The sequence below is a fragment of the Lutra lutra genome, chromosome 2, assembly GCF_902655055.1.
Source record: "Lutra lutra chromosome 2, mLutLut1.2, whole genome shotgun sequence".
NCBI classification, from domain to species: domain Eukaryota; kingdom Metazoa; phylum Chordata; class Mammalia; order Carnivora; family Mustelidae; genus Lutra; species Lutra lutra.
Genome location: NC_062279.1, coordinates 14147469 through 14218997, shown reverse-complemented (window position 1 = coordinate 14218997; position 71529 = coordinate 14147469). Strand labels below are relative to the sequence as shown.

The following is a 71529-nucleotide window of genomic DNA, read 5'->3' as shown; positions in this document are numbered from 1 at the left end:
TCAGCGCCCAGGGGAGGATTTCTTTCTCATCACTGTCTCTCAGGGCTGCCTCTGATTGGATCTTAGAGCAGCTCGTAGCTCACATCAATGTAGCACGTAGACTCATCCTTGAACCAAGGCCTTTTTCCTTCTCGGTCCACCAGTTATAGGTTTGAGATGAGGGCAGGGCAAAGATGCATGAGCTCCCTAGGGCTGCTGGAATGTAATATCGCAAACTGATGGGCTTAAAACAACAGAAGTTGTGCACTGTACGAAGTGGTTGGGCCAAGGGTCAGAATGGAACCTGAAATGCAGACAGTGATGTTAGCGTTACAAAGGGAGGAGCTTTTTCTATTTGCACAAAGGCCAGCAGAGGTTACCTAGGAGACATATAAGATACACTGTTATTTATTTTAAGACCTACTTTATCATGTGTAGAACATATATTAAGTTGATTGAAGGTCACCCAAAGATTTTATAGGTTTTATTTATTTATTTGTGTGTGTGTGTGGGGTGGAGCATAAGCAGTGGGAGAGGCAGAGAGAGAAACAAGCTTCCCGCCGAGCAGCAAGCCTGATGCAGGACTCAATTCCAGGACCCTGGGAATCATGATGTGAGCCGAAGGCAGACACTTAGCCAACTGAGCCAGCCAGGCCTCCCCATCCAAAGATTTTATATCTCCAACATTCAAATTACTTTGCATCTTTGGAGTCACAGGGAGATCCAGGAAGCAGGAAGCAACATATCCAAGTTAAAAATCAGAAAGAAATTTGGAAAAAAGTAAAAATTTTTAAAAATGAAAGAAATTTGGAGGATAAGACTCAGCAGCAGTTAAACGATTTAAGCATTATGCCATTTTACTGATGAAAAACAAAAACAAATTTCAAAACACATCTTGAAAACAGGAGGGGAAGGATCTGAAAAATTCCTGGTGTATTATAACTGGGAAGTAGAAATTTATTTATCATAATTATTATTACCAACTATACATGTGTATACTTTATTGATAGTTCCTTAACTTGTTGTTGCTTTTTATCTAATATTTATTACTTATTTTGTGGATATAATACTACTGGGGCAGCTGGGTGGCTCAGTCAGGTAAGCATCTAATTCTTGATTTTGTTTGGTTCAAGTCATGATCTCAGAGTTGTGAGATCAAACTCCGCCTTGGGCTCTGCCCTGCTCAGGGAACTTGCTTAAGATTCTCTCTCTCCCTCTCCCTTAGCCCCTCTCCGCCTCTTAAAAAAAGTACTTAGAGGGGCCTGAGTGTTTATTGTTTTATTTTTTCGAACATAAAAATTCACAAGGCTTTCACAAGTTTGAGTGCGATCCTTGCTCCACAATCTTGTTTTTCCCTGTAAGGTTTTGTTTTATTCAACTACTTGTCTTCTACTATAAGGATTTCCAGGAAAAAAATACTCTAGACTCTTCATTTACGCAGGCCTTTTTGTCAGTAGCAGTAACGGTATACTTCGAGTCCCAAAACAGATTCCCTTGTTTTTTTTTTTTTTTCCCAGCCAGCCTAGCTGGAAATTTCCACATATTCTTTGACATTTTTTTTTCTCTGCTAACATTTAAGATTCTTCTTTCACAACATCTTTTGCAATGGCTTCTTGTTTCCCCAATGCCGACAGCCTAGCCGATATTTGGATTCTTACAGTAACCTCCTAACTAGTTTCCCTAAGTTCAACATCTACTTTTTCTAATATCTGACCTTTATATTGCTCTTAGGTGGTTTTTCCTAAAATTCCCCTTTCATCACGCCTTCACTGTGGCCAAAATTTTCAGTGATGCCCCATCATCACTAGAAGCAATCTCAAAACTCATTTGACTATGTACATATCAGTAAAAGGATTTTGAGCATGCTTCTTTAATATATTTGTGTTTCTTTTAAAGATTTTATTTATTTGTCAGAGAGAGAAAGAGAGCACAAGCAGGCAGAGTGGCAGGCAGGCAGAGGCCGAGAGAGAGCAGGCTCCCCGCTGAGCAGAGAGCCCGATGCAGAACTTGATCCCAGGACCCTGGGATCATGACCTGAGCCAAAGGCAGACGCTTAACCAACTGACCCACCCAGGCATCCTATCTTTGTGTTTATTTTAAAATTAGACATGTGTACTCCTACCTATCCCTATATTTAAGAGATTTTTAAAAAGATTTTATTTACTTATTTGAAAGAGAAAGAAAGAGAGAGAGAGAGAGTACAAGTTGGGGGGAGAGAGAGAAGAAGAGAGAGGGGAGAAAGGAAGCTTGATGCGGGGCTTGATCACAGGATCCTGGGATTATGACCCGAGCTGAAGGCATACGCTTAAGTGACTGAGCCACCCAGGTGCCCTTCCAATCATATATTGAATATGTAATGAAACCAAACTTTTAAATCTTTTAGAAAAAAATTATAAGTAAGAGTTCCAATATTTTTCTTCTAGCATCCCAAAAGATCATTTAATGTGATTATTTTGGGGCGACAGTGTGTAGGGAGAATTGACAAAAATCAGAGATGGGGCAGTGGAGTGCTGTCCCACATCTGTGGTGCTGCACTGTCATTGCACACTGTCACATGATTGTTCTCCTGGCCTCTGGGTACTGGAGATTCCTGTCTAGCCTTTCCTCGCATTTACGAAACAAAAGGGACAGCACTGCTGTTACATGTAAATGATGAATCATTAAATTCAACACCCGAAACCAATTCTACCATATGTGTTAACTAACTAGAATTTAAAGAAACCCTTGAAATAAAAAAATGGGGGAGGGGTGTTGGGGAATGTTATGGACCATAATCTCAACAGGATTCTGGCTCCTAAAATGAAGTTCTAGAGGCATTGGGATTCTCTGTCCTTCATGCTGAAGGAACAAAGTATCTCTTTCCCTTGGAAAGAAACAAGACTGACAATGAAAAAAAAAAATGGAGCGTTTGACTAAGTCTTCATGTTAGCTGAATGATTTCATTTTTCCATTAAAGAACACAGTCAAGGAAAATGTTAAAAGAAGATTCTAATCCTCATGTTTTCATAATTTTGCAGCTTCATAACCAAAAATAATTGGGGACAAGGGGAAGAATTGCTGTTGAAGGATGTTCAGTTCCATGAAGTTGTACCGTGAGCTTCAGGAGTATGAGTGTTAGCAGGAACATGAAGACTTTTGCGATCTTGGCTATTAGAAGCAAGACTAAATTTCCACCTTGAGGAAGATTCTGATGATCTATAAAATGTCAACTGATCTTGTCACAAATTAGTGGTTCATATGAAACTCATAAAGATTATAGAAGCGGTAGCGCTTCTTGTATAAATGATGAAAGAGTATTTCCTCTCAAAATTTTCAGCTAGCTGCACTTCAGCTGGATGCCAATTAGAAACCCTTGTGAGATCTAGAGTATCAGAAAATAGGTTTCTCATGTCAGTTAAAATGTATTGAGAATTCAGAACATCTCTTATTAATGGTTCTACCATAATGCCGTTAGAGAATTTACAATCATTAGGGCAACATTCTGTAGACCATTTGAAAATATACTTTTTTCTTTCCATGGCCAGATCTGGGGTCACTTGATGCTGAGAAAAATGGGTGTTTCATTGTATCACCACCAATATTCAATTTCAATGTCAACCATAATACTTGAATGACCCAGTGCCCTGGTACAAATTGTTTGATACAAATTGTTAACATAGATTTCCATTTAATAAATGTTTGTTTGCAAGTGTTACTTGATGGGCCATGTGGATATGGAGATTAAAAAGACAGACATTGACACTTAGGAATTTCACAATCCAGTGAAGGACACAGACAAGAAGATAAATGAGCATGGCTGTATTATATTGTCTGATAGCTGTATGAACAGAATAGTGTGTCAGCACACAGGGAGATACCTAATCAGACCAGGACAGTCTTCTTAGATGAGATATTGCTTGAGCTCACTCTCTCAGGGACAGGAGGAGTCAGCGAGGCAAGCAAATGGAAGAAATTCACTCCAGGGAAAGATAGCAAGCAGTATGTGCAAAGGCAAAGAGGTGTGAAGCAGTAGGGCAAGATTGGAAATCAGGGGCACCTGGGTGGCTCAGTGGGTTAAGCCTCTGCCTTCGGCTCAGGTCATGATCTTAGGGTCCTGGGATCAAGTCCTGCATTGGGCTCTCTGCTCAGTGGGAGCCTGCTTCCCCCTTCCTCTCTGCCCATCTCTCTGCCTACTTGTGATCTCTCGCTCTCTGTCAAATAAATAAAATATTTTTTAAAAATTGGAAACCAAATGCAGTTCACAATCATGGTGCAATGGGTATGAATGGGTGAAAGGTAATCTACCTTGTAGATTATTCTAAGTATAGAATTTCTGAGAAGTAAAGGGGAAGTATTCATATGACTCACCCACATGTGGAATTTAAGAAGCAAACAAGTGAACAAAGAAAAAAGAGACAAACCAAGAAACAAACTCTTAATTATAGAGAACCAATGGTTACCAGAGAGGAGGTGGGTGGGAGGATGGGTGAAATAGGTGATGGGTTTTAAGCAGAGCCCTTGTCGTGATGAACACTGGGTGTTGTATGGACGTGCTGAATCATGATACTGCACACGTGAAACTAATACATAACACTGTATGTTAACTGGGAATAAAATAAAAAACTTAAAAAAAAAGAAAAAAGAGGTATTCAAAGATTCTGAGCAGTGAAGTGACACTATATCATGTGCATATTAAGAAAATCCTTCTGAAAATAATGTAAGGAGTAGATTCACAAATGGTCCCTAAAGAAGGAGAAAATTTTGGAATATTACAGAAATATCGAGTTGTCAATGAAATCATCAAAAGTGAAGATGGAGGGGCTCCTGGGTCAGTTAAGCATCTGCCTTTGGCTCCAGGTGTGATCCTAGGGTCCTGGGGTAAAGTTCCACATCGGGGTCCCTGATCAGCACAGAGCCTGCTTCTCCCTCTCCCTGCTTGTGCTCTCTGGTTCTCTCTCTCTCTCTCTCTGGCAAATAAATAAATAAAATCTTTTAAAAAATGAAGATAGAGACTACAGAGGAACACTTAAAAGATATTTTGGCTATAGTTGCAATAGGATATATTAAACAATTAATTTTAAGGCAAGGGAAAGAAAGAAGTCTCAGATAACCCCCAACGTTTCATGTTGGGAAAAGGATAATATCTGCTGAGCAGGGGAATGTAGACGGCGCAAGGTATTTGGGAGAAGGCTTGTATGAGTTTTGGACATGTGCTTGAGGTGCCCATGGATCACACACTGGCAAGAAAATATATCCTTGATTCTGCCGCAGTGGGTGAAAAGGCATGAGGGGATCCCCAGAGAGAGTGTAGAGCTAGGAGACAACTTGGGTAAAGTCTCTGGGGAAAGGTAGTGCTTAAGCAGGGACTGGAGAAACAGGGACCATCAAGGGAGAATACACTCGAGTAGGCAGAATGGTCAGAAGAAAAGAAAGAGATGGGTGTCAGGGAAACCGGTGGGGGAGGAGTCTTCGAAAGGGGAGATGATCAAGAGTGAAGAGGAAGACGAAAGAAATCTATCCCACACTTTCATCATTATTTTTGGACAAATCTAAATTTGCTTATTATATGTATAGGAACATAGTTTTTTTCCCTTATTTAGATTTTATTTATTTTAGCTACTAAATACAAAAATACATACATTTAAATAAATTCCACAAAATACACATCATCATATTTTGTAGCTATTATAGCTAATAATTATGGCCAGCGGTATCAAGGAACATCTTCCCTCTTGTGTTCTTCTGGAAATGCCAGAGGCATTTTTCCTGTTGTGCTTGAAGCGAAGCCTGGAACCATGTAAAGCAACTTTTCTTGAGATCCCCTAGTGTGACATTTTGTTCTAGAAATGAACTCTAATATATGACCGAATGGATTCTTTTGAGAGCTCCTTTATAATGCCATAATATAAGTCCTTGTACTCACAGGTTCAGTCATTCAGGTTTTTATATATAATGTCAGAAATTACCCTGAGATGTCCAGAGAGTAGACAGACTTTGAATATGATGGAATCATATTCAGAGTTTTTGACACTGTCACATAAAACGTTGAACCTAAATAATTAAATGAGAGAAATACGTTTAAAAAGGTTTATTCCATAAGGTAAGGTCACCACAGTTTATAATAACCTCAAAAAAGGGATGCTGAACCTGACTCTGGGATACAGGGTCTTTCAGGGCAAAAAGACAAGTTAATTGAAACTCAGAAAATTACTTGTCAGGTGTTGTGTTCCTGTGTGTGTGTGTGTGTGTGTGTGTGTGTGTGTGTGTGTGTGTGTTGGTTTTTTGAGATGTCTGCCCAATGACTAGAGCCCTAACTCTTGGCCTTACCTAGCATAGGCTGAAATGACAAAAGATGGAAGATTCTGTTCTGTGTAATTATGACATAGAAATGAGCTAAGGAAAAATTGTTATTGGAAAGAAAGAAGGGATGACTAAGGCACAAATTCCTTGAGAAAGGAATGGGAGAAAACACATGGGAGGATTAGCCATTGATAAGAAAGGAGGCATTTCTTCAGTTGCTGAAGGAAGGGATGGATAGCAGCACAGATGCAGGTAAGTTTGTAAATCTGAGGATGGGAGGGTAAGAAAGTAATCAGCCGATAGCTCCTACTTTCTCAACCAAGTATAAGGTAAGGTGGTGAGAGATTTGAGCAGGCAACAGGGAAGAGGGGGAGGTTTAAGAGGAAAGAAAAAAATAGGTCTCCTGGAAATAGGGACAGTCATCTTATTAGCCAAAAAAAGACATTGGTGTGGTAGGTCACGATGCGAGCCATCTGGGGTGTGGGATCATGAATTCTAAAGTAAAGCCAAATTTCCCAGTTGTGTGTGTCTGGCAAAGTTCCACTGCCAGGGGGCAGTGTTGGGGCTGGTGGGCATCTCTGTCTGTTCAGAGAAGTGGGGTGGAGGGAGACAGAGGCTAGGTGACTCCAGTGACTGGCCATGGGGCATAATCAGGAGAAGAAATATGAAGAAAGGGTGGATGTAGATGGAGGGGTCATGATAAATGTGAAATATGTTGGAAGTTCCTGGCCAAGTGTCATAGAAGATGGTAGGTTGGGGGTAGTGTATGTAATGTTTTGAAGGTGATACAAGTTTTGGTGATGTGTATACAATCATGCAAGAGGATGACAGTACTGGAGTGGAGGAAAAGGCCATTCTTTGGCCATAGGAAGCCAAGGAAGATGGACCAGGGCGCTCGGTGGGTCATCCATGTAGATATTGAAGCTGTCAAGAAAGATCATGAGGGTTGGGGGAGAGGGACATATAAAGGAGAGAGACCAGCTTTGCTAATGACAGCATTCAGTGGAGGAGAGAGTGGTGCCAACAGCTGCTGTGTGTCTCAGGGGAGGGAGGAGTGATGGTCTGGAGTTCAAAATTGTCCCCTTGTACATAGGAGCTCAAGGTCAGCTCAAGGTTTCAGTGACAAGGCAGGAAATGGGGTGAGAGCTTGCAAGAAAAGACTTAAGATGGGGGGAGAGTTTTGCTTATCACCGAATGAGGGTTCCAGAGAGCCAAGTGCATCGTACACAAGTAATACGTTTGTTTTATATTGTTAATAATGTTTTCACTAATTAAAAAGAAATAAATCCTCATTAAGGAAAAAATTTAAACTATACAAAAGTATAAAAAAGACAGTAAAAGTTATCAATAATCTGACTCATGGTGATAATCACTTTTAAATATTTTATCTATATCCTTCCAGTCTTCTTCTTACACATGTGCACACATGTATGTACATGCTTGCATTCATCACCCAAACTGACATGTGTGTATGATTTTGTGTCTTAAAATCAGCATAGCAGAGTGCTTAAATACGTGGGCTCTGGACCTAAGTTCAAACGCAGGCTCTGCCATTTATTAGCTGTGTGATCTCAGCAAAGATTTTTAAATCTATGACTCAGTCTCCACACTCTTTTTTTTTTTTTAAGATTTTATGTATTTATTTGACAGACAGAGATCACAAGTAGGCAGAGAGGCAGGCAGAGAGAGAGAGAGGAGGAAGCAGGCTCCCCACTGAGCAGAGAGCCCGATGCGGGGCTTGATCCCAGGACCCTGAGATCATGACCTGAGCCGAAGGCAGAGGCTTGAACCCACTGAGCCACCCAGGCGCCCCCAGTCTCCACACTCTTAAGTGGAGATAATAGTAAATTAAATATACCACTAGTTCATATGAGGATTAAATGAGATCATGTGTATATAGCAACTTATCACAATGTCAGACACAGTTTAAGTACTCAAGAAATTTTCTTCTTTCTTTAAGATATAATGAAAATTTCTCATTCTATTAAATATCCTTCAAATACAGGATTCATTCCCATTAGTATCCTGTTATATTTATGTATACTGTGTCCATCCCTTTTCGATCACAGTATAATGTAGAAACTAAGGCAGCATCACCTGATGGCAGGCTCCAAAGTCAAAATGTTTGGGTTTAATTTCTGGCTCTACTACTATCTCTGTGACTTTGGGTGAGTTACTTAACTTCTATAATCTCGATTTTCTAACCTGTGAAATGGATATATTTCTCCTGAGTTGTTATGATATTTAACTGATACAATACATGTGAAATACTCAGTAAATCTTAGCATTGATGATGGTGGTGGTGTTTCCAAAGACTTAAGATGTTTCCAATGTATTCCGATTACACCACTCATTTTCTAATTCCTGGGGAGTAAGGTTAACTGAAAGTGTAGAGCTTATAGTGGCCAAGGGGGCGAGAAAAGGGGTCTCTGGTTGGCCAATGGACAAAATATATTTCAAGATTCCAAATGGTGCAAATAAAGTAAAACTTGTAAGGTAATAACTAATATGTCTTTTTTTTTAAGATTTTATTTATTTATTTGAGAGAGAGACAGTGAGAGAGAGCATGAGCAAGGAGAAGGTCAGAGGGAGAAGCAGACTCCCCATGGAGCTGGGAGCCCGATGTGGGACTCGATCCTGGAACCCCGGGATCATGACCTGAGCCAAAGGCAGTCGTCCAACCAACTGAGCCACCCAGGCGTCCCGTCTTTTTTTTTTTTTTTTAAAGTAAGACTGTTGAACCAAAGAAAAAGGTCAACCACTTCAAGAGAACATGTAGTTTATTAAGTAACAAGACAGACTCCACAACAATCAATCTTGTTATTTTTGAGTCACACCTACAGTGTTTAGTCTCTTCTGGAAACAGGAAGCTTTGGTGAGCCCGAAGATTATGTCACTTTATGATGAATAAAAGTATGCACATATCTATTAATATTCTCTTTGCCTTCGAGCTTTGATGCTAAAAATATGACCTTGCATATGTCACACTGGTTTTCATGTGATCACTAAACTCATTATTTTCACTGACATAATCTTCTATTTGATGACTCGCATGCTAATGAATTCCATACAATATCTGTTATTGTCAGAGAAAAATCCTGGTAGAACCTTCGTTATTATCTCAGTTGATGATGCGGGTCTGAATTCAAAAATGGAATTCAAATTCTTTTGAAGCTGTGTGAGATCTGTTTGCTTCACCTTCTGTCCCATGCACGAAGCAATTAGCTTTGACTCCATCAATATAATACTTTCCTATGACAGCTTACAAAAATTTGAGAAGAAAAATGATTCCAACTTTTTCAAACAAACTTTCAAAAATACTAAAATTATTGACCCAGGAGTATCGAAAACAGTGGAAGGCATAATCACCCCAAGAACAACACAACAGAGGTATTTGACATTGTTACCTCTCAGGCAAACGTTGGTGCTAAATTGGGGGGCAGGGGGAGTACATTATGTTTTATCTCTTGATGGAAAGGATTGGTGCCTAGTAATGAAGGCTGTGGCTACAGGAGGTGAGGGGTTGGAATGGATTTTTCACATTATGCGGACAATGATTTGTAATAATCCCTAGTAGTAAAGACATCATTGGTAATGATAGATTACAAAATGACCCTACAATAGCAACATTGAGATCCAGTGCATTAACTGAAATAAAGGTACATTACCAGGTGGTGGGAAAAGCAAACACAGAGACAGGAGAGTGCACATGCACCCACAGGGGTTGGCCACAGGATGGAGCCCCAGGGGGCCAGGGCCCCCAGACAGGCATTCCTTGTTGGGGGAGGAACAGGGGGCGTAGGGGGACAGGGAGGGTGTACTGACAGAGCTCTTCTCTGCAGAGTCCCCTCTGGATAGTTAAAGAGCCGTCACAATAGTGGTCATGTATGCTTTGTGATCCTCAGATCTATGATATTTATATGTGGAGGTTTTTTTCCTTTTTCTCCCTTAAAACAAAAACCGTTGTGTATTTTTTGTGTATTTTTTGGTTTCACCTATTTCTTCTACTGCCACAATAGAAGAGGCAGGCTTTACACCCCTTGTACGCAGACTACGGATAATGGCTTGTGTTTGGAGAAGTATCTGATGCCTGTTTGCCCACAGAACCCGCTTCAGGTGTTCAGTAAACGTATGGGATGCTTATGCTTTTCAAAGCACATATGCTTTCCCACATCTTGTCTGAGCCTCAGAACAGCCCTGTGAAGACAGCAGAGCAAATATTTATGCCTTTTTTCAGGAGAAGAAATTGGAACAGAAATGGAGAAATGGGAACAGGTTCCCAGAGTTGTTGGGAGTGGGACTAGAATTTGACCCTTGCTGGCTTCTCTTTTGCCAGCGTCTCCTCATTCTGAGGAATCCAAAACACATCAGCAAGAATTGGGGGCACATCACCCTCTCCCGGACATCGCCAGGACTTACTTGCTTCCTAAGTAAGATTCACACAAGTGTGGGCTTTGAGTCTTCACAGCAGAAGTTCTTAACCACGAGTCCACAGATCACAACGAGGCTTACAGATGGGCTTCTGAGAATGCTCCAGACTGTACGCAAACTGTTTCTGTGCATATTTTCAGAGCTACCAGCGGATTCTCGAAGGGCCCATCAAATCACCCATCATCTGGGTCAATCTTACACCTGAGTCCAGACTTCTAGTCTTTTCTTCAGCAGAGGATGCAGGTTATTGGTGAAGTCCCATTACTTCAATTACATGAGTTGTTTCTCTATGCTACAAGCTTATTAAAATAAATACAAGAGAACCTCCTGGTGGACAGGATTTGGAGATAAAAGCCAGGGCTTGGCTTCCTAGAGATTTGGTGGGAGTTTGCTGTGTCTGATAGATGAATCAGGTCTCCAGGAAGAGGCTCAGATCGTCAGGATTAGTGCTTCTCGAAATTCACAAGAAGTTTCTAGAGAGCCCGTTGAAGCTCCGGTTTCTGAGCGGCCATCCAGGGCTACCGACTGAGAGCCACGTGTGACTGATCCCACGGGAACGCACCTGGGCAAGCACCCCCCGCACCCCCCAGGTCAGCCGATACAACACGGCCAGCTTCCCCGCGAACACCCTCCCAGGGATGATTCCCTCCTGTCTCTATGAAGCTGCTGCTAATTTTGCCTGTTTATGAACTTTATACAACTTGAACGAGAGCCTATTATTTTGTGTTTGGTAGCGTCCGATTATCATCTGAAGCCACACCAGTTATCGCAGCGGAGATAATCTCATTTACTATTAGAATGGCTGGCATGGGGACTTGGGAAGGCCAAAAGGGAAACCAAGGCAATGCGTGGGTACCACCACCCTCAGGATGCGATTACCCACTCTGGGGCTGCGGGAGCGAAGACGACGAGTGGGGACTATTACCATTTAGAAGATCACGCGGCGGGGTGCTGTGGAGTGACGCTCACGCCTCTGAGAGGATGCAGTGCTGCTCTCCAACGAGTCAAAACCAAAAGTGGAAACCCCTGGCAGGTGCGGTGGGGAGCAGGTCCCTGTCCTCCTCCAGCCTGGCGGGGTCCCTCTGGTGCCCCCTGGTGGCAGAGCCTGGCGGGGAGCCCGCTCGCGGAGCACAGACAGGAGTCCCAGCCCCAGCCCCGGGAGCAGAGAATGGAAAGACCGGCTTGAAGCTGAAAGCCAACAGCTAGACAACCTGCAGAAACCCTTAAGCTCAAGGTCATGTTTGTGAGATCCATCTATGCTATGGGCATGGATTGCACATTGTTGCGCAATAAACTCTTCCATTGTCTAAAGTGGAAAACTCTGTATCCATTAAACACTCACCCCTTCCCTTCCCACCCAGCTCTTGGCAACCACTTTTCTACTGTTTCTGTGGTTTTGACAACTTTAGATACTTCCTATGAATGGAATCATCCAGTATGTGTCCTTTTGTGACTGACTGATTTCACTTAGCATGATGTCCCAGAAGTTACTAATTTTAATTAAGTATGATGGATCACTTTCTCCTCGTGGTTAGTACTCTTCATGTCTTGTTTCAGACATTTTTTCCTCACACAGGGTTATGAAGGTATTATCTTAAATTATCTTCTAAATCTGTGCTAATAGCTGTTGACCATATAGGACTATTTAATTAAATTACATTTAAAATAGTTTCTCTCTCTCACTAACCACATTTCATGTGCTCAACAGCCACTTGTGACTAGTGCCCAATGTATTGGACAGTGCAGAAAGTTCTATCGAGAAGTTTTATGGTTTACTTTTCACATTGGGTTCTGCTGTGCACCTGGAATTAATCTTTGCGTATGTGTTTGGTACCGGTAAGTTTTAATTTTTTCCACATGCATCCCCAGGTAATTCAGCAATATTTATTTTCCGCCCAAATGCTCTGCAGTGGCTAACTTAGTAATTTATGAAGCCTCTATTTATCAGTGAACTTGTTTATGTATTCTCTATTCTGTTCCATTAACCCATTTGTCTCCCCTTGTGCTGATAAGTACCACATGATCTTAACTACCATTCTTAAATATGTGTTGACATCTGGTAAAACAACTCTTCTCAACTTGGTCTTCTTCAGCAACGTCTTCGCTCTTCCTGAACCATTACACTTCCGCACATGCTTTTATTTTATTTTTAGTCTTTTAAAATAATCGCAAACTCACAGAAAAGTTTCAAGCACAGAACAATCACTCTTTTTCTGAACCATTAGTGAGTTAAGTTTAGTGAATTAAGTTGCCCCCTCACCTCTGAACACTTCGGTGAATTTCTACAAAGACATCCCCCTGTAAAATCAACCCTCAAAATCAGGAAATTGACATTGACAGAGTTTCACCATTGAAACCTTAGATCCCATTCAAGTTGTCCCAAGGATTTAGTCTGGAGTCATACATTACATTCAGTTTATGTGTCTTTAGTCCTTACCAATCTAGAACATTTCTCAGCCTTCCCTTGAATGTTGTGCCCTTGACACTTTCTGAAGATGAGAGGCCATTGATTTTATGGAATGTTCCCACATCTGGGTTTGTTCATGTTTGATCTTTATTAGATCCGGGTCATATGTCTTTGGCAGAACTATCACAGTGCCAATGCTGTGTTCTCCTTGAATCTTCCCAAGCGGTACATGAATTTGATTTGTGCCATTATTGGTCATATAAACTTTGAATCTTTGAGTATGGTGCTGTCTGCCAGGCTTCTCCACTGTAAAGTTGGTTTTTTCCCCCCTTGGATTAAATATGCTTGGAGAAAGTACTTTGAAGTTATGGGAATATCTCCTGTCTCTATAAGCTTTCAAAGATGAATGAATGAATGAATTTATATCAGGACAAACTGATATTTTCCTGTTGTACTCAATGAGACGGACTATGTTACTATCATTACTTATTTTGATGCTCAAATTATCGCTGATTTGATTGGCTATAGAAAGTAACATAGATGTAAAGTGAATGTTGTATGACTGTGTGTGTACGTATTCTCAAACCTTGTCATCTGGGAGGTTCTGGGAGAAGGGACACCCTGATAGTAATAAGCACCAAGCATAGGCTCCAGTTGTGGTAATTTCTTTTTTTTTTTTTAAGATTTTATTTATTATTTATCAGAGAGAGAGTGTGCACAGGCATGGGGACTGGCAGGCAGAAGGAGAAGGAGAGGCAGTCTCCCTGCTGAATGAGGAGCCCAACGTGGGACATGATCCCAGGACGGTGGGATCATGACCAGAGCCAAAGGCAGACACTTAACCAACTGAGCCACCCAGGCATCCTTCCGGTTGTGATAATTTCCATATCTGTTTATATATTTAAAATAATGAGGTCACAGTGATATCTTTAATTGATATGCAGGGTCCATCTAGTTTCCCCTTTCTCAACAGTGAGAAACCGGGCTCCTAGTATTTTTTTTTTAAGATTTTATTTATTTATTTGAGAGAGACAGAGAGAACATGAGCAGAGAGAGTGGAGGGCCTGATGGGGGGCTCGATCCCAGAACCCTGAAATCACGACTTGAACTGAAGGCAGAGGCTTAATCGACTGAGCCACCCAAGCGCCCCTGTATTTTTGATATACTTACTTATTGATCAATCATTCAGTAAGTAACAAATCTGTTATCACTGTCAGCCTCCTCTCCTCTCCGTATGGGTGCATTCCCTACCCCACCTGGGTTTCAACACCTGTGCTGGGCCACATACCCACATACCTCCCCCTCAGCTGACACCCAATGCTAAGAGCCCCACTTTTCCACAAATAGTGGCTCTCTTGAGATCTAGCGCACTGCCCTGAGGCCACCCTTCCTCCCAGCCTGCGAATCCCGGATGGCCACGCTCCTCATCCTGCTGGGACTTTGACACCCCAAACGGGGACCATCCCCCAGTGTGGATGTCCTCCTCACCCCATGCTTGTCAGAAAGGCTTTTGGTAACACGCCCCATTATTTATAAATTCTTCCTATACTTATCTGCATATCTATCATGCAATTCCAAAAGCAACCATCATCCTATAGGCAAAGCACATTGGTGGAGCCATCCCTTTCCACTCGGCATTTCCTTCCCTTTGTGGGTAGCTTATTCACCTGTCGTCTTTTGGCTGCTCAAGGTGTACCCCTGCTTGTTCAGGGCCCAGAGGTTTCTGCCACCCCTACTGTGGCAGGTGGAAGGTAGAGGCATTGGGAAGCGTGGTGCAGGGGGAGAGTGCTGCCTTGGGGTCTCCTTACACAGCTTTGTGGCCTCTCAAATACAATAGTCCCCCAATCTTCTATGACTGACCCCCCCTAAGCCTCACTCATTTTCCCTGTTCCAGAAGGTGGCATCTCCATTCCACTCAGTTGCCCAAGACAGAAATCTGGGAGTCGTTCTTAATTCCTCACTCTCCCTAACTTCTCTACCCAATTCTTCAATTTTCCCTACAACGTCTACCTAAAATCTGTCCCTTTACTTCCACATCTTGTTGGACTCCGGTAACAGCCAACTGACTGGTCTCCTTACACTCTGTTCTCGGTATAGCAGCTAAGTTCTCTTTCAGAAATGTACAGCAGACCATGCCATTCTCAGGTTTCAATTCCTTTCTTTGGGTTCCTACTGCATTCAGAATAATCGAATCTCATTACCGTGGTCTGAGTACTGCCCCTTCTCTCCAATGTCATTGCCTTCATTGTATTTCTCCCCATATCACCTGGATTCAGCTACTCCAGATACGAATTTGTTTCATTTTGGATATAGAGCAAGCTCTCTCCAGTCTCTGGGTTTTTAGAAGGTGTTCCCCCAATGGATGGGGACACTCTCCCCCCACCCCCGCTGCACAGCTTTTCTCATGGGTCATAATGATAAGTGAACTTATTTTCTTGTCCATTGTATCTCATCATAGTCCCACCGGGATGGATCTCCATATGGGCAGAGAGCTGTCCGTTTTCCTCACCAGTGTATTCTAGATGCTGAGCACATAATAGATGCTTAATATGTATTTTTAGAAGGTGTGGTGAAATGGTACTGTGAAATACTGATTTGTACATTTTCCTGTCACTTCCTCCCCCCCCCCCACAAACACATGTCTTTTGATTTAATTTTTAATTTTTAAATTTAAATTCTATTAATTAACATATACTGTATTATTAGTTTCAGAGATAGAGGTCAGTGATTCATCAGTTGCATGTAACACCCAGTGCTCATTCCATCAGGTGCCCTCCTTGATGCCCGTCACCCCATTACCCCACCCTCCCACCCAGCTCCGCTCCAGCAACCCTCAGTTTGTTTCCTATGCTTAAGAGTTTCTTATGGTTTGTCTCCCTTTCTGATTTCATCTTGCTTTATTTTTTCCTCCCTTCCCCTATGATCCCTGTTTTGTTTCTTCAATTCCACATATGAGTGAGATCATATGATAATCTCTGATTATCTGAGATTGACTTACTTTGCTTAGCATAACACACTTTAATTCCATCCATGACATTGCAAATGGTAAGATTTTGGGTTTTTTTGATTGCTGAGTAGTATTTCATTGTACACACACACACACACACACACACACACACACACACACACACATATATACACACACACCATATCTTATTTATCCATTCATCTGTTGGTGGATATCTGGACTCTTCCCATAGTTTGGCTGTTATGGACATTGCTGCTATAAACATTGCGGAGCAGGTGCCCCTTCAGATCACTACGTTTGTATCTCTTGGTTAAATACCTACTAGTGAAATTACTGGGTCATAGGGTAATTCTATTTCCAACTTCTTGAGGAACCTCCATGCTGTTTTCCAGAGTGGCTGCACCAGTTTGTATTTCCACCAACAGTGTAAGAGGGTTCTCCATCTCCGCATCCTCTCCAGCATCTGTCATATCCTCCTTGTTAATTTTAGTCATTCTGACTGGTAGGAGGTGGTATCTCATTGTGGTTTTGATTGGTATTTCCTTGATATGGAGTGAGGTTGAGCATTTCTTCGCATGTCTTTTGGCCATTTGTATGTCTTCTGCCTTTTTTTTTTTTAAGATTTTATTTGTTTATTTGATGGAAAGAGAGAGAGAGGGAGGGAGGGAGTGTGCAAGCGGGGGGAGCTGGAAAGGGAGAAGGAGGCTCCCCACTGAGCAGGGAGCTCAACTTGGGGCTTGATCCCAGAACCCAGGGATCATGACCTGAGCCAAAGGTAGACACTCAACCAACTGAGCCACTCAGGTGCCCCTCTTCTGCCCATTACTTGACAGGATTATATGTTCTTTGGGCGTTGAGTTTGATAAGTTCTTTATAAATTTTGGTTACTAGTCCTCTATCTGATATGTCATTTGCAGATATCTTCTTCTATTCTGTCAGTTGTCTTTTGGTTTTGCTGACTCTGTCCTTTGCTGTGCTAAAGCTTTTTATCTTGATGAAGTCACAATAGTTCATTTTTGCCTTTGTGTCCCTTGCCTTTGGAGATGTGTCTAGTAAGAAGTTGCTGAGGCCAAGGTCACAGAGGTTGCTGTCTGTGTTCTCCTCTAGGATTTTTTTTTTTTAAAGATTTTATTTATTTATTTGACAGAGAGAGATCATAAGTAGACAGAGAGGCAGGCAGAGAGAGAGAGAGAGAGAGGGAAGCAGGCTCCCCGCTGAGCAGAGAGCCCGATGCGGGACTCGATCCCAGGACCCTGAGATCATGACCTGAGCCGAAGGCAGCAGCTTAACCCACTGAGCCACCCAGGCGCCCCTCCTCTAGGATTTTGATGGAGTCCTGTCTCACATTTAGATCTTTCATCCATTTTGAGTCTATTTTTGTGTATGGTATAAGGAAATGGTCCAGTTTTATTCTTTTGCACGTGGCTGTCCAATTTTCCCAGCACCTTTTGTTGAAGAGACTGTCTTTTTCCCACTGGGTATTCTATCATGCTTTGTCAAAGATTAGTTGACCATAGAGTTGAAGGGTCCATTTCTGGGTTCTCTATTCTGTTCCATTGATACATGTGTCTGTTTTTGTACTGTACCATACTGTCTTGATGACTATAACTTTGTAATAGGGCTTAAAGTCCAGAATTGTGATGCCACCAGCTTTGGTTTTCTTTTTCAACATTCCTTTGGCTATTCAGGGTCTTTTCTGCTTCCATACAAATTTGGGGGGTCTTTTCTGGTTCCATATGAATTTTTACAGGGTTCCAGCTCTGAGAAAAAAGGTGATGGTATTTTGGTAGGGATTGCATTGAATGTATAGATTGCTCTAGGTAGCATAGACATTTTAACAATAGTTGTTCTTACAATCCATGGACATGGAATATTTTTCCATTTCTTTGAGTCTTCCTCAGTTCCTTTCATGAGTGTTCTCTAGTTTTCTGAGTACAGATCCTTTGCCTCTTTGGTTAGGTTTATTCCTACGTATCTGTGGCTTGTGGTGCAATTGTGAATGAGATCAGCTCCTTAATTTCTCTTTCTTCTGTCTCATTGTTGGTGTACAGAAATGCAACTGATTTCTGTGCATTGATTTTATATCCTGTCACTTTGCTGAATTCCTGTATGAGTTCTAGCAATTTGGGGTGGAGTCTTTTGGGCTTTCCACACAGAGTATCATGCCATCTGCAAAGAGTGAGAGTTTGACTTCTTCTTCGCTGATTCAAATACCTTTTATTTCTTTTTGTTGTCTGATTGTTGAGGCTAGGACTTCTAGTACTGTGTTGAACGACAATGGTGATAGTGGACATCCCTGCCGTGTTCCTGACTTTAGGGGAAAAGCTCTCAATTTTACACATTGGGAATGATATTTGCTGTGGGCTTTTTGTAGATGGCTTTTATGATATTGAGGAATGCACCCTCTAGCCCTACACTGTGAAGAGTTTTCATCAAGAAAGGATGCTGTACTTCATCAAATGCTTTTTCTGCATCTATTGAGAGGATCATATGGTTCTTGTCCTTTCTTTTATTAGTGTATTGTATCATATCGATTGACTTGCAGATGTTGAACCAACTTGTAGCCCTGGAATAAATCCCATTCGGTCAAGGTTAATAATCCTTTTAGGGTACTGTTGGATCCTACTGGCTAGTATCTTGGAGAGAATTTTAGCATCCATGTCCACCAGGGGTATTGATCTGTAATTCTCCATTATGGTGGGGTCTTTGGTTTTAGGATCAAGGTAATGCTGGCCTCACAGAAAGAGTTTGGAAGTTTTCCTTCCATTTCTATTTTTTGAAACAGCTTCAGAAGAATAGGTATTAATTCTTCTTTAAATACTTAGTAGAATTCCCCTGGAAAGCCATCCAGCCCTAGACTCTTGTTTGTTGGGAGATTTTTGATCACTGGTTATGGGTCTGTTCAGGTTTCCTATTTCTTCCTGGTTAAGTTTTGGTAGTATATATATATCTCTAGGAATGCATCCATTTCTTCCAGATTGCTTAATTTGTTGGCATATAGTTGTTTATAATACCTTCTTGTAATTGTTTGTATTTCTTTGGTGTTGGTTGTCATCTTTCCTCTTTCATTCATGATTTTATTTATTTAGGTCTTTCTCTTTTCTATGAGTCTGGCCAGGGGTTTATTGATCTTATTAACTCTTTCAATGAACAAGCTCCTAGTTTGGTTGATCAGTTCTACCATTCTTTTGTTATCTATTTCATTGATTTCTGCTCGAATCTTTATTAATTCTCTTCTCCTGCTGAGTCTAGGCTTTATTTGCTGTTCATTCTCCAGCTCCTTTAGGTATAGGGTTAGGTTGTGTATTCGAGGCCTTTCTTGTTTTTCAAGAAAGGCCTGTATTGCTATATACTCCCTCCCTGCCTTTGCTGCATCCCAAAGGTTTTGAACAGTTGTGTTTTCATTTTAATTTGTTCCCATGAATTTTTAAAATTCTTCTTTAATTTCCTGGTTGACCCATTCATTCTTTAGGAGGATGCTCTTTAGCCTCCATGTATTTGAGTTCTTCCTAAATGTCCTCTTGTGATTGAGTTCAAGTTTCAAAGCATTGTGGTCTGAAAATGGGAAGGGAATAATCCTAGTCTTTTGGTACCAGCTGAGACCTGATTTGCGACCCAGGATGTGATCTATTTTGGAGGATGTTCCATGTGCACTCGAGCAGAATGTGTACTCTGTTGCTTTAGGATGGAATGCTCTGTATATACCTGTGAAGTCCCTCTGGTCCAGTGAAACACACATCTTTTAAAAAGTCAGCGTCCTTTCCTAGTTACACCTAGACCTGGGCCCTTCAGATTGTCAGGGCAAGGCTGCTGGAGAGGGAGAAAAGGGGAAAAAACGAGATGTGAAGCTTCCAGAGCCAAGATCTTGAGCTTGACAATAGATACAGAAGACGTCTCACAAGAGAATTTACATTATCCCCTAGGGTGAAAAAAGGGTGTGAGGTGTGAGAGAACTTCATGCAGAGGGAATGCCAAGTGCTGGAGGGGAAGGGAGTGAGCTACGTGCTGTGAGTTAGTGTTCTGTACCTGCCACAGCTGTATGTTTATGCATTTGTGAGTTTGGAGTCTTGGAGATGGTGGACTCTGTGCCTGCTTTTTGGTGTGGCACAGGGACAAGAGCAGGGTCCTGGGTTGTCCAGCACAGGGCCAGCACAGTGGGGTTGTACAGCAGGGGGCACACGGGACTGCCCGATGTTGTCAAGCAAGGAGGCTTGAATAGTACGCAGTGGGGCGAGGAAGTGAGAGCCACACAGAAAGACCCTCTGCACTGGCATGAGGAAGACCCAGGGCTCCTGGAGGCAGAAGAGACTTGCACCTCCACTGAGGCCTAAAGGGATCTCCGCCCACAACTGGAGACAGGAGGGAGCCCCAGACCTCCATGGGCAGATGCCCACTGAGGACCAAACACCTTTTCCTCTGGGGCTGCAAAGTTTGCCTTCCACGGAACATTTAGAAGCAGCCTTTGCTTCCTAGGCAGAAGGAGAGGGAAGGACATGTTGATATGACTAATTTTAAGCCTTCAGTGACTAAGTCTACATTTCTTCACTAGGCATCATGAGAGCTCAAGGTAGAGTGTAATCGAAATTCTATAAATACCAGAAACCATACCTTTCGTTTTGTTCACCCAGGTTTTGTGGCTTGAAATTGTTGTTCAGACTATGAATGAGTTAATGCCTGACTCCTTTGCAGGCAGGAGACCTGTGCTCCTTGAGAGTCTCTCTCCTAGAAGCAACTCTTGCTATGTGTGTTTGATGGCTAAAGGGGATTAGATATACACCTGTGAGTTTTTTGTTTCCATGAATTTCTAATGTGTTCCCTATATGATATGACGTATTTTGAATTCAGGAACTGTGCCTTCTACGTGATTCAGAAATGTCCACAAAGTCTCATGTAGAGGTCTTCCAAGAAGGCATGGGATGCATTTCTTCATGCCTACTTGGCTTCCCTCAATGCTTTTATTCTTCTTTCCTCTGTCTTTGTCTTGGGGTTTCTTAGAGTTTCTTTTTGATTCTTCTTTTTCTAAAGAAAAAAAAAACTAAAAAAACCCAAAACAATAAATTTTACTCTGGTGTTAACAGCAGGAGGAGTTCTGAGGTGGTAGAAATGGAGACTCAGTTCAGCACTGACTGCAGACAGGCTGGTTTGGCTGCTGACACTCCCACGCTTGTGGACTGAGATTCGGTTTCCCCATCACAGGACTCCGCAAACTCTGGCCAGTGCATAACGCTGCTCACCGTCTTCAGGTGCTACCTGTTTTCCTATGGCCTATCAGCTAAGAACAGTTTTTACATTTTTAAATGGCTGAAATGAAACAAAAAGAAAACACGTATTTTGAGACTTGTGAGAATTACATGAAATTCCCATTTCAGGGCCTATAAATATGGTTCTATTGGAAAACAACCACTCTCATTTGTTTGCATACTGCCCAGGACCGTTTCCATGCTGGAATAGCGGAATTATGGGCTCTACTTTCTGGCCCTTTATAAAAAGGTTTGTTCACCTCTGCTTTATCTAGAAAAAAGGTGGATAATGCCTCCTACATCAGAGGGTTTTTTTTGTGTGTGAGGATTAAATGAATACTAGAAATAAAATATGGGGTTGCACCTGGAATCTGCAGGTGCCTGAGAAATGATTCCCTTCCAGCAAGCCTGATAATTGAACCTTATCACATTCCGTAAAATGGTGACTTTTGCATTGGAGATGGTTCTGAAGCACGGCACGGAGCATTTGCTCAGCCAGATCCATGGACAAACGACATGTACTTTGTATTCTGTGTAAAAATACCTTTCCTTAATGAACCTCCCAGAAGTGCACAAGGATTAATTTAAATCTAAACGCTTCCCCATTAATTTGATAAGCCTCTAATACACAGTATACAAACTACACAGTGGAGTTTAATAATTTAGAAGTGTTGTATGGGTTGCAACACAATAGTTGGAAAAGGCAAGTTTGCTTGTAAAACGTTCCCGTGGGTCTGGAAGATGCCAGTTGCACTAGAAAGGGTTTCTACCCTGCCTTTCCAAGACAACTGTAGATATCTGCATCCTCTCCCCAAGTACGTCCTGTGTATCAGAAGTTTTATGAGCATCCGGCCACTAGAGAGCACTTTGAGACTAACAAAGCTGAGGCTGGGCACCGGGTCCTCCATTTGAACCCCGTCCCTGTCCCTGTCCCCGGTCCCCCGCGGCGGTGGCGGAGGCCGAGGGGCCGGGTGCTGGCTCGCTGTGCCATCTAGCTACCCCGATGACTTACAAAGGGCCATCAAGGCTGATGGATGTATTTTGTGAAGCTTAGTGACCCGTGGTAGTGATAATGAAGTATTCTGCAGCCCAGATAACATTTTATTCTGTCACTTTGGTTTTCTGCCTCTAGTGACATCACCTAATTTGGACCGCTTTATGGCGTATTTCTAAGGCGAGGGTTTTAGCTGGGGTCCCAGTTCCCTTCTTGCTCAGCCTCTTTTCTGTCAGATTGAATTTCTCTCAAAGAGAAAATATTGCTTGATATTGATTCCAGTGCACGAGATAATTTCAGGTTCTCACTCTGCAGCTCGTCCCAAGCCCTGTTTAAAATCTCGAAGAGGTTTTCCAAGGCTAAGAGGCGCTGTTCAAAAGAGCAGTTCTTAAATGTGTTTAAAAGACCCTTGGCTACATTTTCTGATGTCTCATCAGCAGTTTGCACTGATACACTTTCCATTGTTATTACAACTGAACCATATCATAGGGAGTTGTACCAGCAAGACCATCAAGTTTTCTAAAAAGCTATAAAGCTTTGATGTTTTCTGGCCTATTTCTTACTGTGCTCTTAAAAATGTTTAGCTGCTGCTGAGCCAAATGTGTACCTCTAAAGGCGTATGCAGTGAAAAACTCTTCAAGCGTCTCGGTGACGGCTGTAATATCTGTTTCTACAACGGGAGGAGGAGATTCTGTTTTCTGAGCATGGGGGGAGTTCTTTGTGGCGTGCAGCGTGAATGAATACCACCGACCTTCGGCTGTGCTCGGGCCCATCAGCGCTGGGGTCCGGCTGCGGAGACAGAAGAAGAATGTACTTTCCTGGCCACTGCTTATGAGCCTTCTGCAAAGCCATTCCATTCTGGTGTTATTGTTTGCATCAAAGAGCAATCAAAAAGCATTAGTTCTAGCCCCGTTTCCTAAACCCATTGAGGTGTTTATAAGGATCCGTGTGCAGGGGACTTCTTTGATGTTTGCAAAATTCTAAATAACGTCTCCCTCTTTTGAATGACACTCGACTTTCAAGTAAAGCACATTTCTGCATGCGAAATGTCGGCTCTAATAATAACCTGCTTAATGTGCCACTGAAATCACTAATAGAATTTGCCACCGTTTTTTACAAAAAAGAAGTCCTTTGCTCTATCCGGGTGCCTGGCTTCGGGACCCCGGCTAGCACAGCGGCAGACTGTTGCAAACAAACGAACGGCTTCGTAAGGAAATTACCCTCTAAAATGTAAACTTGCTATCTCCCCTTTTGCCAACACATACCATTTGCGAGAGGAGCAAGGGAGGGGATAGGCTATTAACAAAGACTTTCAAGAGAGAGATTCCTCTGGGTTTCACCGGGAGCCATGAATATGACAACATAAAGGAGTGGAAGGCAAAGATAAGTCGTTCACACGGGGGTATAAGCATTATTGTGAAGATATTGTTGGTTCTCAGCAGCCAGACTTAGTTGTGAGTGATCCGGTTTTTCCCGGATCCAGGCACCTGGCCCGGCCATCCTGGAGGGTCTTCCTCCCGCCGGCGCTGGTCTATTTCATGTGATGCTTTTTGTGGGGGAGAAAGATAGTAGAATACTATCAAAGAGGTAATGTTATCCCTGGGATTTCACCAAGGACCGAATTAAATAGTACAAAGCAGGAAGATTGTATGCTTGTGGGTACGGATCTATTTTTGTTTGCCTAAAACTCCTTGGTTCTCGGGGGCTACGATTCTGGGGGTGACATATGCCCATTGGATGTGTGGTGAGTACAAGGAGGTGACACTTACTCTTCCCCGTCTGGGCTTCCCCGCAGCTCTAGGAGGAAATTCAGATTTCTTCAGATGGGATCTTTTCCCTCCGTTGCATTGGATGACAATTAGGGCAAGCTCTTCTGCTCAAGGGTGAGATACAGATGCTTCTCTATGTCTGTGCAAACTCTCATTTTTGGGGGGGGGGGTATCTTGTGGATCTTGTATTTCTTCAAACAAACAAACAAACAAACAAACAAAACCCAAACTGGGTTATACACAGAATATTGTACTAGACGGAAGTAATACGGAAGGGAGCAGGGGTACTGCTGTGTCCATAAACTACCTCATGCATGGGCAGAAAGGGTTTTTCTGGAGGTGGAAGACGCAACAATTCGTGTCCTACTTGGGGACAGCTCTTTTATTGTTGTCCTACCTGCTGCTTTGTCAGCGAATGTTGGTTAACCTGTTACGTGGTTTTTACTTCCTCTCTGGCAAACAGAGAAACCTGGTTCAGCTTTTTATTTTTTTAGCAGAGCGTCTTCTATAGAGGCTCTTGACAACACCGGTGGTTTCATTCGTAGGCTCTAAGACGGGGGACCAACGGCGTGGTGCAGAGGAAATCACGGCAGATCAGCTGTGTGAATGGGGGCATGCCAAGTAATCTTTCTAGGCCACTATTTCCTTATCTGTAAAAAGAAGGGGCTGGACTGAGTGATGGCCAAGGTCACTTCCAGCTCTGTCAATTCTATGTTTTTAAAAAATACTCGGATGCTGAAAGGAGAACATTTTCTTGGATTTCTGGACAAAAGAGCCCAGGGTGTGCTCGTGCTTGACCTCCTACCACCTCCTGACTTTCTACTTTAATGAATCTGGGTTTATTCTTCAGTGAAATGGCTCGACGCCAGGAGCTCTCGGTGTGATTCTAACACCGTGTCTGTATTGATTTTTCTGCAGGCTAGTGGTTACTGTAACCACCAAACTATTCAATCTCTCTCCTTCTCACAAGGATGACTTCACGAGTGTCGTTCTACTCCCTTTGTTTGATATTTAACTCAGTCCAGGGCTAAGTTGAAGACAGCATCACTATCAAACTCTCTCCAAATGCTTTGTGGCTGACAGCTCTCTACCTTTCCTCACCTCTGGGTCGTCGCTCGAACACTCGAGCCAACAGAGGTTGATAAAAAAAAATGGGACTTTTGCAGGACTCCGACCTTGTTCTTGCCATGTTGTTCTCCATCATCTCCTGCATCAAAGCTTGGGATTTCTTACTGTGAACAGCACTAATACTTATTCAGATAAGATAGGCTTTCTTCCTTATTTTGTTTGTTCGCAAGTGCAGAAGATAAAGTTTCATCTCCTGGCCTTGATCTTTGTCATGGCTGGATCCTAGATGGTCCCTTGCATGTACGTGTACATAAGGAGCTGCCGAGATATTCATTTAATTCTTGCTTTCTTGTTTTAGAGGTTTACCCGCCATGAGCTCTCCGGTTAGCTGGGGGAAGACACACCATGCCAAGCAGGTTATCATATAGCCATTACCTCCTGAAAATAGTTCAACGGTGGCTTTCATTCACAATGGTTCTTGGCCACTCACTTTGTTACATTAGTTAGAACATACACGGCAAATTGAGCCATGACTTTGATGTCAATAAAGAATTCCACATCCAGCACCATAGTACCTTGCTGATTACTTTTCAATAGAGTCCATGGTGACCCCCGAGCAGAGGGACAATTTAATGAGGTCGTTCATATTTCCATAAGACCAGAATCTGATAAATTCTCTTCTGGTAGGCACTTTTGCAGAATTAGCGTAAGTGACTGTTCCACACGAAGCATTATCTTTTCTTGTACAACACTGAACGCTTACATGCTGCTTGACAAATTTGAATTTTAAAAAGTAAGAATGATTGGCACTTGGTAACTTACACAGAAATATAAAGTGGTACAAGAAAATTGCCCATTTCTTTTAGATTTACATTTTATGTATTTTTTTTTCTTTTAAGAAGTGATAAGACATGTAATTTCCATCAACTTCAACCAGTTATGTATGAAAGAGGCTACAAGTTCAGCTCTGTAGAGGAAAAGCAAGTCGTGGGGAGAGCTGACATAACCACGAAAAAGCAGACAGCCTTCCCAGCTGCCTTTTATTCTTGTTCTAGAGATGGTTATTTGCAAGGTAAGACCAAAATCCTAAGACTGAGATACTACATGACTTGAAAATTCTGCTTGCCCTTGCTTCCTGATCTACCAGCCCCAAGATGTCATTTATCAAATGTCTTCCCAGGTCCATTAAATGTAAGGAGAAAAAGGAAGCAGATAATGAGGTATAGCTAGAGTTTACGGATGAAGACTTCTCTTTGTGTGTTGGGTGCTCCAAAATTTTTGGCATAAGGCAATTATTGTCTGTTCCTCAATACAATCACAAAGCACTCAGCTCTGGGCATTTACCAAGTCAACGTCTCCTCCTTGAGCTTCATTATAATTTCGAAGATGTGTGGCAATAAAGATAATCGGGCCACCAACTAAGAACAAAGATCTCATTTAGGAATCTTGAATTTTTAAACATTTTTTAAAAAAAGATTTTATTTATTTATCTGAGAGAGAGAGAGAGAGAGAAGGAGTGAGAAGGAGTGAGAAAGAACCTCAAGCAGATTCTCTGCTCAGTGTGGAGCCCGATGAGGGACTCGATCCCATGACCCCTGAGATCATGACCTGAGCTGACGCCAAGAGTCAGATGCTCAACCAACGGAGCCACCCAGGTACTCCAGGAATCTTGAATTTTTTTTTTTTTTGATGTTTCAATCTTCAGTCTTTATGTCTTCCATTGTGAACTGCTGACCTCATATTCTAACATATGCATATATATATATATATATTTAAAGATTTTATTTATTTATTTGACAGAGAGAGAGAGATCACAAGTAGGCAGAGAGGCAGGCAGAGAGATGAGGGAGAAGCAGGCTTCCCACTGAGCAGAGAGCCCAATGCGGGGCTCGATCCCAGGACCCTGAGATCATGACCTGAGCTGAAAGCAGAGGCTTTACCCACTGAGCCACACAGGCACCCCTAAAAATATATATATTGACAAGAACACATATGTCAATTCTTTTCTAGAATTTTCATTGATTCCTTTTGTGGTTTACCAGGTATTCCGGTCATCCCAGTACTTAAGGTTTACACAGTTCTCTCTAGTTTGGACTGCTTCGTGGAAATATAAACAATTATTCCTCTGAAACACACAAACCTTGGTGCTTTGCCTCTCAGTGTGGTTGTAGAGCTTCGAAACGCAATTTTTGACCCTGGTGACTATTGGATTAAGAACCAAGATATTCTAACAGGAGACTTTGATCATAACATTTCTTGTGTTCACGGAGCCAGCAATGACGTTCATTTATTCAGCATTTGTTTCGGGGGGAGTGGGGGGTAAGTCCTGTGAGGGCAAGGGCTGGCTTATCTTGTTCAATGTTGGTATTTGCAGCACTGAACACGGAGAGTATTAAAAAATGATTGAATGACTTTGTAGATGAGGACACAAACACCCTGAGAATGTGAGTCTCTTCTGAAGGCCCTTTGAGTAGTAAGAAATGGAACTAGAGTTCAAAGTCTGGCTTGAGTCCAAGTGTGCCCTTCTCCCATGACAACCCCTGACGCACACACCGGCTGCTCTCCAGGCGCCCTGGCTGTTTCCGGGCTGCAGGTCACACCCTTTTCCCGGCAAGTGGTAAGCGGTATCGTGGTAGAGCAGACATCCACGGATGCCATCAGAGCCCCATTGGAGGGAACCTCCAAAGAATCTCACCTTGACTTTGAATTTTTTTCAGTAGGATCCCCCCACCTTCAAGGTCCTGAAATATATATTCCAGGTTATGCTACAGATGAGGCATAGATATAACCCACAGTCTCATAAGCCGAGGAGCCAGGCCCAAACTGGGACGATGGTCCTTCCAGACGTCTGCCTGTGTTCACCCCTAGGGGAAGCCCCCTTCTCCTTACTCTTGATCGGCTGAAAACAGAGTGAGCCTCTGCATCTGTGGTAGGTGGACAAAGGCCTCAGTTATAAACCAAAATACAAGGTATTAGCAAGAGAGACTTAACACTTGCACTCACATTTGGAGTTACAAGGTGTTAATGAGCAAGATAAACCAAAGAATGCATTTTTCTTCCTCCCCGGCTGCCTGGGTTGGCTGTGGGTGCCGAATAATGGAAACCTCAGGTTCTGAGACTATGAATCAGGAGGGTTTCCTGTATTATGAATGATGTCATCTCGTAAGACGAGAGACTTGCCGTGAAACGCAGGAACATTCAGGATAATGTGTTTGCACCAAGCAGGATCTTGAATTTATTGCCGAGGGGAGTATGTGAGCTGACCAAAATGGAGAATGATGAGAAGTAACTAAATTATGTATGACAGTCTTTACAGAGCAGAGGAAGGAAGAAAGCTTAATGATGTTGTGGTTGAAGGACCAGCAGCAACTGGTGATGTATTGGCTGGAGATTGTAAGAAGAGAAATGGATCTATGAAGACTCAAAGACTATAGATGACTGTGACAAAGACCAAGCAGCGGATTTGGAAGGGGGAGGGGAAACCAAGGGCTCCATATACAATACGTTTTAGTGGCAACAAGCCAGCCAAGTAAAGTTAACTTGACATTAAAAATCATCATCTTTATCTATGTAGCTCTTTCAAGCCTAACTCTTACCGAAGCAAAAATAAAATAAAATAAAATAAAAATTAAAAAAAATCTATAGTTAATGATGAAGTCTTTTTCTCTTTGCTTTCCCGGCATCCATAAAATGCAGTACATAATTTAATTATTGACTCTACAGGCTGGACCATGGAGACGAAGAGTGATGTGTCTGTGGTGGTGAGAAATTAGATAGAACCAACTGTTTATTCTCATCATTCTTTCCCCGTTAGGCTAAATGAATATAGTTAACAAGCTTTTGTTTGGATTAGTGGCTCAGATCTGGGATGTGCCGATCAGAACTCCTGATTATTACAGTAGCTATTATTTATGGAGTGCTGACGGTGTCTTCAAGCCCTGTGTGTGACACAGAAAAGGTTCCTTTGTCATTCTCTACTCGGGAACCCAAGCTCTGCCAGGACAAGGGGCTATAGGTTTCAATAGAATAATGAAGTTAGAGAAAATCTTATTTACTTCCTCGGGGCCTATGGCTTCAGAAATCTCCCTGATGGCCTTTCCTATTGACCTGCGCCCCCTTTCTCTGATTTTGTGTGTATGTGTGTTTGTTTTTTGTAATCAATTGTAACTGTGCGAAATTTTACACCTGGCCAACCCACGGGGGAAGGCGAGAGGTGTGTACACCGTGCTGGGGTTAGGAAGGGGTAGCAAGCTTCAGCGCACAACTCTGGCCCTTCCACACCGTTTGAGTGGAAACTAAGCGGGACATGCAAAGCACAAAATGCAAACGTAACTTCGAGACATTTGTGCTTCTAGGCCTAGCGTCCGGCCCTACCCCCAGTGCAGGAAACTGTGCCGCTTTCCCCATCTCCATTCCCCAGGACGCAGAGACACCGCAGGCCCATTCCAGAGCCCAAACTCGTCTCCTCGCGTCCTGCCCGGTCCAGTTTCGCGGCACTAGACTCCTTCAGGTAGTCTTTTAGTTACTTCCAGAGAACAGAGATTTACAGAGAGAGCGTTAAGGGGACGGCAGATCCGGGGTGAGGGGTGAGGGTCGGGGTGAATGGTGGTAGAAAGAAACTCCCCACCAACAACGAAAAGCACCCAACCCTCACAGATCTGAAAAATGCAACGATGATCAAGTCGAGCCCTGGGAGCCGCCACGAGCATCCCCCGCGGGGCCCAGGCTGGGGAGCACGAACGCGGGCAGAGGCTCGGGGAGCCCGGGGCGCCGGCCGGGGGCGGGGGGACCTCCGCGGCGGGGCGATCCCGCGGGTCCCAGCCCTGCGGCCTCGGGGGCGGCCTCCAGGGCACCCAGGAGCCGGCGCCCGGCCAGGATCAAGTCCCAAACCATCCGCCTCAACAAAGGGAGGCAGCCAGGCCGGGAGGAGTCGTTCGGGCGCTGCTGGTCCTGGAGGTCGCCGGCCTGATCGCGGTCGAGCGAGCTGCGTGCCGGGAACCGGTAGGCAGAGGCGACCTCGCCCGGGAGTTCCCCGCCCGGTGCGCGCCCGCCGGGACCCCCTCCCTCGGGCGCGCGGCCGCTCGGCCAATGTCCCCTTCCGGCCCCGCGGCGGCCCCGCCTCTTCTCCCGACTTCCTTTCCCGGCGCGCGGCGGCGGGGCGGCGGGTGGCGGCCTGCGATCGCCCGCCGGAGCCGAGGACCAGCCGGGGCCAGCCCTGCGGTGCGGGTACGCGGCGTGCGCGCCACGCGGGGCGGCCCGAGCGCTGGGCGCGGGGGTGCTGGACGCCCGGCTCGCGGCGGGGGCTCGGGGCGGGGAAGCCCGAGGATCCCCCCCACCTCCACCCCTCCCGGGGCAACCTCCTGCGGGGCTGGCGGGCGCCGGCTGGGCGGGCCGGATCACTGGAGACTCGCTCCCCCCAGGAAGCCGGGGGAGGGTGGAACCGGCAGGACTTCCTGCGCCCACGTGGAGGCTCGGGTTGCGTGGTTTGGCTCGGGTGGGGTCCGAGAGGGCTGGTGGGCGGGGGGGCCTGGGTTCTGTCCCGGCGGGTAACCCGGTGTGTCCCCCTGGAGTTGCTGCGGCTGGGGTTCGGGGCTCCCCGGAGCGTTAAAGCAGAAGTTGGAGTAACACCTCTCTTTCCCTCTCTGCGTCCCTCCCACCTCCTGTTTAGTGGCACGTACCTGCCACCCTACAGGGATTACGGACGCTAACCCTGGAGCCGGTGGTAAAACCTGTGCAGTCCAGCATGGCTGGGTGTTAAGAGGGCTTACAGAGTTTGGGCAGCAGAATCAGTGGATAATCATGGGTCCCAGTAGCGACTTTTCACGGTCTCCCAGTCTGAGGCACTGACCCGCACAAGCCAAGGGCTAGAGGCTGAAGCCCAAGTGCCTGGAAATTCACACATCCCTTCCGCCCAGACTCTCAAGAATGCTCAGGGACACCCACTCGGTTCTTGGGTTGCCCTCTTCCCTTGTGCTGTTTAGTTTCCCTTGAAAGGACCCCATCCCTTACTGGAAGTTTAGGGGCTGGCCCTGTTGTAGATCAGCTTATGCCTTGCCCCTTGAGTGAGTAGAGCCCATGGTACTAAAACTCTGCCTCAGTTGTAGCTCCTGACACTTTCCATCGTTTCTCCCCATTTGATTCAGTACTCAGAAGTGATGCTCAGGGGTGATAACATCTGTTTTCATCTGGGGAAGCTAAGGGGAAAGAAAAGGAACAGATTATCTGGTTAACATCAGAGCTGGGACAGCTCCAATGAAATTTGGCATGGATAATAATCCTGAGGGATTTAGGGGAGTCTGTGCAAGATGGGATGTTAGTACCTTTGCTAGGAATGAAGCTTGAGTAAGATGATGTGTATAACCCTTCACAGTGTCTGAAAGATAGCAGATGATCGATAATCCCTCCCTCCCCCTTGTGCTGGCTCTTATTTCCTAATGGGGGGGAGGTGACGGATGAGAACAATTTGTGGTGCAGGCATTTGTACCAGGTTGACAAAAATCCTATGAGAAAGCAGTTCATAGATGTAATGTTTGGGAATGCAGAACTCTACATGCCAAACCCGAACTTCTGGAACAGTAACTTAACTTGATTTTTTTCTTAAGGCGAGACACTGTCTGGGATTCCATGATCTGTGATTTGTGACGGGATAAATGTCACAGAAATTGTCTGACTTTGCAGCTCCAACGTTGACATGCAGTTGCGTTGATCTGGAAAGCCGGGGTACCAAAATGCTTTTCTCTACCGCTGTTTTCCTTCTAGACCCAGCATGAGTGAAGTTCCCTGCAAAAAACGTGATGACTATTTGGAATGGCCTGAGTATTTCATGGCAGTGGCCTTCTTATCGGCACAGAGAAGCAAAGATCCAAATTCACAGGTAAGTGAGTTTTCTAGAATGTTTGGACACACAGAGACCGAGATAACCTGGAAATGAACAAATCCCAGCCGGAAGCGGGTCCTTGGCAACTTAAAGGCAGAGTAAATCTGTCTTTTGTGCTGCATCCTCAGGTGCTTACATTTTCCACAGGCCACCATTCACGGCCTCTTGGACCCCCTCTGGGGTTTGGGGGGTCTGTTTTCTTTGGCTTGTGAGAGCTGCCACCGAAAGCAAGTGAGGGCATAGAGAACCCTTCACACGCCTCTGGAAGCCGCATGCTCGCTTTGGAGCTCTGCCAGCTTCTGGTTTCATTCACTGCCTGTCCAGGGGCACACCAGCCTCGCCAGGTCACCACGCCTTCCGGCACGTTTCCCTGTAGGTTGGAGCCTGCATCGTGAATGCGGAAAACAAGATCGTGGGCATCGGGTATAATGGAATGCCGAACGGGTGCAGCGACGACCTGCTACCTTGGAGGAGGACGGCGGAGAGCAGGCTGGACACCAAGTACCCTTACGGTAGGGCCTGGGCTGTGTTTCCTTCTGCTTTCGTGGCTTGGCCTTGCTGGTGCTTAAGTATGCTCTCTTTTTAGTCATCAACAGCTGGGCAAAAGAAAAATCCTATTCAACTACCTTAGCTCGCTGCCCCCGACCCTTTATGCTTCAGAGAGGGTCTGTGAATGGAAAGCATGTGAGTGGTCACGCAGCCTGGCCCGGTGCTCCAGGGGTCCACCGAGCTCTACAACCCCTGCGCGTGGATGGCGGACGTCTCTGCGGAGGGCCCCAGCCCCTGGCTGGGGCGGGGGTGGGATATGTCAGAGGATGTACGTGGTGGCTCCACAGGTTGTTTCTTGGCTACCCAGAAGCAAAGCCAGCTAACCGAGGACTGGCCAGGGCTTTGCTCTGATGAGAAGCAGGGTTCCTTCAGCCCCCCTCCGGCCTACAGAGGAAATCTCAACTCATCTCTGACAAGGAGGAAATGACTGTGGGCTGTGATGTGGGAAACAAAGGCAGAAGAGAAGTTAGTAAATTTCCTTAGGACTTACAGCCCCTGATGAGTCCTTGAAACAGGCAGAGTGACCTTCCTCTAGAGACTCAGCTGCCTCCGTGATAAGACTTTGCTAAGGGGCACAGGCAATCCTAGCCCAACCCCAGGATCCTGTAAGTCTACTTTAACATATAAAAATTCCTTTGGAAATTTCCTTTATCTCTACTCACCCTCCAAGGTACATGTTGGCAATTGTCCCCCAAGCATATGACCCTTTGATATACATCTGAAGGGTCTCATGACTAGGGTTTTATTAGACAGCAATAAATGACCTTTTCCTAACAAGCTAGCCCACTCAAGCTCCTGGGAACCTTGCTTCCAAAATTCCTTAGAGACTACTGATGCTATCCCTAATCCCTTCCCAATTTGAAAATACATAATGGGCCACTCCTCTTGACCCATGGCAGCTTTTTCTGCTCACGGGTCCTATCCCCGTGCCTTAACCTTTTTGTGCCGAAGACCTCCCAAGAATTTTTTCTTGGCCAATAGCTTTGAACCCTGACATCTTTCCTCCATCAAGCCGGACATCAGGAAATGGATGGTTTGGCATCTTCTTCCTGTTCTGGAGGCCGGGCTCTGTATTCCCAAGGCGGCTGGTAGTCTGACCCCAAGCCAGATGCGTGGAACCAAAAACCTTTGACGTGGCCAGCTCTGGGGTCCACCTTTGAACTAGGGAAGGGTGCTTCCTATAACTTGTTGAGTATCTGAGCCCCAAGAAGAACCACTTAAGAGATTGAGGGGGGACAAGCCACAGCCTCGCTTCACTTTAATTCCCTGGAGAAAATGCATCCAGTGTTCTAAAAGAGGGAAATGGGGCTACTTACGCTGGTTGTAGATTTTTCATAACACAAGGACCTGTGTTTCTGTCTGGAGATGAATGGAGTGCCTCTGTTGGGAGTAAAGTAGATGAAGCCCATCCAAATGGGAAAGATTGGGCCTTTAGGAAATGAGGGTCGAGGAGTGATATAAGGTCTTTCTGCTTTGTTGACTCTTCTGTAGTAGGCTGGCCTCTGGGGTTTTCTCTAGAAGAATTCCAAGTCTACACTTAGCCGAATATATATATTTTTACTAATGTTCCTGGACCTTAATCATGTTAAATAAGCCCCTTGAGTTTCTTTTTAGATTGCTTAGGGCAACCGCTCCATTTTCTAAAGAAAAAGAAAGACTGCCTGGCGGTGGGGAGGGAACTGAGGATTGGGGGTGGAGTGGGGGTGTGGGGCTGCCCGGAGGTCTGAGTTTTCCAGGATTGAAACATAGTTCAGTGATTAGGGGGATTTGATTGTCAGTTTTGTCCTTTTAACTCCAGCCTTGGCAGAAGTTCGAACCGTCTTCTCAGCCTTAGCGTTGTAGCCGAGTGCGGCTCCTGAAATGAATAACGTGCTAACGTATTTAGAAACTTTCATGTCATCCTGATTGTGATTCTGTAAGCTTTCCATGGTAAGGAGGAAGGGAAACGGTAAGTTGTTCGCAGGTGCACGGCGAAGTACCTGTGGTTTTGCACAGTACGGTTCAATGTCCCACTTAGAAACCGTGAGAATGAAAAGTTCAATGTGTTTCTGGTCTACACTGAGACGAAGGACAACCACGGTGTTTTTCACCCAGTCCACACGGTGAACCCTCGGGTCTCCTGCTGAAGGAAGGAGTCTGTAGGTGTCAGTCTTGTAAAAAGCGGAGGCTTCTTGTAAAAAAATTTCAGTGTTTGGACTGGCGTAGACGGTCCTCCTTGGATCCTCAGCGGCTCTCCAGGCGGGACCTGTCCTTTCTTCTTCGGTCACTGTGAGCCCTGGGCAGATCATGGCAGTGACCTAGAGGCCAAAGGCTTTGCCTCCTACTGGCGACCCCTGACTTGGAGGTGTTCTCCAGTAGCTGATCGTGTTTGTTCTTAGACACTGCCTTTCCCCAGCTTGGAGGCAAATACCTTACAGAGCTCCTTTTCCAAAAGGAATTAACAAAACCAAACCAAACCCATGGCATTTGTCCAACTTCAATGATTTTTTTTTTTTTTTTTTAACTGAGTAGTTGCTGAGTTTCAGGACACTGGTTGTCTGCATTATTTTGTACTCTCCATATGCTCCCTCTCGGTTTTCAGAGCTCTTTGCCCTTGCTCGCCCATTATCTATTTTACATGTGGCTGTGCTAGAATGTAGACAATTTCTTTCACTAGAGTTGTCTTTTGATGTACCATAAAAGTCGTAGATGGTATAAAATGCTTTCTTTTTTTTTTTTAATTTATTTATTTTTATTAAATATAAAATGCTTTCTAAAAGGCATTTAGTGTTACTACCATCATAAGACACGTAAAGATGGGCTTTAAGTCTAAATAATGATGACTAGTTTTAAACTGTACACTCAGTCTTGTTTTATCAAGGGATTTCGGGCTACAGAGAAGCACATGTTTGGATCTCCTTGGAGGTGGTGATAGAAATGTTTGGTGATAATTGGCCAAAATGCAAGTTTTTCGTTTTTTTTTTTTTGTTTGTTTTACTTTCATGTTAAGATTAAATTAATCTGAAAGATCAGCGATAATGTCTGGGATTGGGTGGGCTTGATTTGAACCCTTTCTTTCCTCGACGACATTATCGGCAGCCGAGCTGCTGAGGGAGGATAGATGATGTGCTAATCCCTGTAAAGGAGCGTTAGGGATCATCCAGAGTTCTAGACCAGCCATGTCTTTGTTCTTTGGAATACATGAGGATCCTCTCTCAAATGTCAACAACACTTCCCGGACCCCAGTATGATGCTAGTTAAACTCCCCCTATCTTTCTTGGAGATGTAATTGACGTGTAGCATTTTATTAGATTTCGAGTGTTATAATGTAATGACTGGTTATTTGTATACATGGCAAAATGATGGCCATAAGAAGTCCAGTCGACATGGATCACCTTATGTCATTACAAAAAATTCGTGTGTGTGTGTGTGTGTGTGTGTGTGTGTGTGTGCGCGCGATGAGAACTTTGAAGATCTGCTTTCCTAGCAACCTTCAAATATGCAATACAGTTTTCCTCACTGCAGTCACCAGGCTGTATGTCACACTCCCCAGGACTTGTTGGTTTTATACCTGGAAGTTTGTACGTTTTGCTCCCCTTCACTCGTGTCATCCGCTCCTACCCCCCACCCCACCTCTTGCAACCACCACTCTGTTCTCTGCATCAGTGAGCTTTTTTTTTCTTTTAAGATTCCATATATAAGTGAGAACATTAGCATCTCTTCTCTTCTCTTCTTTTCTGAGAGAGAGAGCGCCTGTTGGGGGAGAGGGAGAGAAAAAACCTGAAGCAGGCTCCACACCCAGCATGGAGCCCCATGTGGGGCTCGATCTAATGACCCCGAGGTCATGATCTGAGGCAAATTCAAGAGTCTGAGGCCTCACTGACTGAGCCACTCAGGGGCCCCCATTGGCATATTTTGAGTAAGACAATCCATGGTTGATAAAATCTCCTCGATGCCAGTAACCCTTTGCATCACTCTGAGTTTTATGAACCAGCATTGGTGTTTGGAGAAGGCGTATGATGTTCCCGCAATCTGGGGATCCTGCCTGGACCCCTTGCAGAAACGTAGTAGTGCCTCGGGGTCCTGTGCCCACAGGGTCTGAGCCTGCCCATTTTTATGGATGGGAAAAGAAAGGCCCAGAAATGTGATGTATCCTTCTTAATGCGACGCAAGCAGGGAGACCTCTCCGAACTCTGAGATCGGTGCTCTCTGCTACGCCACTGCCTCCCCCATGGGGCCGGGGAATTCAACTTTTCTGAAAGGCTGCTTGGGTCGTAGCACAGCGGAGCACCCGTTCTCTCCCCTTTGCACCGTGCCCTTGAGCATGCAGAGGCGTAGGCAAAGTAACCCCCCGCCCCGAACTCGGGGGCTTGCATGGGGTGCCCTCACTTCCCACGGGGTGGCGTGCACGGGGCTTGCTTCAGCGCTTCCCCGACGTGGAGCTTGGGAGCCACGTAAGTTTGGCTTTACCAGCAGCATATACAACTTAATTCTCCTTATTGATTCTGTTAAGTTTAGCGTCATTAGTCTTGATCGACACTTTGCGGAGAGGAGGGAAGCTTGGAACACTTGTAACATAGTAGGAAGATGGAGCTTCTTCCCGGCTGTGTCTCTGGAGACGCATTTTTAAAGGGTGTTTTGGTTCTTCCAACCTTGGGATCAAAACTTCATGAAACTATTTGATTATAATGTAGTATGAGTATGGAAAATGAAAATTCCCCCTGCCACAGACACTGCCTTTTATGTCATTCTTTTCCTGAAAAATCCAAAAGCTAGGGTTCTGTCAGTCACATGAAGTGGCAGGAAGAAGTCAGCGTTAAAAGTGACACCTTTTCACGTGAGTGACAATTAAAAAACTGGGAAGCAGCAGATTGATCTAATTTAACCGTATGAAAAAGCTTTGGAAGATTTTTATTTTTAGGAGGGAGTGGTTGCAAACCTGGGATGAAGTATTCAGCTGACATATTGAGTTCCTTTCTCTTTGTGAAACTCATTAGAACGAAGCACATTAAATCAAAATACCAATTTTATAAAATGGAGGTAAAAATACTCGTGGTAATTCAGAGATCACACCTTCCTTGGGGCTCCATAACCAATGTTGATGACGTAGTTTGCAGACCAGGGAGCTGGAGTGGAATCAACTTCATCAATCCTTCATCCTGGAGAGCTATTGTTCAGAACTTGGCTTTATTTATTTATTTATTTATTTTTGAACTTGGCATTTTTTAAGTCGGGTTCCCTCTGCTCCTCCAGCTCGCCTGTGTTTTCCTGTTGTGCGGTTTCGTGTGGGTGAGCAGGCCTCTTTACCTGGCCTCCTCTTCCATCCCCATCAATCCAGAAGCCCGGATGGCTTTGCCTGCTGTTTCCCAGGTGCCCATCATGGGAGGACCACAGGTTCTGATGTCCCAGGAGGGGTGGCAGCCTCATTCTTCATGCATCAGGCAGAAATGGAGACGTGGGGCTCCTTCCAGGGTCAGTTCCTGTTTCTGCAGGAAAACTCGAAAAACGAGGTAGCGCTGGGGAGGACACTGCTGGAATTCATTAAGGCATTCTGTTAGCCTGGCAACTTCCAACCATTTTACCAGTGTGTGGTGGTGCTTCTGTAAATTTCATATTTAAATCTCATCTTTATTTTTTAGAGTTAGCATATTGCTAAGCATGCATAGATGTCATTTTAGCGATCACTTAGCCATTTACCTTACCCCCTTGAACACTGACATTTTCCTGACTGCCACGCACGTGATGTATTTCTTTGGCATCCAAAAGGTTAGTCTTGAGAAACTAATTTATCAAGAAGTTAGGCGGCTGATCCTTCTTGAGCTGTGACTTCCTCAAAACTTGTAAGAGCTTCTTCGTAATTAAGATCAAATTTGTTCCTTCAGCCAGCTGAAATTGAACGCCCTCTGGTTTTGTTCAGCAGATCCGTGAACTTGATGACTTGCTGTTTCTTTGGCTGCAGAATTCTAATTTCACTTGCAGATTCCTGCTGTCCCTCCCCTGCTCGGCCTCCTAGCAGTGGTGGCCCTGACGGTGTGCCTAAGGAGGACCTTTTGTATGAAATAACGAATAAAATCAATGGGAAACCTTTGAGCAAGTTTATCCCAGGAAGAAAGAAAGTCCATTATTCATATGAATCAAGGGGCAAACTCAAGTTTCATCGTGTGATGCTTTAGACAATCGGGGAAATTCAACAGCTTATGTGTGAGGCTCCCCCTCTGGAAATTAATCAGCTTAATTTAAGGATATCTCATGATCAGGGATAGCTGTTTATAAATAGTCTTAAGAAAAGAATAAATCATGATCGGGGGGGTTGATTTATTTGATTTTTATCTGTATTTTATTTTTTTATTTTATTACTGATTATTATTTTTTAAGTAATCTCTACGCCCAACGTGGGGCTCGAACTCATGACCCCTAAGTCAAGAGCCGTGTTCCATCAACTTAGCCAGCGAGGTGCCCTTTCGTGTAAATATTTGAATCTATAGATTCAGGGTTAATTATTTTTGACGAGCCAAGGATTACAGTTTCACTAGGAATATCTAGAAAGCACATACAGAGAGTAGCAAGTTCTGCAAAGCATATGTAGAAAAGCATGTGCAGGAAAACCTAAAATGCTCATCTGTGAGGATCCAGCCTACTCGTAAAAACACGTTTGTCTGGGTTTTATAAAGACCCAGTTTACTTCATGGAAATCTGTAATACAACCTTACCTAAGTAATCCAAGGGTAGCGATTTCCAAATTAATGAACAGGAAGTAAGCTCAAGTTCATCTTTGTACTCTCTCTCAAAATAAAAGGTTTGTTGAGAAACTTAATAGTATCAATAAAATTTTAGGGCCACATTCAACCCATTTTAGGTTTTAGGTATATGAGCACGTTAATTTTCTGAGTGCAAGTGGGTATTCTTGTGGTAAATAGAACTTCTTTAATTTTTCAATTTCAGTAAGTCTTTGGCCTGGAATTTTGGGCTGCCATGCAGTGGGGTGCAGAGAGCAGCTGACAGTGATGGGTTTTGTTAGTCTTTGTTCTGTTGATCTATTCTACATCTCTTTGCTGATTTGGGCCGATCGTCTCTGAAATCAGGCTGAATGACTAAGGTCTTATTTTGCATTTTTTTTTCAACGTTCAACATTTTCAACATTTCAACATTAACTTTGTTAATAGTGGTAAAAAAGTAGAATATATATATATACCGTTTGCTCCAGGAAATACGGAATAAAACTGGGTTCCTGGAGATTTTTGGATGTATTTATATTGCATTTTGCTTTGACTTCTTAGGACCTTTAAAAATATTTGGATGAGATTTTATATATGTTTTTAATATCCGTATTAGCTAAGAAAGACCCCACAGTGCTTAAAACATCAATGACCAGATTCCAGGGCAGAATCCCAGACAGGCTTCCGGAGCCTCGGGTCCAGTGTGCTGTGTTTATACCCAGTGACTGTGGGCTTGCTAAACATAACTTGACATTTACTTCTCAATATCTTTATGAAATAAATGATACTGAGAACTCCATCCGTGCTAGAATTCTAAGGAAAAATTAAACAATATAGCTTATTTTTTTTTTTAAGATTTTATTTATTTGACAGACAGAGATCACAAGTAGGCAGAGAGGCAGACAGAGAGAGAGGAGGAAGCAGGCTCCCTGCTAAGCAGAGAGCCGAATGCAGAGCTCAATCCCATGACGCTGGGATCATGACCTGAGCCCAAGGCAGAGGCTTAACTCACTGAGCCACCCAGGTGCCCCTAAACAATATAGCTTTGATTGCATTTGATTAGGGCCTCATTTCTCTGCCTATGGGGCTGAAGGGGGTTCCAAAGTCATCTTGGGTGAAAGCTTCCAAGCTGTAAAAAGCCGTTGGTGGCAGTGACACAGAGAGGATATTCGCGCGCGTGTGTGGGTGGATGAGTTACTAAGGGGAGCAGCAGGCTGTATTCTCCCTGTGCTCCAGTGGTCAAAACTTGCGCCAGTTCTAAGATGACTCCAAGTCGGACAGAGACAGGACGCATGAGCAGGCGGGGGTGGTTGAAGATACAGGTCACCCCACAAACATGGAGATTCATAGACATTGGATGAAAAAAGGTTGGAGGGTTGAAAAAGACCCCACATCGAAGTCCAAGAAAATATAGAATAGAGGAGGCAGGTTTAGAACTCTAGGAGACCAGAGGGTGTTCTAAGACCAAACCAAATGGAGAGGAAGGATTTCAGAGATCCTTTTGTGAATCCGTCAGCATGACAGTGTTTCCTGAAACACGGCATCAGGGAATCGTGGGTTGAGTGGAGAACATTGGTGAAAGAATGGAGTTAGAGCTCGAGGGAGCGCTCACTCTTCCTCCTGCTCATGCTCTCTGGAGGGTCGGTCCTGGCCAATTAGCAGAGGTGTAAATTTTATCTCAGTGCTTCTTCCAAATGATAGATGCCATAGTAAATTTAAAATATTGAATATGATAACTGAGCATGAATTTTTTAATTCTGCAATTAAAAGACTTTGTTCAAAACGCCATTAATTTTGAGTTTAGGTGAAAGAGGGAAGCGGAATTCCTCACTGTCGTTCCTCCTTCTGCAAGTGAGTTACAACTTTTTAGGAATTGAAATACTCACAAGCCCGCTCTTCTTTGATCCGTTACGAGCTGTCTGTTGGTGATGGGGGATCATGACTATATGTTATATCACAATACAGTTTTCAGACGATGTTCACTTGTGGTCATTTGTTCACTTAGCGTGTCCCATGCCAAGCACTCTGCAGTAGTGAGCGAAATGTACAAGGTCTGTGTTTTCAACTCAGACTCAGCGATGGAGGTAGACAAATCAACAGATGCTGTTGACTATTCCTTTCTGAGGAAGTGACTGTTGGGCTGAGACCTGGAGGACTGGATGGGTTCCCAAGAGGTCAAGGTGGGCTGGTCAGTGTTTGGGGATAGGAAGGACATTCCTTGCTGAGAATTGTGCTTGGTGCAAGCCCTTGGTCAAGAAGGTGCTTGGAGTATTATGTGGGAGGGAAAGGATTTGGCCCACGCTTAGCGGTGAAGGTCCAGGTCGGTCAAGGTCACGGTTGGAGTAATGAGATGAGGCTGGGGACTATAGGATAAGGAGTTTGGATTTACGAGATTGAGTTGGTGTGTAGGGAATGTGTGGATGGTTCGGGGCAGGAATGGAAACAAGGATGGCAGCCCTGAAGTGACTGGCACGTGTGTCTCTCTGGTGACAGTGGTAGGAGTGTCGGAGATGGGTCTGGGGTGTATTCTAGAAGCAGCCTCAAGAGGGCTGGGCGATAGGGGGGGTCCTAGAGGGAGAGTGACTCTCTCAGGCAGTTCCAGCTTGAGCACCTCAGTTTGGGGGAAGATTTGGACCCTGAAGTGTGGGGTGTCTGTGAGTCCTCCCTGTAGGGGTGTCACCTAGTCAGTTGGGTACACAAGTGCGGACAGAATTCTAGGTTGGGGACGTCTGTGGGGGCATGTTTGGCATTCAGGTGACATTGGGCCGTGGAAATGGGTGAGGGGATGGAGTGACGGTGCAAAGGCTGGACTCTGGGCTGGTCTCTGAGGTCTGGCACGCTGAGAGGTTGGGTGGAGGAGGCAGACAAGGTGGGAGCCCTCAGGGACCTCAGGGCACGCTCTAAGGAGGAGGAGGGAGCCGTCAGCCTCCGTAAAGGCTACTGAGAGGTTTAAGAAGGGCAACAAATGTCCACGGTGTTTAGCGACCTGGAGGTCATTACTGACGCTGCTGTGGGCAGTTCTGATGGCATGGCAGACGGAGAGCCAGCAGCAGGTGAGGGGACAGGGCCGGCATAGAGACATGGCTTTGAGCTGTGTTTGAAGACAGAGGGCGATCGCGTGATGGGACCAGGAGAAGGGTTTCTATGTCTGTAGGAGACTGAGGAATCCAGAAAGGGAAAAAGAGGAAGTTCTGCGACGGTGTGCGGGGTTGGTCTCCCAGGAAGGTTCATTAGCTATAGAAGAGGGTCACTAGGTTTTGCGGTAGGGGTGTGTGGGGGGGGCAGCCGGCAGCCGGTGCAGAGGTCCATGGAGTTGCAGGGGGATGTGATCCACGGCAGCCTCTCGGTGAAGGATGAGGCAAGGTTGTCAGCCGCGGGAGGGAGGAGGAGCGTGAGCGGGCTTGGACACGGGGGAGTCGGGGAGGAGATTGCTGTGCGGAGTGAAGAAGGCCTGCCAGAGTCACGTCCTAGAAAAGTAGGGCAGGGTCACGGCTCCGGTCTCATCTCAGAAACCGGAGGCAGGTGGGTTAAGCCCCATTTTCTGCACGCCGAAACAAGATCAGTGAGTTGCCTGAGGCAGGCCCAGTAGAGCCGGAATTAATTAGAACACACACGTCCTGACTCCTCTTCCAGTGCTCACCGCTCCGTCCCAGTTTACCCTTTGTAAGCTATTAACGCAAGAGGGAAGCTTGGAGTCTTTATTGTGTGTATTTGCATTCCAAAGCTGTCAAGCAGTGATTAGTGTCCTGTTTCAATTCATGTTTCTGGAGTACGTCTTAGGCATCAAACACGTGTTTCACGTGAACGGTAGGACAGGAGCGAGGCACGGCTTACCCATCAACGAAATGCAGCATTTCCACACCCTCCTCCCTCTGACCTGATTGTGTGCCCTCAGCACATAGGGAAGCAATGTAATTAGAGTTCTGGGGGCTTTATTGTCCATAATGGAAACACCACAGTCAGAAATCTCTTTAGCCCTAAGCACTACCATTGGGGCTAAGTGGTTCCCCCGGGTGCCATGCGTTGCTACCAGCAGCCTTACTTATCAAGAGGCAGAGAGGAAGGGGGCAGGGGATGGGGACCAGGGTAGGACAGAGGGAAAAAGAAACGTCTGCTCTCCCACCGCCCAGCTGAGCAGCCCGGGGCTGCTGGGTCTCAGGTGGACAGCCCGGGCCGGAGAGCTTAGGGAGCACGAGCACTGACCAGGTTGCAATTCTGTGCCGCGCTCTTCACAGACCGTAGTCACTCTAACGGGTCTTTTTCTCTCCCATTTCACAGGCCAGGAGACTGAGGCTCCACAAGGGGGGTAGGGTCCTAGAATCAGCAGGTGGAGGAGAGAGAGCCTGTGAGGAGTGGCCAAGGGGTCACCCTGGGAGGAAGTGAGGGGAAGGCAGAGCCAGGCCCCGGGTGCCTTTCTTCCAGCCCTGAGGAACACTGGGGGAGTGGAGGTGGGAAGTTCCAGCTGCCTCAGGTGGGGGCCCTAGGATTCGGGGCTTCCCTCAGAGCCTGGAGGGTTTGGCTGCCTTCCGAGTGAGTGACTCATCTCCGTCTTCCTGGGCCTGGCCAGAATGCCTTTCTGCTGTCCTTTTCTTCTACAGACCTCCTCTCTGGGCACAGCGCGGTGATGGAACAGACTCCGGACGTTTCCCAGGCTCGGGGCTGGCTTCCTCTGCCTTATCGCTGGAACCTGTGTTTATTTTCACCCGCAGACTTAACGAGGTCATCATCATCAACTCTCCACTGGGGTTGTGTGTCCCTCAAAGCCAGAAGGTTGTGAGGCCCAGTTCCTTCCATCCTCCGGATAGAAAGACCACCCACTGCCCAGGGTGGGGCCGGGGGGCAGCAATGTCTGATTCTGAGCAGGTGGACGTGGTCAGGTGAGGCAGTCGGGCTGGCCCCTGTCCCCCTCCACCTCTCAGCCCATTTCCTGCCTCTTTTCACTGCTTTCCCTCTTTGTTGCTCCTTCTCTGTGTCTCTAGCCTTTTGCCTGGGGCTCAGGCATCTCCTGCCCAGCGGGGCCTGAGCTCTAGGACTGGGCTCCCCTGTTCCCACAGCCCCGGTGCCCAGCCCTGTGAGCCCTCCGCCTGTGACCTGAACTCCTCACTCCACGTCTGCGGGACGTGCCTACAGCTTAAAACTGTCTCCTCTTCCTTCTATCGCCCAGGGGGATAGCTCTGCCTGAGAGGCCCTGAGAGTGAGATCTGCTTTGGAGTATGCCAGGAAGTGTCGGCGAGGAAGACTGGGGTGTGGGGGGGGTGGCGCTCGAGGGAGTTGGAGAAGCAGAGGCTGCACATGGTCAACGTGGTCCATGGGCCTGTGTGGATGGGATTGTCTCCAGGACATGGTGCGACTGTTGTTTCCAAGTCGTTTGTCCCTCCCCCTGCCCCCACCTTTAGCTCAAATCCTTTGAAAACTCAGATCCTGAATTCGGTAGCTGCTTTACAGATATGGAAAGTTCAGGAAGGGGAGATAAGGTACTAGAGTTTTGACCTTGCCTAGGGGCTAAATTCTAGCAATGCTTTGGATTTGGGGGAAGCCCTAGTAGTGGACATTGATAACGTTGTGGGTAGTACTCCAGGGGTGGTGGTAGGCTGGTGGGGGGCTTCAATGCAGAGGCTACTCTGCTGTTAAATTATTGACTTGAAGGATAGGTACTTTGGAGGCTGGCAGTGATGTATGAGGCCCTGTCAGGACAGCTTTCAATAATTAAGAAAAAAGTAGTTGAAATTCCATTTTAGCTCCCGAAGCCCCAGTTGCCTAAATGATCTGTTCCAGGAGCAAGTTCGCGCCCCACCCCTCCATGGACTTTTCGCATCAGTGGGGCTCTGAGCACAGGAAAGAGGGTGCCCGCGCCCCAGTAGAGGGGCGCGCCGGGTGCAGTGATTGACAGCTATAGGACCCTTGAAATATAAGCGCGTAGATCCTTGTTTCAAGAGGTGATGATGAAAAGAATAGAACAGAAGTGAAATATCTTATAAAAATTAACTTCGAGTTATTTTTAAAAATGCACAGGGTCAACTTTGAACTCGGGCACCCCGCGACGTGTATGTTATCAGTTGCAGGGTGAAGCCTTCCACCTTTCCGTTCTGGAAGGCCGTGAGCAGATGCTTCCCGGCCCTTGAGTCCTATCCCTCCGGCCTGTCAGCAAGCGAACCATCCGTGCTTTTCCCATGGGCGGCCACCCAGCCCTCGAACCTTCAAGGTCAGGGGCAGAGGCACATTTCCCAAGAGACTTACTGGGGCTCCTGTGGTCCAGCTTGGAGGTTGGTGGCGGAAGGTGGTGCAGAAACTGGCTGTGTGACCCTCCGAGCCACCCCTCATTTAATAGGCTGAGGGGGGAGGGCCTCACCCCCTAAGGAGGTGAGGGGTAGAACCACACTGTTACCCCTTAAATTATTTGTGCCATACTTAGCCTTTGTTTAGCATTATTCAAGATTCTTTCTTTCTTTCTTTTTTTTTTTTTGGTAAAACCTATTTAAGTCACCTTAATAATAGTACTATCTAAAATAGATGTTGTCTTAGTCTTGTATCAAATAAGATGAAAGTCAAATCTATAAAATGTTGAATCTCTTAAATCTAGCCAGGATGGAATATATCCTGTTAATTTGTCAAACTTTGAGAGAACCGCCTACCTGAGACAGTAAGGATTAATCAAGCCCTAGTAAGAGGGAATTTGAAAAATACAGTTTTCTAATTATACAATCTCTTCTCAGTGGCCCAAGGTTAATGCCGTTCTGAATTCTGACAGTTAGTAATAGAAGAGGAAAAAAAGACCAAAGCGTATGAATTGTCTTATAATTACCTGAAACAGAGGTTCTCCTTCTGGCAATCAGGAACTTTATATGCATGAATCTGGTATTTTCAGCATTTGATTCTCTTCGTTTTAAACAATGGTGAGAATAATTGATAGATTTGGTGTCACTCTTTGCACTTATCAAATACACTTGTAGTACTTGGAGATGTCTGTTGGTCATTGCTTAGTCATAGATGCATAATTCTAGGTAGGTAATTGGCAAATGTGCCCAGAAGGGGACACTTTAGCTATCTTATGAATACTTCCTAGGGACTGTGTACTTTGAAATACCCTGTCCTGTGCTTACTACAGATGTAAAAACTGTGTGCATGTCAAGGTCATGAACAGGACCACTCCTTGTTGGTTGGTTTTGGCTCTTATATATTTGTAGCTCTTGCTGTAGTTGTCCCCGGGTGACACGGGAAAAATGCTAGCACTAGAAAAAGATAAATTTATTCCTTCATTTATTGCTGTCAAATATCTATGGAGTATTTGTCATAGAGAGAAAAGTCACAGCGAAACCTCAGACCATCCAGCGCAGAGGCCCACGGATAAGACAGGACACTGGGTTTTACCACATCGATCTGCTTTCTGAGACTCTACAGATGCATGAAGACTTAGGGACTACAGGAGAAAAATGAAAGAGCAGGACTGAACCTTGGAAGATCCCCCGAGAGGCGAGAGAAAGAAAAGGACCCACAGAGAAGTAGGAGGCTCCACAGTGTCTAGTGCCTGAGAGGGTTTCGAGTGGAGAGCTGTTGCTAACTGGGGGCCCAGCGGGCAGGCAAATCCAAAGATTCACCCAGAGAGGCCTGGGTTTGGGTGAAGATCAGGCCACCCAGGGGTGTAAGTGGGAGCTCGCTCCTACCAGCTCATCTGAGCAAACCCTGCATCTCTCTTCCCAACTCTGAGGGGGGTCAGTTTCATGCCAGGACCTTGAAACTGGCATGTGGGAGCGGTCACACTGAAATCGGCAGATTTCGCAAATCAAGGCCTTTTCTCCCCACCCCCCGGCCAGTTGTTGTAAATATTAATAACATATTACAGAAGTCAATAGTTTTCCATAGTCATGCTTTTTAAAAAGATTTACTTATTTTGAGAGAGAGAGAGAACGCACAAGCGAGGAGGGACAGAGGGAGAGGGAGACTTAAGCAGACTCCATTCTGAACGTGGAGCCCAGCACATGGCTGGATCCCATGACCCTGCGATCATGACCTGAGCCAAAACCAAGAGTCAAGGTTTAATCAACTGAGCCGCGCAGGTGCCCTACAGTTACACACTTTTTATATGGCGACGCAGCAAACACTTCACACCTGAAGCACACACACACACACACACACACCCCTCCGACAGTTTTTAGGAACTGGACTTAACCTTTGCCATGTAGGACGCATTCTGATCTCATCTATTTTCATTCCCCTGTGTTAAAAAGAGGGAAAAAGCCGTTTGTAACTCACTAAACTGATTTCTTAACCTACAGTTTGAAAAGTATTGGTTTAGCAAAACCCAGAGGTTGTGGATGTGTGACGAAGTCAAGAGATGATTGTTTAAAAAATAAATTAGTCTTGCAGTTGGAGGAAGGACGATTTCGTCTTGAAAGAAGGAAGACGAAGGAAGACGGAAGAAGAAAAAGAAGAAGGAAGAAGAAAAGAGATCTGAAGTGCCGAGAAGGTGGCTTCTTGAGAGTGGAGACCAAGGACATGCAGAATGGAGAGAGCCTGAATCAGGAGGGGCTGGGGCCTCCAGTAGGCTGGGCCAAGGCTGCCTCTTGCCCTTGGCCTTAGGAGAGAAGGCTCAGGATTTGCTGTCGGGAGCCTGTCTTGGAGGTCAGCTGTTCTAGAAGAAAGAGGGAGGAAACTGGACACACAGTAGGAAAAAGCTGGGCATTAGATGACTTGGTATTTCAAAATTCATTTTTATTTAGTTAGTTGGAAATGCACTTTGTCAGAGTGGGAAATACAGGAAGGACACACCTTGTCGAGGGTCACGTAACTTCGAGCGGCAACTGGGCCTTGAGTACACTGTTTGCTAATTAACTGAATTTAAGTAAAAAAATAAAGATCAAAAGGAAGAATTTAAAACTTAAAAAATAGAGCCTCCCATGTGTCCGACACGGTTGTTCATACAGCCCAGTAGGCCATGTTTCTAACAAGAAGCTTTGTAGTTTTCTTCTTGTTATTTTGTAGCTAAGAGAAGGGAATTCTGTTGATGATTCCAAGTTTTATTTCTATCTGCTGCCCTTAGTATGGGGATGTCAGATGGGGCCCAAGAGAATTGGTTGCACGTGGTAATTTTCATGAATGAATCCAGACCATACAATGTTCAATATTATCCCAAACTGCCTGGGATGAATTGGAGGAAGACGGTTGCAGTCAATGGGACCATTCTTAGAGATTCAAAAGAGGATGGTAGTAACAGTGAGTAACAGACTCAGAAACTAGTTCTGGAGATTAATACCAACACCACCAAAAAATATTTTTTGATGGGAAAGCCTCTTCTCGATATTTGAATTTAAGAGGACTTCCTGGATTTCCCAGCATCACCATCAACAATTGGAGTCTGCATCTCCTCCTTTATTCATTCAATAAATATTTAACCCCCATTATGTTCACGGCAGGGCATTAGACTCTGGGAAATTTACAGAGAACCTCGAAGACCTACCTGTCTCTGCCCTCAAGGGGGAAATAAGAGAAACAATTACATGTAATTGTTTTTAACAGGGAGCAAGTGTTAATCCCTGCTGGGGTACATCTTGGTCACCAGGGAAGTGGATGGGGCTGAAGGGGACTCTCTGAGGCCAGTGTCCTCAATGCCACTGAGCCAGGGAGCCTTTCTTCTCTCTCCTATCATCCCCAGGAGAGTGGCTCAGGTCTCTCTGTGGCCGGCCAGCAGGGACTATTCTCTGATGGGCTGTGATCTTAATAAAGGCTCATTGACTAAGCGAGTACGTCAGGGCTACAATGTCCAAGAACTATGAATTTAAGCTACTCTTCATTTAAGGCTCCCGTGCTCCTAGAAGAAGCTGTTCAGGGCAGAAGGTTGGTCAGTTGGAGAGGATAGCAAGTGGGGGTCCACTGGAGGCCCCCCATATTTATAATTCCAGCAGTTTTGTATGATTTGGACCATGGCCAGATTGTCATTAATTTGTTCAATAAACATTGACTTTGGCACTTGTGCGCTTAGTATGTGTTAGGTCTCTTGGGACTTACTAGAGGGTTCTGCAACGAAGTGTTTCTGCAATGCATCTGCATGTTGGAATCAGGTGGGAAATCTCTTAATCCCAGGCCACACCCCGGATGAGCGCGGACAGGTTTGCAAATCACTGCCAGGGAGAGGATAATAGAGTTTTAGCAACGCACCCAGAAACTTAAATACCAGTGTATGAGAGCAATAGGGCAGCCTCCCAGTGCAGGTAGGGGATTCCCAACTCAATCACAGCGGTGAGGACCACTGCCTTGAGAGGAGGAGCGCCCTTGTGAGCTAGTTAGGGGATGGGACACCTTGCCAACGCCCGGGAAGACGGCCGGGCTTACAGGTTTGCAAGAGAGGAGAGGAGGCTGCTCCCTTTGACTGCATTCAGGCAGATCTGCGAGTGACTTGGGATCACTCTTTGGGGATCATTGGTGGAATGGGCCATGATAGCCAGAACTTGGCTTTTCAGTAGCAAAGGAAGCTTTTTCTTATGTAAGACAAACCACTGGTTATCTGCCAGCATCCTTTTGTGTATGGGGGTCGAGAGCTGTGAGGGGAGGGAAGTCCCGTGGGATAGAAATGCTCTGCTTCACTTCCTGACTCTTGCTCTGGAAATCGCAACCTGCCCTCTTCATGGTCACGGCCAAGATCCCGCATGTGCATATCAACACGCAAATGAGCCATTTTATGTGCGCAGTCCCGTACCCCAGGGTCTTGTGGAGCCACGAGCTATTGCCCTGCTCAGGGTGGGCGAAGATACTTGACCTTGGCCTCTCCTGGCTGCTGGGGTGCTTGCAGACCGAAGGCTGCCAGGGCGAATGGTTTTGCGGCTAATCACCAACCTGTCGGGCTGCGTGGCCCTCATTTGGTGTTCTGTCCTTCCAGTTTCCGGTCAGTTTTTAAGAAATCGAGTCTGTTATACACGTTTTTGTTTTTTCCCAAAGAAAGGCGAGTGGAATGCTTCAGCCACATTAGTCAACTCCTCGGGAGTCGCGCTGTTAAGTTTTTCTTTCCTTCTCTCTCAAACCCGCAGTGTGCCATGCCGAGCTGAACGCCATCATGAACAAGAACTCAGCCGACGTGAAGGGCTGCACGATGTATGTCGCCTTGTTTCCGTGTAATGAGTGTGCCAAGCTCATCATCCAGGCAGGTAGGAGGGGCCCCCTCCCATTTGTCACATTTGCATCGTCGCCTTCTCGTCGCCGCAGACGGGCTTGATCTGAAATCGCTGTTGTTTAGATCCAAATTAATTGCACTCGCAACTTTGCAAGGTACTTCCTGTGTTCTGTTTTTGACTGGTGCCAGGTAGTCTAAGACTAATTGTGTCCTCTGTGATTCTTAGCATGTTTTTAATTTAGTTTGCAACTTCTTAAACTGCCGGCTGCTGAGAAACAACACAGGTAGTGCATATAATTACTGCCAATTCACCATTCTCCGACACGTCGTGCATAGATTAGGGGGAGGGAGAGAAATGAACTTCTGTCAGAAGCAAGGTCAGCTGGGAGTCTGTATATGAAATTTTAATTTTTATTAATATATGGTAGAGGTTTTAGGACCTAAACATATCTCTGCATATAAATGTCATCTGACTCGAATGGTGCTACTGTAAGTTTTCCTTACATTACAGTTACCGTAAATCTACGCCGTTGTGTTCTGAATATCTCACCTTTTCCATGCTGTCGCATCTGAGATTCGGCTACACTTTGTCTCCATAAAACTCTCAGCTTGAGATTTAAAGACTTATCATGTTAGCCAGATGCGTGGTTTAAAGGGCCTGTTTATCAGGAGCCTTTCTCCGAGGGGAAGAGGTCCGGTGGCAGCAGAATCAGGGGCCGGCCCCTGGTGAAGAATGTTCTGGGCTCCTTCCTTGGTGGTGCACGACCCTCTGGGAGTTTTCCTCCCCCAGCTCGTACCCCGCTTCCCTGTAGTCCCTTCGGAGGCTGGTGGAGGACAGGGCAGTGTGTCCCCCCTGCTCCCCCAGACTCTCGTCCCTCCAGTTAGCGCTGCCCTGGGGGACAGGAAAAGAAAGCGGAACTGCTGTCGATGGAGCTGCCTGGAATCAGTTCTTAGAGCCATTTTCAGAAGCATGGAGGGCATTTACCTCAGATTTTTGCCAGCACGCTCCACTCCCCCCTCCTCCCCCACCCCCAGCATCAGCCTCTTGTGTTTCGAGTAGTCGCCTTGTGAATAAGGAAATCTGATTGCCCACAGTAAGGAAAATTTTGTTAATTGGATCAAGGCTTGACTACTTGACATGTTTTCACTTTGCATTTGTTTAAAAAAAAAATCCATAAAGACTGGAGGGCAGATTAAAAATAATCTGTCGTCTGCTGTATTGGAAGGTGGCAGATACGGGTGGCGGTAAGTGGCCGTTGTGGGCGAGCAGGCTCGGGAAGGGTAATTCATCACGGACACTACTGGGCTCCGTCTGCCCCTGCGTGTCTGTCGCAGTAGCTCTGTGTGTCTATACTAACGGGGCTTCTTCTGCTGTTGCCTTTGAAGGTATAAAAGAAGTTATTTTCATATCTGACAAATACCATGACAGCGATGAGATGACTGCCGCGAGGCGCCTGTTTGATATGGCTGGGGTGGCCTTCAGGTACGTGGGAAGAGCTCGGGGAAAGGGTGGGTGGAGGCCGGATGAAGAAACACATTCGACCTTGGATGACATTTAATTTCTTCTCGAGATGCCTGACTTCCACACTTGGAAGCCTCTTTTTAAGTGCAGTGGGCTGAGGATCTCAAGATGGTGTGGGGAGTGGATTTTTGAGAGCGGTGACAGGAGTATCAGAAGATAATCTGACGGATGACACTGCGCTTAAATGTTAGGAGCTTTCTGGGGCTTGGGCTAAATTACTCTAGTAGCGAGAAATTGTGAAATTCCCAAGTTTCATAATATTAACATTAAACCTTGGTAAATTTTGTAAATGTAACAACTCTGACATTGGAAATTTAGGATGAAAGGAACCTGCTAGGTTGAAACACCAGGAATTCTTCTGACAGCAACATTTTAAACTGACATTGGAAGTCATTTCGACTTTTACGGTTATCTTTGCTAGGCAAAGATTGGGAGGTATGTTCTCCCGGCAGGTCCTTTCAACCATCTTGGATTCATGGTGGAAACTTCTTTTGGGATTGAAAGCTTTCAAAGCAACTCCTTTACACTATCTGTGCTCATCACTGGGGACAGGGATTATACATAATGAATCCCCAAGGCACTGTTGTGCCTTCTGAGACTTTAAATCCAGATTATTTACATCATAATAACAATTAGGTATTAACCTTTTACTGGCTTTTTACAAGAACGCAATTAGTCCCCAAATATTTTCCTTTGAGCTGTTTTAGAGGCTACCTGAGTAAATTTTTACATCTGCATTTTTTGAACGTGACTTTAAAAATTCCTCATCACTAAAGCTAATTTTGTTTGTTTGTTTTGCTGTTTGTACAAGAGGCAAAAGAATATTTACCCTTTTTTGCTTTTGAGCAATTCCAACTTGGCTGCAGAAGTTTCCTAGGAAGGAAGATAAATCTGTTGGGAAAGCTAGTAATCGGGTGTCATGTTGTGCAGCTAACTTGTTAGAAATCCTTTGACTCCCTGATAATTCATGAAGTCAGTTGCTGCAGAACATACAGACGGAGCCACCGCATGCATCTTTTTTTTTTTTTTGTCTTAGTCTTTTCGGGTTTGTGTTCCTCTCGGTATGGTGCACTGTAATTGGCTCCTATAGAGATAAGATATCAAGCGAATCCTGGGAAATTTTTTTCCTCCCCACAGAAAATGTAGGTTAAGCCAAAGTAAACAAATTGCTTTAACTACTCGCTGGATAATATCTTGATATATTTTGTTTCTTGTGTTTAGGAAATTCACACCAAAGTGCAGCAAGATTGTCATTGACTTTGATTCAATTAACAGCAAACCGAGCCAGAAGCTTCAGTGAGTTACATCTCATTAAATCTCCAAAAGATTGGGATTATCCTCTTCTAAGAAGCTGCTAATACCTTTCATCTTGAAGTTACACATAACTTTTTAATAGCCAGTACAGCAAGACTAGATATCTAAAGGATGTAAAGCCTCGAATCTTCCCGACTGCCTCTCTGGTCATGTGGAATCTGCATCTGTTTAGACTGTTGATTTAGGGCTTAAAACCAAGGAGCGTGTAGATGGCCTTTCGAGTAGAGCTGGCCTGGGGTGCCTCCTGCTTTGTCTCCTGGTTTGCTGAGATGCTGGTGGCTTTGGACAGCCGCTCCTCGCTGCTATAGGTGCTGGGACGACAAATCAGTAATCAAATCAGTAATTGTTGTGTTCCTGGTAGGATGAACGGATGCACTGATTTAAACATCTGACCCAAAAGAGGCATGACTAACGTGTAGTGCCTTTGAGTGGGGCAGGGGTGGGGGGGAATAGGACCCCCTCCACCATGCCAGGAGCTAATGCAGATGTATTGGCTTCAGGGCGTTGAGGGAAACCGCTAGCCACCCACCCAAGCTCTCCTGAGAAGCCATGAGCACAGCTGAGCCCGGGCCACCTTCTCTGCCTCTGCAGTCCTACTGCCCCCGGCGGGGGGTGGGTGGTGGTAGCATGTTCTCCTTCCAGAAGTGGAGACCCGCGTTGGTTTGCACCCCACACGGAGCTCTTACGTTACTTTAGCTGAATAATGAGTTGTTCCTGGAGCAACAAAGACAACCTGTCTCCCCTTGTCGACCCCCAAGACCATGGCTGGGGCATCAGGGTCATGTGGCTGGAAGTGGCATGTGCACCTGCTTCTTTTACCTGTGGATGCATCGCTGCTCCTCCACGTGCCAACCCGGTTCTCGTCCAAGGCTGCTCGGCAGGGGGTCACGGAGCCGCCAGCACAGTGTCTTCACCTTCCAGTCCTGGCGGCTCGGGGCTGTGACTGTCTGAGCCTCGTCTTTAATCTCCTTTCATGTTTATTAAACGTGCTCAGTAGCTTTGTTGAGAAAATGGGTTCTTTATCCTAAAGATGATTACCGTTCTAAAGTGCTCTTCTGATTTCATGAATTTTTATTTTGTCTCTGAGATTTTGTGCTCTGTATTCTAGGGCGATCTGTAATTGGGCTCCTCACCGATATTATTAAAATCTTATTAAAATCTACCGCACGGAAGTATGTTCATTTTTATATTTTCACTATAGGCTTAACTCTCCATTTCTGTCCTTTCTGTACTGTCTGTGGAACACATCACATATGTTTTCATGCTCAGAGGACAGTTTGAGGGACAGGCTTGGGTGCTTCCCTGGGGTTGATGGGTCATGCGTCTTTAGGGACCGGGTTGAAGTCTCAGGTGCGGGCCATCTGATGGGTCATCTTGTCCCCCTGATGGGCCCCAGGCTCCCCACTTCCATGACACTTCTGTCACCTTATTCTCTTTCTAAATCTCTCTTTTCTTTCTCTCTCTTCTCTACCCCCCCAGCCACTTGGCTCCCTGCTCTAAAATGCGTAAGGCAAAAGGTACATAGAAGAAAGAAATAGGTAAAGACACTTAAAGAAAGAAAATATATTAGGTTTTTATGTAGCTGCCCATTACAAGTCATGAGCCCTGTTAGCAAGGAGTGTGTAATTTTTATGTCACATTCGTAAATACGTCTAAGGGCTAATAAGCCAGTAGTGCAGCTAATTTATTTCATGTTGGTACTATCTTATCTTGTGTCCCATTGGTTACATGGAATTTTAGCGGGGGAAAAAAACGGTTATTTTTTTCCCTGTTGGGAGGAGCTGAACAAGGAAAGATCCTCGCCAAGAAGGAAGTATGTCCACTGACAGTTGGTGGTTGAGTTGTTTACGGGGTGGTGATCCTCTCAGTGTGGGTATATAAGGCTTCCACACACACACACACACACACACACACACACACGCACGGTGGATGGACTTGATTTCTTGGTGACGGGAGAGTAAGTAATTATGTCTTAGTTTCTGGTATCACCGCAGGAGTGGTGGGATCTTCCCATCCAGAGAATTCCGCAGATGTCACTGTTCCAGTTAATAGAGGTTTGCTTTGAACTATTGCCTTTGGGAGAAGCATTCCAGAAGGAAGGAGTTTAGAGCAGTCTTCTGCCTTGCAGGCATTACTAGATAATTGTGGCAAAGGGAGACTCTATCTGAGAGCCGTGTTGCTACCTGTCACGGCTAATAAATGACAATAAGGAAACGATCTTTCACTGAACTGTTGGCAGGAGAACTACATTTAAAAGGCAAAATTTGTGAGTGAAATGATGGGAGCTCCATTTCCCTGACACATTTCACGCGTTTCTTCTTCTTTTTTTCTTTTTACAAGTCTGTCCTTAAAGATTTCTGAAGCCCAACAAGACCCACGTATGAGCCATCTTTTCCTAAGTTACAAATGAGGTAAATAAAGGGACAAGCGAATTGTAGAATAGAGAGGAGCTTGAATAAAAACGTAGGCTTGGATGACCAGTGATCTAAACTTCCCATGGGCAGGGCATAATTGCTGATCTGACGTCCATATCCACCCAAGGATTAAAAATATTTAGGTCGAAGAATGGATTGTTGCAGAAGGGACGCAAGGATGCAGAGGAAGTAGTTCTATTGGTGACATTGATAAAAAGTTTTAATATTCATAGTTCAGTTGTTTCTGTTTTTTAAAGTAATGTCACTTAAAAAATGGTAGTTTCAGCAAGTCATGGGCTGGAGGGCTTGCCTAATACTCAGTGGGAAGACCAGAGCTCCAGAGGCCAGTGCCCCCTAATGAGCAGAATTACAGATCACATTGGAGGAGGCAGGCACAATAGGCCTGGGCCCAGGACTTTTTGGATCCAGGATCACATTTATAGAAAAAAGCCTGTCATATTTAGACCAATTGATGCGTGCCCATGAATTCTGAAAAGACCTAGAGCTAGTCCAATTTTTCCTTCATAACTGTTGGGTCTAAAGCCATTTCACCATTAGAATATATGCATCTCCAAGTAGTTGTTGAATGTCTGCTTGTGTGAGTTGGATTTTCTGGAGGTTTCCTAGTTTTCAGTTCAAGATGACCTCCATGGCTAGGTGACAATTGTTTGTTTGATGAAGCTCAACTTGGCTACCTTTTTTTTGTTTGTTTGTTTTTGGCCTGGTAATCAGATTCATCATTAGTTTCTGACTTACCAAAATGACACCTCTAGAAGAAAACAGTATTTGGGCTCATTTGTATTTTGAGTGATAAAGTAGTTCTACACCCTGACCCACTGAAAACTATTTTGATTAGAAGTTAAGAGTGGCTATAAGGAGTAAATCCTTAAGCAGTGATTGAAGAAAATCTATTTCCTAAACAAGTTTTCTTATCCATGTGTCCTTAATTACCACCGACCCTGTTATCAGCACAGGAACTTCCACATCGAAATATTTCTCGTAATGGGTCTTAGCATTGACATTTCCCACACTTTGTCACAATACACATAATCTGAAGAATACAGACATAGTTTGATTTTTTTCATGTAATGACGAGAAACGCAAATGCTGACTTGACATACATCCACATAAAATTTTTTCCTCTCACATTTAACTCAACGTATTGGTGAATCCAAAAGAACGGCTATAATCACTTTATGCAACATGCTGTATTTCCAAAGTTTGTTCCAACCCATTTCTTCTTTTATGCTCTAAAACATCTTCATTATGTTGTTTGATGAGATGGAACCACAAGAAGACAGATGTGCCCAAGGTCAGTTTGATTTCCAACCAGTCGCGTTTGTCATGTGGCTCTCAGACACAGGCCTTTGCCCACGCTGAGGAGCCACTCAGGGGCCTGGACCTGCCAGGAGCCTGACCAAGTCCTGGACCAGCCAGGAGCCTGACCAAGTGCAACAATGCAGATGGCGCCATCTTGCCGAGCTGGCTCTGGCTACCTCTTTGCTAAGCTAGATAGAACACTGTCCATGTGCCTGTGCACTTTCCCTGGGGTTGAGTGGTCTACTTTTAGTGTCCATATTCTCTGAGAAGGGGCAATGGGAAATGGACAGGGGGCAGAAGTGCATGTCTGCGGGTATCTTTCTCTTCCTCTGTTTCTGAGGTCAGAGATTTTAAAAGATTTTAAAGGTCCTTTGTTAAATTAAATTGAGTTCAGTATTTCCAAAGAAAATGGGGAGAGGGGTTCTCTATCCCACCTGCTCACCACTCAGTCGTGGAATTCCTGGGTGGAGCCCATGGGGCTCACAGGCCTGGAGCTTGGGAAAGGACCTGCCCCTGTTTGTGGTAGCCAACTGCCAAATCTCTTCTCTTCCACCCCGCGCTCCTTGAACCCCAGTCTATACCTTCACTTGCCTGCTGCTATTCTGTTTTTAAATATACTCCTTAATGTGGTATCATGCATGTAAACGTACCATCTTTGGTGGCATTAAGTACATTCTTATCTTGCAGCCATCACCACCATCCATCTCTAGAACTTGTTCCATCTTGCCACACTGAAGTTCTGTCACCATTAAACAATTAATTCCCCATTCCCCCTTCCTCTTAGCCCCTGGGCAACCATTGTTCTTCTTTCTGTCTCTGTGAATTCAATAACCTTAGGTACATCATAAAAGTGGAATCGTGCAGAATTTTCTCTTTGTGATTGGCTTATTTCACTTAGCCAGCAGCGCTACTAGGGTTTATCCATATTGGAGCGTGTGCCAGAACTTTCCTTTTGAGGGCTGAATAATATTCCACTGTATACCATATTTCATTTGCCCATTCATTTGTTGGTGGACACTTGGATTGTTTCCAGCTTTTGGCCAAATTTTCTCTTGAATGTTCCAGTGTTTCTTTACAACCTGGCATCGTCCACTTGGGCCCCTGAGTGCCTCCCTTCCTACACTAGTCACCTAAACATCCTGGAGGAGCTTATGTATATATAGGCATATGTATATATGTGTGCATATATATGGACGTAATTGTGTATATATGTACTTTTTTTTTTTAATCCTTTCTAAGAGGCCCTTAATATGCCTTCTTTGCTCTACATCTCTCGAACTGAGCTGGGATCCTGCCTTCTCTGTAAAGTCTCCCCAGGCCTTTCTCAGCTCAAAAGGACTTTTTTCTTTCAAATCCTGTGCAGTTATTGTCAGCAACAATCTTTCTGGCAATGAATCGTGCACTGTTTTATGACATATTTTCTACTGTCTAGAACTGTTATTGAAACACTTCATTTAACTTTCCACGTTGCTCTCTTCCTGCTCTAACTAGATGATTCACTCCCCTAGAGCAGGTGCTGTGTTTCTTTGGGCCCCACTGCCAGCGCCCCCACACTTGTTTGCACTATACCTCACACACAGGTATTTAATACACACATTTAATACTTTTACTTAAAAGTTATGAACCTGATTGCAATTTAATGCGGGGAAGTAGCATATCAAGAGCCAGCTTCCTAAATTATTTTTTCTGTACAGATTTCTTCGTGAATGTCTTACAAAAAAATGATCCAATAGAGTGTAAGAAATCTTCCTGTTAGCATCCAGGGTTAATGGGCACATTTATCTTTCGAGAGAGAAAGGAGATTACTATTTAAATGTCTTATTTTTAACTTCAGCGTTTCAGATAAAGCATTCTTATATATGGTTTTGAATTAGGAATTTGGCAATAATACACACTCTTGGCAGAACACCCAGAGATGATGTTTCCATTTAAACCCATCTGATTAGAGGCCATTTTGACCTCTTCAGGTCTTAAATCACGACAGAATGCTTGCTGTTGCAGGGGTTCTTTATTTTAACTTTTGTTAATGAAATTTGTTACATCCTCGGTATTGTTAAAAAATGCCATTTGGCCCTCGTTTTTAATGGGCCTTTTGTTACGGGACTGCTTTCTCGCACAGCCGCGCGTGGTATACAGCCTTTCCTATTTATTCTCCTGCCTCTTCCCCGTTTTCTCCTGAACAAGCAGGCATCGGGGGTACGCGCAGCTGGAAGGGACAGACCCCTCTCAGCGGCTTAAACAAATGGTATATTTTTTCCTCGCATAATAAGAAATAACAGAAGTAAGCTTTCGGTGGAGCTGGTTCAGCCGCTCAGCAAAGACCCGTTTTTGTTTTTTGTTTTTTTTAATTTTCACTTGACTATCCTTGGCATTATGTCTTTAGGTTTGTTTGGTCAAGCTCCAGGGGTCTCCACTCCACCTGAGAACAAGAGGATGGGGGATGGGGTGGGCGGGTCCTTTTAGCAGGAAAGCAGAGACTTTCCCAGGAGCCTCTGCAGGTGTTCGCTGGTGCCTCATTGGTCGTGCGCAGGTCACGTGACAACCCTCCACGGCAAGGGGAGGCTGGCAAAGCACTTGCGTTCCAATGTCTATAGCGGAGGCTGCGGGGGAGAAGGGGCGTAGTATCGGCTGTTAGTGATGACGCTGGCCACGGTATACACCTTGCTTGGGAAATTGCATCTCAAATTTTGCAGTTTACCTAGCTGTTTTTCACACGTTAGGTGCTAAAATATTTGTTGAGTTGGAGAGTGATATCTGCTTCATGGGAATTTTGTGGACCTTTGTGCTGACTTTCAAAACTCCTGTATAAAAAAATTATTCATTTCTTAGTTGGGAGGAACTATAAAAAAAACGCAGGTGCACCCATGTGTGCACACAACGTACACACAGGCACGCACACACACACAACCATTTGAAGGCAAGTTATAAAATGGAGTTCGTGCCCTAAATATTATGACTTTCTTAAGAATGGGGATATCTTCGTCTATAACCACAACATATTTATGACGTCAGTAAACTTAACATGTTACGATACTTTAACCATTCACATTCCAATTTTGTCAGTTGGCTTAAAATTTTTCTTTACAGCACAAAAGTACGAGATCAGCCTAGAGGTTGGAATTACATTCAGTTTTCCTGTCACTTTAGCTTCTTTGACCTGGAACATTTCCATAGTGGCACTGCTTATCTTAAGAGAGCCCTTTCCTCCTGCTGCCTTACACCAAGTTTCCTTAGAGGCAGCAGTTTTCAAACTTTTTGGTCTCAAGGCCCCTTTCCACTCTTAAAAGGCCCTTTTCCACTCCCTTTATCGGGCAAGATTAAAAACAAACAAACAAACAAAACACCAAGAAACCAACTATTGGGCGAAATAAATAAGTACTAAGGATATAATGCACAGCATGATCATAGGTATGCTGCTGTATGATATATAAGAAAGTTGCTAAGAGAGTAAATCCCAAGAGTTCTCCTCAGAAGGGAAGAAAATTAGAATATTCCTTGTTAAAAAAAAATTGATCCCAAAGCGCTTTTGTTTATGTGGGTTATAGCTATCGATATGTACCATGTTAGTGATTAAAATGAGTTTTTAAAATGTTTTAAATTTTAATTAATTTTAAATAGCAATAATAAACCCTTTGTATGTTAACACAAATACTTCTTTGAAAAACAACTATTTTCCAAAACAATAAATGATATTTAGGGAGAAGAGTAGCACTGTCTTACAATTCTTTTTTTAAAGAGTTTTAATAGAAAACATTCTCGTTTCTGTGCGTACTTGCTGTCTGATGATATTTTAGTTGAAGTGTGGGAAGAAAATCTGGCTACTCACAGAAACATAGCTGGAAAAGGGAGGAGTATTTTTAATAGCCTTTTCAGAAACTGTAAATATTCTTTTTTTTAAGATTTTATTTATTTATTTATTTATTTATTTATTTATTGAGAGAGAGCGAGAGAGATCACAGAGTGACGGGGAGAGGGAGAAGCAGACTTGCCACTGAGCAGAGAACCTGATGTGGGACTCGATCCGAGGACCCTGAGATCATGACCTGAGCTGAAGGCAGAGGCTTAACTGACTGAGCCACCCAGGCGCCCAGTAAATATTCTTTATAATGACACCACAATTTGATACATGGTACTTCCCTTAAGATGAGTTGCTATGTGAAATCCAAAACCGAATCAGTGAACATTAGTGACACTAAAATCCAGTGGTCCATTTTCTACACTAAGTCCATGTTTTACCGATGTGTGATACAACATTGGTCATTTGGAGAGGGCTGGTTCACTGAATTAGATAGATCTTCCAAATGTTAACACATTTCATTATACTGTATCCCCAAATCACGTTTATATAAATATCACAGCTGATCTTGTTAGAAAAGTCTTTGAAGTATTGGGAAACTGTCAAGCTCACAGTGCCAGATAAATTTTCCGAAATTCTAACTTTATTTTATCTTCAAAGCTTGAGTTTTATCATTTCATTTGCCTTGAGGTGCTAGGCTTACTTCATTCGTTTTTAAGAAAACATTTTCATATATGCAAACCTGAGTAACCACGGTCTGTCAGTCTTTCCGGTAAACATGTTCCATGAGCCAAGAGGCTAGTTCAGCTTGCAACTCAAACAACCAAGAATGCGCTTTTCCTGGAGACAATCACCCACCACTATAGGTGCTTTGTGCCTGCTCCCCATCTCAAACAGGGAATGTTAGAGAGACTCAAGGGTTAAGATTTAGTACAAATAATACCTTTCTTCAGGCTTCACTAAGAACATTCTTAAGTGAAACAGGCTCGTTTTCTCCTTTTTTCCTTCTTGTCTGCCCCCTGTGTGTAGTGGTGAACCACAGGAACACAGGTTGGTGCCTGCCTTGCCTTGATTCAGCAGCACTTTTCCCACCACTGCTTTGTCTCATCCATGTAAATATCAACACAGTGAAAAGAGCAAATCACATTTCATTTCAGTAGTGCAATGAAAATAGTTAAGACAATAGGAACCCCTGAGAGAGTCTGGGGGACCATGCTTTAAGAGCCACTGCCCTTCATGACAACGGGCACTTGGAACTGTCTGTTCGCTGTTGGCTTGGCCCCTTTGTATTTATGCATTTCTTGGCTTGGTGACATGGGCTGAGATTTTTTTTTTTTAAGAATTGATCCTTCTCCCCTTCACCTGTAATTTTATCTCCTCTAATATCATAGTGAGTATGCAAGATATGATTAATATCTTCACTTTAAGAGAAGAAAAAAAAAGACCAAACTTTGATATATACCAGGCTAGCTTGGTTTGCTGCAGCTCAACCAAGGAAACAGTCCATTATGGTTTTGAAAATTAGAATATCACATACTCTTTTCTAATTTAATACCCCTATGTTCATATGTTAATAAAAGAGTGCATTGAATCGAGTAACAACAACGTATTTCAAGAGGTTGGAGGTTTCCTCTCGAGGTTAGCAGCCATCCAGGCAGGCTGCTGGAAAGGTGGGCTCTGAGTTCTCAAAAAAACCTCAGTCCTCTACTGGGGCCCTCTTCTTTCCTGCTTCCTTTTCATTGAGTGGGGACAATAGTTTTCTAACTCCAGATGAGGCTGATTGGCCATCTTTGAGGTGGAGTTAGGGCTTTTAATTATCTCTGGCAGCCCAAGAAGAGACCAAAAGCAACAGAGCCATCAACACTTGAACAACACATGTCGGTGCTGATTAGCGCAGCTGGTTAGAGCGAGGACTAATGAGGCCGAGGTCACGGACGCAGCTCCGCAGCCCAGGTAGCCCTGCCACCCTCCAAACTGCAGGATCCCCCAACCCCCCCCAGGCAACTGCTTCACAGATGCTCATGGCCTTCTGGAAGGGGGCCAGGGAGCCAGGAGCCAGCAGTCAGCACGGGCTCCTTTTGTTTAAAACCAAACAAAATAAAAACAGGTTCTCTAATGTACCACCCCCTGTGATCCCTCTCTAGGAATATCAGACTTAATTATTCAAATTTAATTTGTTAGCCATTTGGTGGTTAATTTTTAAAAAACCTAATGATTTATTAGCATTTTTATAACAAGCAACATTTAATATCTATTAATGAGAGTTCAAATGGATCAACTATTTAATTTCTTAATGAAATGAATCAGAAAAGTATTACTTAGAAGAAACTCCATACTGTGAGCATGTTCGCGGCGTGCTTTGGGACCTTGATTCCCTCCTCCTACTGGAGGAGTCAGGAATGGAGGGGAGCAGCGAGCGGATGCAGTGCCCCCCAGCTCGCAGCGCTGGCATCTAAGAGCGAAACACCGGCTGGGGAAGGGCACAGTGCAACTCTCCTTTAGCGCTCCCCCAACCCTGACTTCACGGACTGACGCCCATGACTCCGTGTCCCCTCACCTCCCTGTACCTCATCCCCGGGATGCTGAGTGAGGCAGACTGGCCCGGTGTTAACACCCAGGGCGGGTGGGAGGAAGGTGCAGTCCGAGGTGGGAAAAGTGCCTGGCAGGAATATGCATGCCCATGACTCCAGCCCTGTGCTGCGGGTGCAGGGCAAGGGGGAAGGGGGTGGAGATGCACCTCTGTCCGCCCTGGCATATTGTGATGAAATAACTACTAATATCTTTAAAAGTGGAAGGAAGCAGGGGCTGGGTTTCGAAATAGAGCTCTGGCTTGTGGCAGGCAGGAAAGAGGTACTGAGCCGCCTTGGGACAGGTGCTACCCGCCCCCCCGCCCCGGTATAGGGTTCTTTATCAAACAGCAGCGGCACCCCGATTTCAGAGCGGCGCGGCGCATTCGTACTGAGGGCTAGGCGTGTGGCTACAGAAGGGACTCACTGCGGAGCGTGCCTCCCCCATCTCAAGAACACCCCAGTTAAGCCCGTCTGCTCAGGAGCGAGGAGGGAGGGGCAGAGCGCCCAGGCCAAGCAGGTGCAGGCCTGGGCACGCGAGCTCCAGACGCCCCCTCACCCCCAGGTTTGCAGCCCGGATGTGGGTCTCCAGGGCAAAGCAGATTTAAGAGTCAGTCCCTGGCCCCTCCGGGGAGGGCAACGCGCTGCCTTGGAAAGCCCAGTTTAACTGAGTAAAGGATTATTTGTTTCAGCCCCCGGTGGCCGTGGCCCTGAACTGAGGCTTCGGAACGCTCGAGGTGCTTTGGCCCAGTTAGGAGGCCAGCTGGAACCTCGGGCGCGGGCGGCCGTGTTACCTGCTGTCTGATGTCGTGCCAGCCTGCTTTAGTGAGATCACCCTGCCGAACTGGGCTGATGTTTCAATTTCCAGCCCCGTGCAGTCAGGACTTTTAAGAGGCTCATTGTCTGGGAGTGGGCTTGCTGCCTGTTTGCTCGCTCCTCCTGCCTGTCCTCTCTTGGACATGACGGTGACATTGCTCACCGGCCAAGTGAGTTGTTAGTGTCCCTGGACGACGCTTGGCAGGGTTCCACCCTTTCGGGAATGGCAGCAGGTTTGCAGGGAAGATCCCAGGCTCTGGAAATGCAAGCGGGGCGCCTGGACGGAGCACTCATCTGCGAGTCCGTGCTGGGGTCTGCGGGGGCGCGGCACAGTTGTCGCTTGAAGACAGGAGAGTCCAAGCCTCTGGTCTTGCACTTTTTCTCTGTGGGTAAGGGGCGTGCACTTAAGGGGCCTCTTGGGGCTTGCACAGCTTGGGAGGTGGAACCAGGAGGAGAACACGGGCTTCCCAACTCGGAGGCCGGTGCCCTGGCGGGGAAATTGGGCTGTACGGTGCCTTGAAGCTGGCTCTGCGGCTGAAGCAGGCACGAGGGACCCAGTCTGGGGTTCTCCTCCACGGCTGCATGTTCAGCCTCCCTTCTACCCTGTTCTTGATGCTCCAGGCTTGCTGTTTTGTTTCTTGACGCTCTCTCCCAGGTCAAGGCTGCTGCACTTGGAATTTCTCCTTCCTGCACAGGCGCTGCCAACGCCACACTTAGTTCAGGTCCTCCCCCTCTGAGATGCCTACCCTGCCTCCCAGCCCTCCTCGGAGCCCCACACCCCGTTTCTACTAGAGCACCCAACTGCCTGCCTTCCTCATTATTCTGTGTGTTGGCTTATTTTTTTTTCTACTTGCTCCCCCCAAATCAGCAGGGGTCAAGTCTCTCTTCTTCTCTGTTGACTCCCCAGTGCCTGGAATAGGGCCTGGGTGGGGAGCAGTTCTGAATAAAAATGTTTTTTTTTTTTTTTAAAGTATTTTATTTATTTGTCAGAGTGAGGGAGCACAAGAAGGGGGAACAGCAGGCAGAGGGAGAAGCAGGCTCCCCATTGAGCAAGGAGCCTGATGAGGGACTCCATCCCAAGACCTTGGGATCATGACCTGAGCAGAAGGCTCTTTAGGTGATAGAGCCCCAGCCACTAGGGCAGGGCCTGGAGAGGGGAACTGTCGGAGAGAGGGAAGGCTACCTGTTCTCCAGGGGCTGGGTTTTCAGGCAGGTAACATGATTACCAGGACTGGGAAGGGCCAGGGTGTAACCCAAACTAGTTGGGGCCCAGAGCTGGGACTGGTTCTAAGACAGCAGGATAGAGACATCTGCCAGTGAGACTTGGAGCTGCTGCTCAGGGGAAGGAAAGCAGAAGGGCTTAGACTCAGGATCCAGTCCCAGGAAGGCCAGGGGAGAGCTGATCACAACTGAGACCCGTACGGAGAAAAAAAATTCTGATCATCTAATAGCTTACATACAACCATTTTCCACATAACAAACATTTGTTTCATTACATTGTTTTGGAATGGTGTGTCAGAAGAATACATACCCTCCCCGTTTTTTGCAATGAACAATTTTTCTCAATGACACAGAAGAAATGTTTTCTCAATGACACAGAAGACTTGTAAGTCACCTTTCTGCTCCAACCTCCTGGTGTGTGGCCTCTCAGACAGAAACCTCGGCGGGAGAACTAGAGTTCACTCCGTCCCATCAATGCCCCCTCCCTTTTTTTGGATTTAAGCAAGGACACATGAGGCCAAACATATCAGAGACTATCAGCAGCAAGTCTCATGAAAATTGTTCCAAAGCCATGTTAAATATGGCTGCTGCTGGGGCTTCGGAGGGAGGGAGGAACGAATAGGTGGCTAGGGGATCTGGTAGGGGGAGCAGCGAAAGAATTCCGCGTGATACTGTGGGCTACGTGTCATTCTGTGTATGTCAAGACACATAGAACGTAGAACACAGAGCGAGCCCTGAGGTAAACCAGAGGCTTCTGTTCATAATAATGTATCAATATTGGATGGTCGATTGCAACCAATTTGCCACACCAATGCAAGATGTTAGTAATAGGAGAATTTCTGGGGATATGGGGCAGAGAATCGAGGGGATCATGTGGGAGCTTTCTGTAAAACTAAAATTGCTCTGAAAACTCAGATCTGCTCATTTTAAAAAAATCTGAAAAAAAAAAAGTGGCTCACACCATAATTAACAATTTGAGTGAGAAGCCACTCAGAAAAGTGAGTTCCCAGGGGCCAGCGAGAAAGAGCACAGGCTCCTGGCTTTCTTTGCTACTTTTCATGGTTAGGCAGGACACACGGTTAGAGTGGAATTTGCTCAGGTGAGAAGGCCTCCGTGTTTTTGCAGGATGGCAGTGACAATGAATTGTGAGTTTTCCAAGGGGGCTAGGTGTACAAATGTCTGAATAAAAAAAAACACCCAAAGCACCAGAAATGCTACCATCTGTTTGTCTGTTGGGATCTGTTTGTCCCTGGGTGTGAGATAGATAAAAGTTAGACAAGTCTGCCTTTCTAGTATATCTAGAAGAGAATTTTGCAGTGGACAATATTTGAAGAAAAACTGGGGAGAGGCAAGGCTAGTGTTTGGTGAAATTCAGCAGAAGGGCTTAGTAGAGAAACGAGCAAGGGGTGGGGAGTAGTTTTAAGGTTGAGGAAGAAATGGAAAAGAAAGATAGTAATTCCTGAAGGCCAGAAGGAGGGGGGGAGATGGGGTCATATGGAGGGAGCCGTGGAGAGTAAGAAGTCAGGACGACGCTGATCAAGGTGTAGAGAGCTTATGCCAAGGGCAAGAAATGTTAGGAGGAGAGAGTGGCCAGTTTTCTAGAAGGAGCCAAATGGGGCTGATGGGGCCCCTGAGTGTTGCTATAACATTTGACTTGTGTCCTCTATCAAGAGAGTCATGTGTGGGGCGCCTGGGTGGCTCAGTGGGTTAAGCCGCTGCCTTCGGCTCAGGTCATGATCCCAGGTCCTGGGTTCGAGCCCCGCGTCGGGCTTTCTGCTCAGCAGGGAGCCTGCTTCCTCCTCTCTCTCTGCCTGCCTCTCTGCTTACTTGTGATTTCTCTCTTTCAAATAAATAAATAAAATCTTTAAAAAAAAAAAAAAAAAGAGAGTCATGTGCTAATCACAACAGCCAAGAAATGAAAGGAACCCGACAGTCCATCAACAAAGAAACAAAACACGGATTATCCATACGGTGGACTGTTACTCAGCCCCAAAAGGAAGGAAATCCTGATATTGTTACCACGGATGAACCTTAGAGTGTTTTGCTAAGTGAAGTAAGCCAGTCACTAAAGGGGGAACACAGTACGGTTGCCTTTATACAAGCTCTCTAGGGTGGTTCAAAGCCATAGCGACAGAAAGTAGAACGTGATTACCAGGAACTGTGACAGGGGGGAGGTGGGAGAATGAGAGCTGTTCAGCAGATTCAGAATTTCAGTCTCACAAGATGAAAAGTTCGGGAGATTGGATTCAGTAACGTGAATGTATTACTGAATTACATACTCAGAAATGATTAAAATGCCAAATTTTATGTTTTGTGTGTTTTAACACAATAAAGAACAAAAACAAAACCGGCCACCCCCCTCCATGTGCAGTCCCCAGGGGCCACAGAGAATTTCTCCTCTGCTTGGGTAAAGTTCTGAGCTGTCCCACCTGACTTCACCCCCATCCTTCCCCCCACACACTCACTCCCCGGACGTCCTTGCTCTCAACTTGAGAACACCCTTGCCCCCAGCCCAAGAAGTCAAAGAAACACGCATTCAGCACCCTGCCTCATGCCTCGGTTCCTCCAGATGCCACTTCTCCACCCGAGTGCCTTGGACGGTGTCAAGGGCACCTTTCTTGTTTTGCCCAGCTTCCAAGGACCCTGTGGGGCAGACACCTGCTATGACGCCCTCTCCCTCCCTGCCCCGGCTCCGGGGCCTTCCACCCAGGGCTTGGCCAGATGTCTCGTTCTCGGGGCAACTGTACGATCATCACGGGGCTGTGCACGGGACCCGGGCTGGTTCTGGACCCCACGCTCCAGAGAATTCCAGGCAGAGCAGCTTTTCTATTATCACTTAGTAATTGGAGTTTTGCAGGCTTGGAATTACTGCTAATGGAAAGCAAATGAGCTAAGAATCAAGAAATAAGCACTTGAACAGCCAGCACCATGCAGTAAAGCGAAGAGGCTATTACGCCAGTTTATGTGGATAGAGAGCATCGTTTGTAGGAGGAGCCACAAAACCTCACCAGCCCGTAGAGGCGACACACCACTAAGCTTTTCGGTGGTTGGACCCTCCCTGCCCAGGGCACCTAAGTGGCCGTCCAGGTAGGAAGCCCCCTCTGTAGCATGATTGCTGCCCAAGATCCAGGCCCTCCTCCTTGGCAAGAGAGAGATTTAATTTTATCTTTCGATCTCCCTGGTACCCGAACTGCAGAGAAGCTCTCCCAACCCAAACCACCTTACCTACGCTCCCCCATAGATTTCCTTGGTCTTGTCACCAGCCACGGCCCAGAGAACAGGTGGTGGCAGGCCTGCGATGAAGCTGCTGGGACCGGGAGCCCAGGACAGTGGCTCTTGACTCAAGGAGAACGAAGTGGCTGTAAAGAGTGACATTTCCTGGGGTTGGCTGACCCCCGGTCTCCAAGCTCATCTTGCCCATTCTCCGTGGTGGGAGTGTCAGCCATCATCATCCGTTTTCTCCACGGATCATGCCACCCCCTTCCCGGTGGCTAAAAGGCAATTTAGTACCGGAAGCTCTGCCCCGACAGCGTTAGGTTATGACATGAGGAAATGGGGGGGTGGGGGGGGGACGAGAAAAACCTGAAGTCCAAGCTCTGCCCTTCAGGTGTCCTGAAACCGCGGGCTGCCCATGGCCAAGGACAGAGGGCTGTGTGTGGTTCTCGGGCTCAGCCAACAGGAGGAAAACTGAGCCAACCTTGCGGTTTGCAAAAGCCCATGTGGAGATGCTCACGAGTTCTCAAGTTCAAGTTGGCCTGTGGGTTCAGGGGCTCCGGGGTGTGACCCCCGGGCGCGGATGGGTGCCGGGGCTTCTCCTGACAGCCTCTGGGAGGGGACACAGGAGGGAACGCTGGCTCTACGACTTAGCCCCTCGGAAAGGTGCCTCCATTCACCGGGGACTACCTCACTTAGCCGTTAAATGTCACCAGCCCATTTGCACAGGGAGAGAATCTACATCGAGCAGTAAAAACATCGATGGAATGGAAGTTGTAAAATGACATTTTTTTTTCCTAGCAGGTTTGTCATATCTCCTGCATGGAGGGAAATTGCTTTCTGTAAATCTGGGTCCAACAGAACGAAACACCTATTTCTTTCCAGTTGGGGGGACAGCCGTTCTCATCGGCATAATGAAGGTATTGTAAGCTGTGACTTTTACATAGTCTGAGGGAAACTGATCTGCAATCTTGACAGATGTGATCTTTCCGGGACACGCTGTTCGTTTATGGCGGCGAGAGACCTCAATTAATTTAGGAGTGGGGACAGCAGGATGTGACCCCGTGTGTGTAGTCTAGGTGGAGCTGTCCCTGTCTGAATTTATGTTCTGGTAATTTAAAAAGATTTATATTAAGCTTTTCTTTCATTTTGAGAGTAGATTAAAATTCTAATGGAAGCCATTTGTATGCATTTGTTGAATTGAATAGTATTTATGGCTGTATTAAAAAAATGCTGCAAAATTCTGCCGATAATAAAGTCAGTGAAGTAAGAATAAGTGTAAAAACAGGAAGGAAATACTCAGTAGAAGCCATACTGTATTATACAAGTGTAATGAAGGAGAGAAGCCGAGCAGAACGGGGCCGGGATTAGGCCCCCAAATGGGATAGTTTTCCTTATTTAGTGTAAGGTTTTTATAGTTCTTTTATGACTTAAAACCAAATTTAAAATTTGAAATAAGTCAGATTTGTCCTCGCAGACCTTATGGCCATTTGCCCTTTTCCCATCGTTCTTGAACTCCAGCCAGAGGCCGGTACCCACGGACAGGAAGGAAAATCTAAGCAGTATTGCCAAGAAGATGCTGTCCCTGGGGAAAGGAGACAGAGGGTAGCAAGTAAGGCACAAATCTGAGCTCAGGTGCGTCGGGCAGGTGGTGAGGGAGCTCCAGCATGACATGGGCAAGACCAGGGACGTCCCAGTGTGTGGATCTGCCAGTGTCCTCTCAGGACTCACCTTCACTGCCACAGCCACTGGACCAGTGCCTGGATTGAAGAGCCACTGAGGTCCCCTCCACTGCCCAGGGCAAGGTGCACATGCCTCAGCTCTGTCACGGCCTTTCACTGGCTGGCTGCAGGAAGGAGTGCCAATGACACGATGGTCTTGGAACACAACTACACAAGAGGGCAGCATCCGCGCAAAGGCGGTCAGAGAGGTCTCTCTGTGTTACCTTTCCCCAGGGAAGGAAGCAGGAGGCAACCCTGGAGCCCCCCACCTTGTGGGAAGGCAGAGAAGCTTGGCATTCTCAGAGTCCAGAGAGAACTGCATGGGGGCCCTGATAGCATCTTGGAGTCAGGGAACCCCCAGCATGGTGGTTAACAGCGCTAAATGAGGAGAAAATGGAAATTTCCTGAGAGCCCGCGCCGCTCTCTTCCTGGCTGGTCGTTTATTCCCCCAGTTGTGAGCATGTTCACAGCACCTCACGGATGTCATAAAACGACTTACAATGCATTAGAACAGAATTGTGCATTAGCAAATTTCACAGATGCAAAGTGGTACTGCTGTCAACAGAAGCCTGCATGGAAAAAAGATGGAGTGTCTTAAGAAAGCCCTGTCTTTTCTCAAAATTGCAGCGAAGCTGGAAATGCAGGAGTTCTGACCGAGGCGTTTTGGGAGGCAAATAACAACCCAGTACTGCCCCAAAGCACAGGCCCTCCCAGCCGTGCGAGTCTCCCCAGCCTCAGCGTCTGGTCCTTCCATGCTGTTTAGTGCATGTCCTGTTTGTGAGCCAGGACATGGGTCTCACAGGTCAACTGTGTACCCTCAGCTGCTAGCACGGTTCCTAGCACACAGGCGGCATTCTCTGTGCTTGTTGGGCTGACGAATACGTTCTTGGCCCCGTGGGGGAGACAACACGCCACCAGGATCCTGTGGGTAACAGGCCAGAGGCATAAGCCGGTGGGGAGTGTCCGCGCTCCTCTCAGAGCCTCAACTTAAAGTTCAAGCAACGGGTCTCAGGTCATCAAAATAAACTTTTCTATTGGCCGCTCTTGGCTTCTATGACAGCACAGCTTTATAGAATTTAATGAAACTCCTCCAAGCCAATCGCTAGCTCTAGATGGCTTCCCGGATTCATCCTAGAAGGCGAGTGATGATGTCATCTCTTTCACAGATGGGAAGAGTGGTGGGGAGGTCTCATACCTGGCCCGCTAGCCGTGGAATGCTAAGGCGGGGGGGGGGCGGCGGCAGAATTGGGGGTCACACTGGATTCCAA

The 71529-nt window shown here is 45.6% G+C and overlaps 1 protein-coding gene across 2 annotated transcripts; it reads left to right on the top strand.

Moving 5' to 3' along the window:
- Positions 1–30217: 30217 nt before the first annotated feature.
- On the top strand, positions 30218–54355 carry DCTD (dCMP deaminase). 2 transcript variants are annotated; one of them, XM_047714468.1, is made up of 6 exons: positions 30218–30361; positions 31895–32009; positions 32389–32524; positions 50275–50391; positions 51744–51840; positions 53101–54355. In XM_047714468.1, the coding sequence occupies exons 2-6, from the start codon at positions 31902–31904 to the stop codon at positions 53177–53179; spliced, it is 537 nt and encodes a 178-aa protein (XP_047570424.1). In that variant the 5' UTR covers positions 30218–30361; positions 31895–31901; the 3' UTR covers positions 53180–54355. The 2 variants fall into 2 exon arrangements, with proteins under 2 accessions (XP_047570424.1, XP_047570421.1); XM_047714465.1 differs by lacking the exon at positions 30218–30361 and adding an exon at positions 31742–31781.
- The last annotated feature ends 17174 nt before the right edge of the window (positions 54356–71529 follow it).

Bases quoted from the DNA above. Each gene is read 5' to 3' on its own strand.
- DCTD (XM_047714468.1), top strand. From the start codon at position 31,902: ATGAGTGAAGTTCCCTGCAAAAAACGTGATGACTATTTGGAATGGCCT. The intron at 50,392-51,743 runs GTAGGAGGGGCC...TTGCCTTTGAAG, and splicing joins CAAGCTCATCATCCAGGCAG to GTATAAAAGAAGTTATTTTC. The intron at 51,841-53,100 runs GTACGTGGGAAG...TCTTGTGTTTAG, and splicing joins ATGGCTGGGGTGGCCTTCAG to GAAATTCACACCAAAGTGCA.